General features: G+C 38.5%; 3 protein-coding genes and 2 pseudogenes across 3 annotated transcripts; 3 read left to right on the top strand and 2 right to left on the bottom strand.

Annotated features, from left to right (window-relative positions):
• Positions 1-4,994: 4,994 nt before the first annotated feature.
• Positions 4,995-5,942, top strand: LOC140522053 (olfactory receptor 10Q1-like; annotated as a pseudogene).
• A 14,824-nt stretch (positions 5,943-20,766) lies between these two features.
• On the top strand, positions 20,767-21,733 carry LOC140523325 (olfactory receptor 10Q1-like). Its single transcript, XM_072638250.1, has one exon. It carries the CDS (start codon positions 20,767-20,769, stop codon positions 21,727-21,729), a length of 963 nt encoding a protein of 320 aa, XP_072494351.1. The 3' UTR covers positions 21,730-21,733.
• A 13,845-nt stretch (positions 21,734-35,578) lies between these two features.
• On the top strand, positions 35,579-36,529 carry OR10W1 (olfactory receptor family 10 subfamily W member 1). Its single transcript, XM_072637099.1, has one exon. It carries the CDS (start codon positions 35,579-35,581, stop codon positions 36,527-36,529), a length of 951 nt encoding a protein of 316 aa, XP_072493200.1.
• Positions 36,530-43,811: 7,282 nt separating this feature from the next.
• LOC140522051 (vomeronasal type-2 receptor 26-like) lies at positions 43,812-56,365 on the bottom strand (annotated as a pseudogene).
• Positions 56,366-59,580: 3,215 nt separating this feature from the next.
• On the bottom strand, positions 59,581-60,573 carry LOC140523324 (olfactory receptor 9I1-like). The gene has a single exon (XM_072638249.1). The coding sequence runs from the start codon at positions 60,565-60,567 to the stop codon at positions 59,581-59,583; it is 987 nt and encodes a 328-aa protein (XP_072494350.1). The 5' UTR covers positions 60,568-60,573.
• Positions 60,574-72,089: the final 11,516 nt, after the last annotated feature.

The following is a 72,089-nucleotide window of genomic DNA, read 5'->3' as shown; positions in this document are numbered from 1 at the left end:
GTCATAGATTGGACCCAAGTCTTCTGAATCTCCGTTCAAGGTTCTTCTCAGTACATCCCAACCTTTTTGTGACTATTAAGATGGTATTAACTTAAATCTTTACCATTTTATACTGGAATGATTTACCAAAATATGCTTGTCTTCAATGGGAGAAAGGGCAAGAGAACAAGATTCACACCCATTAGTCCTCAAAGTCCAGATGTGCTCTTCAACTAGAAAACCCAAGAGCATCTAACTGCCCATTAACTTTGTCTTTGTTGTCCTCCTTTCTAAAAAATTTCCCAATCCCCTATGCTTCAGAAACCCATTTTTTGAGGAATACTGTTGAAATGACACTAAATAACAAAACCTGAGTAAATGAGACATAACTAGATTATGAATGGAAACACCAAGGACAACCTTTGCTGAGTTTCTAATCCTAGGGAGATACTTTGAGGCATGGGATATGAAAACTCCCCGGTACATTGGACAGAGTACCAATAAAGCATCTCCTCTCCAAAATCCTTGTAGTGAAGGGTACCAAAGACTCTCCTCACTTTCAACTCTATGAGGTTCAGCCAGAGAGAAGAAGCAGGAAGCCTACTTACAAGCCAATTTTTTTTCTTTTCACTTCTCTTTAGGAGTTCATGTGCCAATTGAAGGTTGTGGCCATTCCATTTGATTCACAGTCAAGAGAAGCGAAGAAAATGTGGGCATCTCTCTAGAAGATCTACCCCAGGAGCATCTCAAGGCAAAGGTAGACAATGGATCAGAGATTTTCCTCAGATGATTAATGGACTTAAAAGGCAATGAAAAGTAGTAAAGGGATAACATACTTCTCCCTTTTGTTCTCACTATTTGGCTTTGGGTCTTGGGATTTGGAGCTGAAATAGGTTTCACCTATTCTAGCCTCCCCCCTTTAAAGAACAAAGAACTAAGACACAGAGAAAGAATTCAACTTGCTTAATCAGAAACAGTACTGGAACACACTTCCCATAACTCAAAATCCAGGGTTCTTTCCAAAAAAACGGAATTATCTGGTGTCACCTTAGAAAGGCCTTTTAATTGGACTGTCCTTTCAGTCATTAGGCAGGATGAAATTTAAATTTGTCTTCAGAAACTTGCCGACTAATATCATTTAATATCATTGTGCCTCAGTTTTCTTATCTATAAAATAAGGATAATAATAGCATTTAGCTACTAGGATTATTGTGAGAAGCAAATGAGATGCTATTTGTAAAGTGCCTTTCAAATCTTAAAGTGTTATATAGATTGATGATGATGATGATGATGATGATGATGATGATGATGATGATGATGACACCAACTACATCATTTTATAGGAGAATTAGAGCCAGAGAAGGAAGGTGATTTGCCTATACTTAAGCAGTTGGTTAATGATTGAACCAGACACTATCCTTTCTGGCCTGTTCTTTTGACCAGTTATGTTGTTATTCAGTTGTTCAGTCACATGACCCCATGGACCATAACACACAAGGCTCTTCTATCCCCCCTTATCTGCCAATCTAATAACCAATGAGATGTCCAATCTGATGTTCATTTCTTCTGCAATACTGTATATCCTTCTCATCTTGTGTCATGTTCTTTTTCTTTCACCTTCAATCTTTCCCAACATCAGTGTCTTTTCCAATGAATCCTATCTTCTCATTATGTGGATATTTATTTAAGTATTTCATTATTTAACCTTCCAGTGAGCAGTCTGAATTAATTTCTTTAAGTGTTGACTGATCTGATCTCCTTGTTGTCCAAGGGACTCTCAAAAGTCTTCCTTCACTTGACAATTTCAAAGAATTCTGTGACATTCGACTTTCCTTATAGTCCAGCTATCATAGTCATTCATTGCTACTAGAAAAATTAAAGCTTTAACTATATGAACCTTTGTCAGCAAGGGTGATGTCTCTGCTTTTGAGTATGCTATCTATCCTTCTTAGGAGCAAGTATCTTTTAATTTAATGGCTGCAGTCACTGTCTGTGGTGATCTGTAAGCTCAAGAATATAAAACTGATCACTGCTTCCATTTCTTTTCCCTCTATTTGCCAGGAAATGATGGAACAAGTTACCAAAATCTTGGCTTTTTTTATGTTAAGTTTCAAATTAGTTTTTTTTTTAATAATCTCTTTTACCCTCGTCAAGAGGCTTCTTAATTCTTCTTCACTTTCTTCCATCAGAGTGATATCATCTTTGTATCTGACATTATTGATGTTTCTCCCAGTAACGTTAATTCCAGACTATAATGTAAATGTTTCATGGATGCTGCTATTATATCACCAAATGCATGGTAACTGATGTAACGCCATGGTGATATATATAGTAAAAAGATTTGAACTGGGAATTCCAACACACTATAATCTTTCTCTCAGTCTTCCTACATTTTGTGGACACTAGTTCATTGTCTAGGCTATTGAGTTACCCATCTCCAAGTTCAAAAGTCTTTTGCCACCACCAGGGAGAGAAAACATCCCAAGACCCTCTTGTATAGAATTTGATACTGTGTTATAATGGGTCATCTTTGAAGTACCTAAGCTTACATTCAGTTCAATTTTAAAAAGGAAAAAGAAAAGCGTTTATCAAGCACCAGTTTTGTATTGGGGAGTGGATTCAAGTAAAACTGCTCATCTATTATCAGGCAGAGGAGGAGAAGTGAAGCTCATTAGTTGCAGAGTTTTGTGTGTTTGTCCTTCGATGCCAAAAAAGACCATGCCATCAGAGAAATGATGACGTGACTTGCACTTGACTTTATTTTGAGGGAGGGAGGGCTGTGCAGGTCAGCAGCCTCACTTCTCTTCCAGAGCCATCTGAATCCAGTGACCAGATATTCATCAGGATGACTGGAGATGACCCAGGATGAGGCAATTGGGTTTAAGTGACTTGCTCAAGGTCACACAGCTAGTGAGTGTCAAGTGTCTGAGATTTGAACTCAGATCCTCCTGTCTCCTGCACTGGTGCTCTATCCACTGCACTACCTAGCTGCCCTTGCAGAGTTTTTAAAGGTACCTTAAAGAATGTCCAATCTATCTCTATTTTACTAATGAAAAGACAGGCCCAGAGAAGGGGAAATGATTTGCCCAAGTTAAACAGCTAGTTAATAGCACAGTAAAGAGAAGAATCTAGGCTTTCTGCTTCCTGGTTGAAAAAGGAGACATTTCTGCGAAGAGCTCTTTTTTTATAAACTAACATTACATCTATCTCTCTGAGTAATAGAGGTAAATGGATACCCTTTACTTTCTTGTGGCACAGTGGAGAGAATCCTGACCCTACAGGCAGAGAATTCAGGTTCAAATCTGCCTTTAATGCTTACTACCTATATGACCTTAGAAAAGTCACTTAATTGGCTCGAGCCTCAATTTCGTCATCTCCAAAATAAGGGGATGGGTCTAGGTAATGTCACAGTCTTCCAGCTGTGATTCTATGTTCCTTATTTTACTGATGAGAAAAATGAATCCCAGGGAGAAAAGTGATACATTCCAACTCCTAATAAATGACAGGCCAAAACTCTAAGATTTCTAATTCCTGTTGAAGTGCTTTTATCATGTTTAAAAGATAAATATTTAAATAAAATCTTTCAAAAACAACTTCAGGAACACATGTTAGCTACCATCAAATATTTTATGGGCTGACATATGAACAAAGAATTACAATTTTTCTATTTCCCTCCAGGGAACAGAACACAGGTGGGGTGGAAGCTATTTCAGCTTCATGTAGGGAAAAAACTTTCTCATAATTAGTACAATCCCACAGTAGAATGGGTTGCTTTGGGAGTTAGTGGAAGCTTATAAATGAAAGTTGAACGGCCACTTGCACACATTGTAAGAGTCATGCTTGTTCAGGACTTAATGGCTTCTGTGGTTCCATCAAACTCTGAAATTATGTGATATTCTCATTTGGACAGAAGCCTACAGGGCCACAACACAAAGAGAATGCATTTCAATCACAGTGCATTATGGTTGAGATTGGATTTATAAGCACTCTTCTTCTACCCTTCTCAACTATTTTCCACTTCTTTTTTATTAATTTTTTTAAACAATGAAAATTCAACTTTTCTTTGTCCCACTTTCTCCCTTCTCCCCTCATAGAGAAAGAAAGAAAAACAAAATCTTTGTTGCAAACATGTATAGTCATGCAAAACAAATTCCTCCTTTGGCCATGTCCAAACATATGTGCCTGTGTGTATGCACATATACACACATATTACCAAGAGAGGGAAGGAAGAAGGCAGGGAGAGAGAGAGGGAGAAGGACAGAGAGAGAGAGAGAGAGAGAGAGAGAGAGAGAGAGAGAGAGAGAGAGAGAGAGAGAGAGAGAGAGAGGGAGAGGGAGAGGGAGAGGGAGATAGAGAGAGAGAGAGAGAGAGAGAGAGAGAGAGAGAGAGATGTCTCAATCTGCATTCTGAGATAGCATGCTTAATCAGGAGTCTTCTGGAATCATAATTTTGAAAAGAATTCTAAAGTCTATCAAAGTCATTTATCTTTATAATAATGTTGTTATGTATAAATTGTTCACATGATTCTGCTGACTTCACTCTTAATTAGTTCATACAGAATTTCCCAGATTTTTCTGAAATTATGCCCTTCATTATTTCTTATAGCACCATAATATTCTATCACAATCATATACCATAATTTGTTCAGTCATTCCACAACTGATGGTCAACCCCTCAGTTTTCAATTCTTTGCCACAACAAAAAGGAGCTACTATAAGTATATTTGTGTATATAGGTCTTTTTCCTCCTCTTTGAAAAACTTCCAACATATAATGTCAAAGCTAAAAGTGACCTCAGAACACTAAACACAAAAGATCAAAACTTCAAGAGGTCTTAGAGGAAATTTAATAAAAGCCTCTTCATGAATCAGGTAAAATATATTGACCCCCAGAAATGTAAACTGATATGCCTAAGGTGATCTTAAAAGTCCTTGAGCTTTCACAATGCTATAAATTCAATTTTTATCATATCTAATTACTGGGCCAAATTTTCTATTTTTCTTTGGCAGGTGAGACATGTCTTCTCCATACACTTTCCAGCTCAACCAGTCTGGACCCACTGAATTTATGTTCCAAGTGTTCACCACTTCCCCCAGGATCTAGGCCCTTCTCTTCTGCTTCTTCCTCCTTCTCTATATGATGATTCTCTGTGGGAACACTGCCATCATCTGCGCTGTCTTCACCCACAGCTCCCTGCACACCCCTATGTATTTCTTCCTGTCCAACCTCTCCTTTCTGGAGATCTGTTACACCACAACTCTGGTACCTTTGATGCTTTCCAACATCTTTGGAGCCCAGAGACCCATCACATTGGCTGGCTGTGGGATCCAGATGTTCTTTTTTGTAACCCTTGGTGGGACTGACTGTTTCCTATTAGCTGTCATGGCATATGACCGCTATGTGGCCATCTGCCATCCCTTACACTATACTCTCATCATGACCCAGAAACTGTGTACCCGGATGGTGGTTGGCTCCCTGATCCTGGCTATTTTTCTTGCCTTGCACCTCACGTCATTGGTCTTTACTCTGCCCTTCTGTGGGCACCACAGGGTGATCAAACACTTCTTCTGTGATGTACCACCTGTCCTACGCCTGGCCTGTGCTGACACTCACATTCCCCAGGCTGTCGTCTACATGGTGAGCATCATTCTCCTGACCATCCCATTTGTGCTCATCTGCATCACCTACGTCTTCATCACTAACACCATCTTGCACATTCGCTCTGCTGAGGGCGGCCAGAGGGCCTTCTCTACCTGCTCCTCCCATCTCACTGTGGTCCTGATACAATATGGCTGCTGCAGTTTGGTCTATTTCCGTCCTCCATCAAGTATGACGGAGGAGGAGGATCGACAGCTTGCCTTGATCTATACCTTTGTCACCCCCCTGCTTAATCCCCTCATTTATAACCTTCGGAACAAGGATATCAAAAATGCTCTGAAAAAAATCATGAGAAATACTAGATAACCAGATCTACTCAGTATCAACCAATTTTTAACCATTTATTATGTGCTTATTATGTGGCAGAAACTATACTAAGCACTGAGGATAAAAAAAAATTAATAGTCCCTATCTTCAAGGAATTTAGATTCCATTGGAATTTTCTAACAGTTCCTGAATGGAAGGGGAAAATTAGGATTACTTACTTATGGTAGCCAAGAGATTTGTGGTTTATTTTTGCTGTTTTGTTTTTTTTAAACAAGTGTCCCAGTCTATGGCAAGCACAACCATTGACTTTAAAAACATAAATCGTAAATGTCACAGAGCTAGTAAATGCCAGAGGCAAAATTAAAACCCAAATTCCTGATGGCAAAATCAACTATCCATTAAGCCAGGTTAGATAAATAAAAAGTTTGGTGGAGTTCCTTTAGTTTTAAGACCTGCCCATAATTAACACATGAAGTACGCTGTTTCTGTCTCTACCTCCTCCTCCACACTCCAGTTCTCACTGCAAGGCAGACTTTTGAATCATCAGACCATATAATGCCCATTCTTGAGTGATGATTTTCAAGGTATTGCTATTGAAATTCCTTTTACAGGTTCACTGCTTTGATTACTTGAAAAAGTATTAACAAGCATAAAGCTCTACTAATTAGAAATTCTAGCAAAGTGCAAATGCAGGCAAAAAGTGAATCCAGAAGACAAAAGTAGAATTATTATTTGTGGTGCTTCTCATGGAGTGAAGGTAGACTTCCTTCACCTTGCCAGAAATCCCTCGCAAAATAAATAGTACCAAGTCTTGTGCAATCTTTATTATCCATCATTTCAGTTTTTATCACAAACTGGAGGAATATTCACATTGTCTGTAGTCAAGTAGCAATGCAAACCACCTTATCACAGTTGGATCTAGTTGGATCCAGTATTGCAGGCACACACACACAAATATATACACTGATATGCATGTACATACAAACTTAATTGAACTATAAATGTGCTTGGAAATAAAGGGAATGTTAAGATAAAAGGAATGTTAAGGTAGGAGTGCAGAATTCAACCCAATGATAAATAGTATCCATTATCAAGGTGGCTTTTCCTTTGATTCTTCTTCTGGCAGACCAAGATCTCCAGTGTTTTTGTTTTTGTTTTTTTTTTGTAAGAAATTTATGTTGTTACTGTAAACATATTTGCTCCAGTCTTATATAAACATATGGATGCTCTCAGGATATGCTGAGATTATCAGAGAAAGCCTTTATTTAATATTATGTCCTTCTCAGAAATAGAGAGATCAGCCTGAGGCCAGCAGGAGGTTGTTAGTTGACCAGTTGGTCTGATTCTCTTAGCAACTTCCTGAATTCTGTAGGATAGAAATTGCAAGACTTCTAAGTCAAAGAATTAATTTACATTACTCAGGCAGATAATCATAACTATTCCACCTTCTTCACATGGGTCTTGTACAGATCACATGAGACAATGGACAAGAAATTGTTTGGTCAATGTAGAAATATAGTATAATTCCAGAGAGCAAACTAATTAATGTCAGATATTATCCATAATAGGCCACTTCAAGGAGAAAGGTTTTTCTACTTATGTTTGAAGGATGTTTTTTGAGAGCTCTTCATTCATTTATTCATTTTCTCACTCATTCAAAGAGTATTGGACATTTACTAATGGCCAAGCCCTGCACTAGACACCTCAAAGTATACAATAAACATATGTTAAGCATTTACTAGGTATAAAGCTTGGTGTTCGGCACCAAATGAGATTTTTAAATATTAGGGAAGACACAGAGCTTATTCTTGTGGTTACAAGATAAAAATACAGAATACACAGATACAAAACTCAGAAAAAATTGATTTACTATCATTCATTCATTTAAAAAAGTATCAAAATTCTACTCTTTGTGAATTATAGTGATGTAATATGAAAATATATATATATAGCTCCAAAAGCATAGAATGACTTCTATGTCAAGTGAAGTGGTTTGGTGATGTTTTTTTTTTATTTATTTGTTATAAGGAATATTTATAAGCTCAGTATCAGTGGTTTTACCTATAGTATAAAAACAATGTTGATATTTTAGTGACAATCCATGCCTTCAGTAAGCTTTGTATATTGTACTAAGATGCTAAAAGCATGACCAGAGACATATATAATGAGAAATGAGTTTTGGTTTGGGCAAAGAAATGATCAAGACAAATTAATCAAGGATAATTTTAGAAAGGAGAAAAAAGAATTTCAAATATTCACTGATGGATTCCTCCATCAATGGAGAGCTTGGTTTTCTCTGTCTGCATTCTCAGTTTTCCTCAAATTATATTTCACTAATAGATACCCAAAGTTGAATAACTTTTTTTCCATCTATTTAAGGATCATTAGAGATATGAACACTAGTTAGAATGAAGCCCTTAATCCACAGAAAATTTAGTGTGGGCTCCAAGAGAGTCAGAAGTAGAAAATGGAGTTTTCCTGATGGATCTAGCACTTTTCTGGGTAACTAGCTTTTAGAAACATAGAGCTAGGGAGTGTTATGCTACAACATGGAGAACATACTCAAACGAAAAGTATTTCATTTTAGGTGAAATTTAATTCAAAAAAGCAACTACATCCTGCTAGAGAATACAACAGGAAAACTGGTCTCTGAAAACCAAGAGATTCCAAAAAGGATTTCCTTAGAATGTGAGATTTGAACTGAGCGCTGATGAAGGCAATGAATTCTAATAGGGGAAGTTTAGTGAAGAGTGAATTTCAGGTATAAGGAACCACCTCAGCAAAGACACAGGGGTGGAATATAGAATACTGAGATCAGGGAATGTTAAGTAGGACAGGTTGGCTTGAATGTAAAGTACATTAAAGGGAATTCTATAAAATAAGTGTGGAATTGGCATGCAGCCAAATTTTGCTAGGTTTTCAATATCAAGCTGAAGAGATTTTTCATTGAGGCAATTGAGAGTCACTGAATATTCTTCTGGAGATAAGGAACAATACCAGATCTATTATTTAGAAAGATTATTTTTAATGTGGGAAGAGATGAGAGATTAAAAAGCAAAGACGTTGATTAGCAGACTACTGCAAAAGTGTAAGTCAAGATTGATGAGGACTTGGTCTAGGCTGGTAACCTTAGTGGAGAAAAGGGAACAGAAGCAATGTGGAGACATAATGAACAAAACCTGACAATTGGACTCATTAATTTTGAGATGCCTCAAGGACATCTAGGTAGCAATATTTATCAAGAGGTGGTGAATTGAAGTTGAAAATCAGGAGAAAGATAACCAAACAATAAGTATTTATTAAGTCCTCACTATGTGCCAGGCACGATGCTAAACATGGAGTTACAAAATGAGGCAAAAGACAGTCCCTGCTCTCACAGAGATTACAGTCTAATGGGGGATATAATGTGAAAACAAATACATACAAAGTAAGCTTTATATAGGATAAGTAGGAGATAATTAATAGAGGAAAGACACTAAAATTAAAGGGAATTGAGAGACACTTCCTGTAGAAGATGGGAATTTAGTTGGGGTTTAAACAAGGCCAGGGAGGTCAATAGTCAGAGCAGAAGAGGGAGGGGATTCAAGATATGGGAGACAGAGAGAACGCCTGGAGCTGGGAGATGGAGGGGTGGATGGAGAGATTTAGGAGTCATTTAGATGTGCTCCATATCATCTATGGGTCAGAGGCTAATTATCACCCAAAGTAGACTTGGAGAATAGTTCATTGCAGAGTTGACTTCTTGGAAAGGAAAGTGAAGGGGCAGGATCTTAAGTTTCACTACCATTTTCTCTGACCTGAGTTCTGAGGCATGATGAATTTCACTTTTGTCATGATATATGCAAGCATACATGCACATATATGTACATTATGGGACTCTTAAGTATTGTTTAGACAATACACCTGTGTATGTGCACATATGTATATTTGTGTGTAGGTTCATACATACATGCATCAATTTTTGGTAAGGTTCTGGAATTACATGTCCTCCTTCCTCCTTGATCTACCCAGTAGAAAAATGCAAGTACTTGTCCTGATTTTTAGTCTGATGATTTTATTCTGAATATGTCTATCTAAATAAAAATTTTAATTCTATAGCGCTTATACACTCCTAAGGCAAAAAAAAAAAGACCTTAAAGTCTGCTTGTTAGAGCTAGAAGAGACCTGTGAGACCTTATATTACAATCTCTGAGTAGAACTTGGAATGGGTGATCTTTCAAGTTTTGTGATTCTGAGAATCTTATTATGATATTAGAGAGTCATACCTTATCCCTGCTTTTAGTGGGAAAGATTTTGATCCCTCTCCATTATATGTCATTTCCTAATTGCAAATGGATGCTTTTCATCCTTAGAATTTTTTCTTTCTGAAAAGAGAAATGAGTATTGTATTTCCTAAGATCGTTCTTGGTTTTATTATTTATATATTCTTTTGATTTTATTTTTTATGCTTTTATTTTATTCTTTTTTATTATTCTTTATGTAAATATCCATAGCTTTGTGGCACAGTGGAAAGAGTTTTAGACCTGGAGTCAGGAAAATCTGAATTTAGATCGAGCCTCAGATACTTCTTGTGTCATGCTGGGCAAATCACTTAATATCAATCTTCTCAGTTTCCTCATCTATAAAATAGAGATAATAATATCTTCTAACTCTTCAGGAAAAAAATGAGACCATATTTGAAAGACATTTTTCAAATCTTATAGTATTATCTAAATGATAACTATTATTAATTATTATATGGTATGTTATTCTAGGTGTTTAACGGTGAATTATATTTGTTTTCATGGTATGATTGCCAACTGATCAAACTGGATAATTTTCAATATACTATACTAAATTTTTCAGAATATTGTTTAATATTTTCTATCAATATTTTTAATGACATTGGTCTCTAGTTTGTCCTTATTGGTTGTCTTTATAAGTAATAGAATTGGAAGGTACCTTAGAAACCACCTAGACCAACATTTATCAAACGTTTTTCCCAATTACAAGTCAAGACAATTTTTAGCATTCATTTTTACAAGATTTTGAATTCCAAATTTTTCTCCTTCCCTCCCCTCCCATCTTCCAAAAATTGTAGGCAATTTAATAAAGCTTATATATGTGCCAACATGTAAAACATATTTCCATGTTAGTCACATGAAAATGTGACTAATGGACATCCCCTCAATTTCAAATAATTTGCCAGAACAAAAAGGGTTACTATAAACATGTAATCCCTCTTAACCTCTTCAAAATTATTGAGGACCATAAAGATTTTTGGCTTATTTGGGGTATAGATGTGAAGAAAGAAGAGAGGGGATGTTGTTATTTTAGCATATTTGACATCAAAACAGCTTAGTATTTTCATGAAAATCATTTTGACGTGATGGACTGCCTAATTGGACCTGGACCACACTTTGAGAAATGCTGATCTTGTCCAACCCCCTTATTTTACAAATAAGGAAATGGGCACAGCAAGGTTAAATGAATTTCCAGTGGTCACACAGGTACTAAGAGCTAGAAGTTGAATCCATATTGTCCAGCTTCAAGCCCATCATTCTTTCCAGGATATTTTCTTGTTCTCTGCCAAACTTGGTGGCCCATGACCATAATTGCACATTGAGACAACTTAATAAGATTTACTATCTGCCTCTAAGAACAGTTTTTATAGTTAAAATATTGTTTGCCCTAGCTAGACTCTTTATAACCACAAAGATGGGGAAAGTTGGTACCCTAATGAATTCATTCTGTCCAGGGAATGAAGGGATGTGCTGGTAGGCCAACATTTCCCTACTTATCTGTGATTTCAGAAGGTCTCCCCTATCATTGGCAGGGTCACCACAGGTCTAAAATCTAGATGTTCTGGGTTCCAGAACCCAATTTTCTCTGTCTACACTGAACGTGTTGAGCCACCTGGTGTGCTAGGGAAGTCACCTTGGTTGTCCAATGAATAGAGTACTGGCCATGGAGTCAGGAAGAGCTGAGTTCAAATCCAGCCTCAGATACTTCCTAGCTGTGTAACTCTTGACAAGTCACCTAATTCTTTCTGCCACAATTTCCTCATTTATAAAACTGAAATAATAATGACAACTACTTCACAGGGTTGTTGATATGTTTAAATGAGGCAACAAATTACAGTGCCTTACAAACGTTAAACTGCTATATAACTATGAACTCCAGTTATTACTAACTCGCATTTTCGAAGGCCCATATCATGTGCTACCTACTCAGTGGAGCCTTTCCTGATCCTTTCAGGTGGAAACAACCTTTCCCTCCTCATATTTTTCTCAAGCATTTTCTCTGGATATTCTTGCTGCAATTATTTCCTCCTGTACCACACTTCTCTTGGTAAATCTCTTACTCTCCCACTCTCCAAAGAGTAGATGCTCCTTGAGGGGAGCCATTGTGTTACATTTTATCCCTGTATCTTCAGTACCTGGTTCAGTTCTTTGTACTTGGGAAACACTTTAAATCATTTTGATTTAATTGGAATTTTTTTACTTATTTTTTTCACTTGAGAAAACTCAAACTTTCCTCCCTTCATAAGCTGGCATAAAATTATAGTTTAAGCATTTCCCCCTGGAGAAATATACTAGAAGACAACTTAAGTTCCTGATGGAGGGAAGAAAAAAAGAGGTGGCAAAGAGAGAGATTCTCTCCTACTGGCCTCCAGGCTCCAGTTGGGATGTCCATTGAACAATCCCATAGAGATCTGAATGTCATTAGCCTTATCTGAGTTACCTTCCATTAGCAAAGTTTTCCCCAACCCCTCTGCTTCAGGGACCCACTCCTCTGAGACAGACCTTAGAGAGGACAGCAAATAACCTGATTAAAGAAGACTATGACTAGGTTGTAAAGCGAGACAACAGAGATTGCCCTTGTTGCAGAAGCATCCTGAACCTCAATCTAGAAAGTATCCATAGTACACATGAGCACTATACCCTAAAGCTGACTCCACTCCAAGACTCTCAGGTAGGCAAGGATACCACAGTCTGTTCCCACTTTCAGCTCTGTGAGATCTAGCCAGAGAGTCAAAAAAGAGGGAGTACCCAGTAGGTAGGTGTCTTTTTTCTAGTAATCACTGTACCCTTTGAGAGTCATGGAACCTAATTCCATTTCAATACATGAGCAGGTAAGAAAGAGAGTAATCAAGCTCTGCCATAGACTGGCACAGGAATATCTCAGGACAAAAGCAGACTGCTGATCAGAGTTTCTCATCAGATGGCTGACGGATTCAGAGACACTGGAAGGGTGTAAAGAGAGGTAATTTCACTGCTTCCTTTTCATTTACTTGCATGACTTGAGATCTCAGGATTTGGAGATGGCAGAGTCGCTTAGAGAAAATTCAGTCCAGACCCACTCATATTACAAAGAAGAAAACTGAGTCCCGGTGAAAGAAAGTGTCTTTCCCAATAAAATACAGCCAACTGATGGGTTTTGGCTTCAAATCCAGTATCCTTTTTCATTAAAATGAGCTTTTCAGGAGTTGTCTTTGAAGGTTGTATAAACTAGCCTATCTTCTTACATCTCATACATGACTATAGCATAGATTATGTAGATTATTAGAGGCATCAGGGATCTTTGACATCAATCATATACAGAGATATGTTTTCCCAAATATGACCAATAAGGTCATTTCTTTTGCTTGACTATCCATATTTGTAGCAAAGGAAGGTTCCTTTTGGGGGAAGGGGAGTCTGCAGTCAGTAGGTTAATAGACAGTGACAGATAATGTGAAGAAAAAAGAGCATTAAGGAAATTAAAATCACAGAAGTGAAAAAAACTGTACAAGAGAACACAGAGAAATTTTTATAAAAGCTTATTAAATTTTGTGTATATTTATGTACATATACGTGCTTCTGAAAAGCTAATTTGTACAGAAATTCACAGTTTCTTACACAATCCTCTTTCTTTTTGTATGTTGCAATATTTGTAAGTTATCAACGGTTATTAGGTTCACAATAATAAAGAAAATGTTTAAAGATGGAAAAACAGATCAATTGAATCTACTTTCATATATTATATTAGAGGATTCATTGTCATGAGATCCAGTTCTCACGACCTCCTTCTTCAATAACACGCTTTAGCAGCTCAGGTGTATCAGTATTATCTCACGATAAAGTACACCATAAACTGATATACAGGAAAGACCCTAGAATGGAGAGATGTGGCATCTAAAAGCAATGCTGCTGCTAACTTACCATGTGATATTGGGCAATAATTCATTCTACTTTAATTATAACTTGAAGTTCCCTTAGAGACCATCTGGCCCAACCCCACCCCATTTTTTTGAAATGAGGAAACTGAGGCTTGGAGAGGTTAGTTAGGTTACCCATAATCACACAACTAATAAAAGTCTGAGACAAGATTTGAACTCAAGTCTTCCTGATTGTTAAGTCCATCCACTGTGCCACATATTCACCTCAGTTTTACCATCTGTGAAATTTAAGGGGTGGTTGACTTAACACTCTTTAAGGCACCTTCTAGCTCTAACATTCAATGACTTTGATTCCTGGAGGGCTGGGCCTACATCTACCATTTCTCTGCATCCCTCAAATCTCCATATATACTATTGGGAACATAATCATGTTCAATGGATGTTTGTTTGTTCAATGATTAAGTAAACCAAACAGACTTCATGCCACAGCACCATAAAAGTCCCCTGGCTCTGGTTTTAAATTACATCAAGGAGAAAGGAGACACAACATCTCCCAATCCTTCCTGCTCACCATTCCTCCTTGGTTAATCCATCCTAAGCTCAGAGTCCAAAGCCAAGGAGAATAACTTTCTAGTTTCTACCCTATAATGATGACGTGGCATCCCTCAAGAACAGGATGCAGGACATTTTCATCTCTGTAATTCATGGAAAAGATATTATCCTTAGAAAGTTAATTAAACCATATTTAACAACTCTTGATCTAAATGGCTAAATGGCTAGATCATATGGACCTATGATCTCACAGCAGCATAGACTTAGAGATGGAAGGGACCTTAGAGCTTACCCAGTCCAATCTCTTGGTATTACATGAGGAAACTAGGGTCAGAGAAATGAACTTCCTCATGGTTACTCAGGTAACCATGTTCTAAACCAGTTCTAAAGCTGTGATTTGAATTCAGGCATTCTGATAGTAGGAGCAGGAGTAGGGTCAGTGGTAAGAGTAGTAGGAAGGGAGGAGGAGTAGCAGAAGCAGCAGCAGCAGCAGCAGCAGCAGCAGCAGCAGCAGCAGCAGTAGTAGTAGTAGTAGTAGTAGTAGTAGTAGTAGTAGTAGTAGTAGTAGTAGTAGTAGTAGAAAGCATTTTAATGTTTGCAAAGCACTTTCTAGCACTTTCTAGTTGTCAATTCACTTGATTCTCATGACAACTCTATAAAGTAGATGTTTTTATTCCCATTTTACCAAAGAGGAAACTGAAATAGAGATTAAATGACTTGCCAAGGATTACCTAGCTCATAAGAATCTGGGGTGGAATTTGAACTCAGGTATTTCTGATTCCAAGTCCTGTATTCTATTCATCTCACTACTAGTTGCCAGGATTCTTTCCTCTTTACCTCACAGATGGATATCCATCTGTACAGGTACAGATCCTCAAGAATCTTATACCCTCCTTGGGAAGGAGAGATAAGATATTAATATGTTATTCTGGTCATTCTTCTCCATGACCTCCCATAAACTCTCCGTAGAGAAGTCATTCAATGTACTGGCTGCCTTCCTCTAGGTCAGGAGTTCCCAACCTGGGGTCCAGAGACCCCAAGATGTCCATAGGGCATCTATGGAGCAATTTCATAGAGCCAATGAACTTTGGTGGGAAAAATAATCTTAATTCAGCAAATGTGGTTTCTTTTGCCATTCTAAGTATTTTATTTTACTCATTTAAAAACATTCTGAAAAGGGGCCCATATACTCCACTGAACTGCCAACATGGTCCACAATTTTAAAAAAGGTGAAAAATTTCTGTCCTAGGTTTTTTTTGCATTTTGTGAGTTCTTTTGCATCACCTGAGATGTTTCATTATCCCTCTATAATCCCTAGAGTGTTTAACCATTTTAAGAGAAGGGAAACATCCCAAATTCTTTGCCTTTGTCTTGAAGTCACAACTAACCTATACACAAGATAGTTTTGTCTCACCAACACTTCCTTGAAGTTCAGTGTGATTCAGCAAACATTTTTCAAACTCTTAGTATCATTGCCTAGTGCCACGATGCATAAACTAGGCAGCATAAATTTGAAGAAAACTGATGTTTGATAATCAGAGAAGGAGCATTGTGGGTCATGAAATCACAAGCTTGTACAAGAATCCTTAAATAGAGTCTGACCCACTCTTATTTGATAGACAAGGAAACTATGGCCCATGATAGGGGGAAATTGTTTGTCTAATCTCAACAGAATAGGTCTTTAAAAGCTAAAAAGAAGAATGTATACTTTATTTCAGAGCCAATAGGAAGCCACTGGAGTTGGTATAGTAGGGGAGTGACACAGTCAGTTCTGTACTTATGAAAAATTACTTTTGCAGTATCATGGATGGTGGACTGAAGTATGGAGAGACTTAAAACAGAGACACCAGCCAAGAGGGTTTTGTACTAATCTGGATTAGTTGTGATGAGAGCCCATACTAAAGCAACTATGGCATCCATGTGAGCATAAAGAAGGGACAAAAGATGTTGGGAAGGTAGAAACAGCAAAATTTGGCAAGTGACTGAATATGTGACATGAGGGAGAGTAAGGAGTAGAGGATGACACCAAAATTATGAATATGGAAAGAGGGAAGAATTTCAACAAATATAAGCAAGTCTGGAAGAGGGGTGAATTATGGGAAAAGATAACGAGTTCTGTTTGAAGCACATTGAGTTTCAGATACCTTCCTGACATCCGATTTAAATGTCCAATAGGCAGTTGGTAATACAAGACTCAAGGTCAGAAGAGAGATTGGAACTACATATCCAGTCTGAGAATCACTGGCATAGAATGAGCATCTAACATATGTGAGTTGATGAGGTCAGCAAGAGAGAGGGCAGAAAAAGAAGAGTAAAGGACCTAGGTTAGAGTTTCGGGTGACACCTCCCAAGTAGGAAGTATGATGAAGATAATGAGTAAGCAAAGAAGATTTGAAAGGAGCAACTAGAGAAGTAGGAAAGAGTAATGTCAAAAAAAAAACCCCAGAGAGTATAAAGTATCTAGGAAAAAAGGGTGTTCAATGGACTTAAACTACTCAGACAGTTTGAGAATGAGAACTGCAAAAAAAAAGACCATCAGATAAATCAATTAAGTGATCTTTGGTAACTTTGTAGAGAGCAGTTTCAGCCGAATAATGAGGTTGGAAGCCAGAGTGCAAAGGATGAGAAGCGACTGAGAAAAGAGGCAGCTGAAACAGTGAGTGCAGACAGTTTATTCTAGGAGTATAGCTGAGGAAAGAAGGTGGTAAATAGGACAATTGCTGGAGGGAAGTGGTTATCTAATGACTTTTTTAATATGATGGGAGATAGAGTGAAAAAGCAGGAGGAAGGAGCAAGTAAATAGAGAAAGACTGAAGATTAGTGGGGAAATGATTGAGACTGTAATCTACTGGAAAAGATAAGAGGAGATAAGATCAAGAGGACATGAAGAAAAACTGGTCTTGTCAAAGAGAATGGCTACCTCTGTCAGAACTGAAAATAGAGAGTAGGGAATATGAAGGGGTATTGAGATGAAAAAGAAGGAGCTCACAGTGAATTATTTCAATTTTTTTTAAAAAGGAATCCACAGGGTCCTCAACTGTGGGCAGAGAGGGTAGGTGAGGGATTTGAGGGGAGAGAATGATGTTTAGGAAGACTTTCCTGGGGAACAAGATAAGGAAACAGAAAACGAAGAATAAAAGACTTGCTTCTGTGAAAATCCCGATGAAGTTAGATAATATGAATTTATAATATACCCAAGAAGCATTCCTGTAGAGAATCTTTTTCAGTTACTAAGAGTATCCCAGTTCCTCTATATGGTTAATGGAAATGAATGTGAATCTTTTCAGTTATTATGTGATGTATATAAGGGAGGTTGATTTTCCCTCCTACATAATGAGACTGTGAGGGCTGTTCTGGAGCAGAAAGTACTATACTGGGTGGCAGAAAAGCTGGGTTTGGATCTTGACTAAGTTATTCAGTAGCTGTGTGACCTCAGACAAGTCATTACAGTTTTCTGGGTCTCATTTTCCTCTATAAGGACTTTTCTAGACCTGTCTATGGTTTTATGAATGTGCTACAATTTATTCAATAGATAAGGATATATTGTTATTTGATAGAATTTCAACATATTCATATTGGAAGAGGCCTTAGAGGTCATCTTGTCCAGCCCATGTTGGAGCAGGAATCTCCTCTACCATGTTTCTAATAAATGATCAGTGATGAAGACCCTCCAGTCTCTGGAAGCAGCCCATTACACTCTGGGACAGTTCCACTTATCAGCAAGATTTTCCTTTTGTTATGTTCAAATCAGTTTTCCTGTAGTTTTCCTTCACTGACTAGTTCTTTACACAAGGGCCATCCTGAATGAACTTAATCTCTCTCCCACATGACAGCAATTCAAGTATTTGAAGACACTTATTGGGGCACTTTCAATCATTTCTTCTGCATCTTCGGGCCTATATATTGAAAAGAAATTTTATGAGTTGTGCCCATATTAACACTGCCTCCATTTCTACAGTGTGTGATTTACAATCCTATTCCAAGATAATTGGGTCAACTTGTTTAGATGTGTTTGGCTTCATTCAAGAGAAATGCCAGGTTCCTAACAGGTTTAGGTTCCTATCCATCATTCTTAGGTTATATATGGAGAGAAATAAATATAGAGTACCCAAGAGTTAATAAACATTTATTGTACGTGCCAGGCACTGTGATAAGCATAGGAGATTGAAAAAAAAAACCTTTCTTAGAATTAGAGCTATCCCAAAAAGGAATGGATTGCTCTGGAGGTAGTGGTTCATTCCTTACTAGATAAGGTTTAAGAACACTTGGTAAGTATGATGTAGAGTGGAAACTTAGTTATATATGAGCAGGATTAAATGATCTCTCAGGTCCCTTCTGACCCTGAAATTATATGACATTTTCAATTTATTTATGGCCTCCACAGCCTTAACAAAGTGTGTGTGACAGGCATGGTGGTGCACAGTCAATTTTAATTGAAATAACTATCTTTCTTCTCTTTTCCTCTCTTTTCTTATCTCCTTTTATTTCTTATTTTTTCTTTTCCTCTCTTCCATTGTCTCCTGCCATTATCCACTTGCCAATTCCTGTCATCATCATCAACTTACTCCTTCTCCTTTTCCTTCTCTTTCTCTTCTTCCTCTTCCTCCTGCTCCCTCCCTCTTGATCTTCTCCTTTTTCTTCTTCTCATCCTGCTCCTCTTGCTCTTTCTTCTCCTCTGCCCCTTTTTCCTCCTCAAACTTTTCTCTTTCTCTTCCTCTCCTTTGTTTTTCTTCAACTTTGGAGTCTACAGAATAGTTATCTACTTAAAACTATATACCTATATGTAGTAGGTACAATAATGCTATTGTGGAAGAGCAAAACCTCTGCCAGAGAAGAGTTACTTAATTTTCATTTCTAGAACATAATATTGTCTTTCCAAGGGAGATAATGTAGACTGTGAGAGCTAGAAAGGACTTTGGAACATAAAATATAGAATGTCAGAGCTAGGATGTACCTCTGAATACAGGATTCAGAACTAAGAACTTTAGAATATAAAGTGGCAGAGTGGGACCATGGTTCATATCCAAGTTGAAATGAACCATAAAACTTTGAACTTGGAATCGCTGAGCTAAAAGGAACCTTAGCAAATATGACAGACAATCGGAACTAGAACAAAACAGGATTATCTAATCCAAGCCCTTCCTCATATAGATAAGGATAACTAAACCCAGAGAGATGAAATGACTGGCCAAGATGATTTTAACTGAATCTTGAAGTCTGAAATGGTGTGATCTCATCCTAATGTAATAGTGACTCAGAAGAATGCTTTAATATGGGTGCTAATTCTCCAATGGCAATGGAAATTCTAGTTTTCCCAGACAGTGAAAGGATGAGACTATTAATGAGCTTGACATTGAAGGGCAGAGTTTTGTTTTGTTTTGTTGAGTTTTTTTTTTTAAATCTCTTTGAGGGAGGCGTAAGGGAGAGGTAGTGAGGAAGGGTGGGACAAAGGGCAATAGCAGTGAGAAGCAAATGGTATCAAAAGATGGAGCACACTTTCATGAGGCTGACTCTAAGCCTTGAATTGGCTCCAACCGTTTCCTTTCCTCGGCTTGCCAAGAATCTTATTAAGATAACTCAGCAGGGAATGAAAGAACCATGCCAACTTAGAGAAGCCTCCAGAATGCTGCTGAATCCTCTCTGTTTCTTCTCTTTTTGTTGCCTTGTCACATGCCACCTTGGATCATTGTTTACCACTGTTTCTTTGCTCTTTTTAATTTTCCAATGTGTTTGTATCCTAATGATAGCTTTTCTAGATAAAGACAATTACACTGTATTCTGAATTAGCATCTTTTCTGTAGAGATCAAGAAGATACATAGTTATTTATACCAAACTTAACTAGCTAGTTAAGCTAGTTAGCTTAACTAACTTTAACTCTGAACAAGGAGCCTTTGGGATTTCTCTACCCTCGTGGAACAAAAGGGATAAGGAGTAGGTATAGAGACCTCAAGTGATGATGTCCTGAGAAGTTTTCAGGAGATAGAGACAGGTGTAGTCAGGGAGAATCAGTTCCAATCACTCCCCTAAAGGGAGGGGGGAAGTACTCCTCAGCCAATTTAGCCTTCACTGTGACATATGCCGAACAATAATAAAAATGAACCATCAGGTTGATGATTTTATTTAAATAAGTCAGTAACTCACTCTGACTTAATTTTTCTTTAGCAGGTAAGATGTTTCTTCCCAACTTTATCCATTTCAACCAGTCTGGCCCCACTGAATTTGTATTCCGGATGTTCACTACTTCCTCTAGGATCCAGGCCTTCCTCTTCCTTCTCTTTCTCCTCCTCTATCTGATGATCCTCTGTGGAAACACTGCCATCATCTGGGTTGTGTGCACCCACACTTTCCTCCGTTCCCCCATGTACTTTTTCCTCTCCAATCTGTCCTTCCTAGAGATCTGTTACACCACTACTGTGGTACCACTGATGCTCTCCAACATCTTTGGAACCCAGAAACCCATCCCATTGGCTGGTTGTGGGGCCCAAATGTTCTTTTTTGTCACCCTTGGCAGTACTGACTGTTTCCTATTGGCTGTCATGGCATATGACCGCTATGTGGCCATTTGTCATGCTTTGCACTACACCCTCATCATGACACAGAAGCTGTGTACCCAGATGGTGGTGGGCTCCCTGGGCCTGGCTCTCTTTCTCTCCCTTCAGCTGACAGCACTGATCTTCACCCTGCCCTTCTGTGGTCACCGCCGAGAGATCAACCACTTCCTTTGTGACGTACCACCTGTCCTACGCCTGGCCTGTGCTGATACTCAGATTCACCAGGCTGTCCTCTATGTGGTAGGAATTCTTGTACTGACCATTCCATTCCTGCTCATTTGCATCTCTTACATCTTCATCACCACCACCATCTTGAGCATCCGCTCAGCTGAGGGCCGCCAGCGGGCCTTCTCCACCTGTTCCTCCCATCTCACTGTGGTCCTGTTACAATATGGATGCTGTAGCCTGGTTTATTTGCGTCCCAGATCCAGCACCTCAGAGGATGAGGATAGACAGATTGCCTTGGTCTATACCTTTGTTACCCCCTTGCTTAATCCTCTCATTTACACACTACGGAACAAGGATGTCAAAGATGCTCTCAAAAAATCCATGAGCAGCAAAGCAGCCTCTGAAACTCCATGAAGGAACAAGGTAGAAACCCTATGGTTGTCAAGACAGTGAAACCTTTAAAAAGCACAATTCTAACATAGTTCCCATACTTCATACATAACCTCTTAAATTTGTTGTCTGCTGCTCTGAAACACTAAGTGTTAACTACAAAACTATCCCAGGAAAGGACAGACATACAAACTGTTCCAAAGAACTTAGCTCCCTCTTTAGAAATACAGGGAATCTACAGATAGGGCAAGTTAACAGGCTTAGAGCTAGAATCCCAAAGGTCATCTAGTCCAACCCACTCATTTTATAGATGGGGTAACTGATACATATAGAGATTAAGTGACTTTCCCAAGGTCACACAGGGAGTAACTGACAAAAGTGAAATTTAAACTCAAGCCCTCTAAATTCAACTCTCATTATCCTGGATAGCTAGATGGCACAGTGGATAAAGCCCTAAGCCTCGGCTCAGAAAGACCCATTTTTCTGCATTCAAATCTGGCTTCAGACATTTACTAGCTGTGTGACCCTGGACAAGTCACTTGACCCTGTTTGCCTCGATTTCCTCACCTATAAAATGAACTGGAGAAGAAAATGGCCAACCACTAGAGTATCATCACCAAAAAAAAAGGAAAAGAAAACAAAAAGCAAATAAGGTCACAAAGAGTCAGACATGACTGAATAACAACAACAACATCTACTACCTTGCCCATGCCACTGAGAGGAATATAGATAGAAAACATTCAAGAGTTTTGTCATCTTCTTATCCAACCATTCTGGAGAGCGGTTTGGAACTATGCCCAAAGGGCTACAAAAATGTCCATTCCCTTTGACCCAGCAATATCGCTACTAGGAATGTATCCCCAAGAGATCATAAAAATGGGAAAGGGTCCCACACATACAAAAATATTTATAGCAGCACTCTTTGTAGTTGCCAAAAACTGGAAATCAAGGGGATGCCCATCAATTGGGGAATGGCTGAATAAATTATGGTATATGAATGTAATGGAGTACTATTGTGCCATAAGAAATGATGAACAAGAAGACTTCAGAGAGGCCTGGAAGGACTTATATGATCTGATGCTGAACGAAAGGAGCAGAACCAAGAGAACTTTGTGCACAGCAACGAACACAGTGTGCGAGAGTTTATTCTGGTAGACTTGGAATTTCGTAATAACGCAAGAACTTAAAAAAAAATCCCAGTGGTTTTCTAAGGCAAAATGCCTTCTACACTCAGAGAAAGAACTATGGGATTCATTTGCAGAATGTAGCAGATCATGTTTGTGTGTGTGTGTGTGTGTGCGCGCGCGCATTATGTTTTGATTTGTTATATGATTTCTTCCATTTATTTTAGTTCGTCTACACTGCTTGACTATAGTGAAAAAGTATTCAGTAGGAAAGTATATGTAGATCCTATATAGAATTGGATACTGTCTTGGGCAGGGAGGAGGATGGTGGGGAGTAGGTGTGGGATAGTTTTGTGGTAGTGATTGTAGAACATTAAAAAAATAAATAAATAAAATAATTAAGAGTTTTGTCATCTTAGGATCTATATCCTGAGGAGGGGGCTTAGAGCCTCTCCATACAAGGACACTGACGGCCAGGAATGTCCATGAGAACCACTGTATTATTCTTGTTGATATTAAAACTTGATTTAAAATTATAGTTACCTTAATTTACCCTCTACTTATATTTTCTTCCTCTGGCCAATTCCTAGGAAACATAAAATAAACAGGTTGGACATGTCACACGTTTAGTTTCCATTTGCTATATGGTGAAGGTCTTCTGATTGGCATAGTAAATAGAGTTGACTTTGCAGCTGGGAATGCCTGCCTCTGACATATACTGACTGTGTAACTCTGGACAAGTCATTTTGCTTCTAAGAGTCCCATACTACTCTCAAAGACCATAAACTACAGAGCAGAGGCTGATCTGCCCTCCTAAAGGAAGCTTCTCACTAGGACTTTCCAATTTTAATGAAATTATAAATCCAGAAAAAAATCTGTAATATCAAGGTCAAGAAAACCCCCAAGTCTTCTTTGATAAGACCTATTAGAAAGACATTATGGTGTGGTTGGGAAAGCACTGGATTTGGAGTCAGGGAGCCGAACTCTGATATTTTCTAACCGTGCAACCTCGCAGAAGGCACTATACTTCTGTGCCTGAGTTCCTTCATCTGTAAAATGAGGGAACTGGACCTCTCTTTGTTGGGGGTCTGACAGTTTGTTGCCTCTGACTGACCCTTTGTTGAGTACATTATAATGGAGATGCCTTCCATGTTTGGGGTAGACTTGACAGCTTCTGAGGCTCCTTATATCTTAATTTCTATATTTCTACCATTCTGCATCTACCCTCTAGGGTCCCTTCCGTTTTCAAGTCTGTGATTCTAAAATCTCATGAGCCTGTCTTTCTCATTTATTCTTTATGTTGGGTGCACTTCCTTTTCTGAGCCCTTATTATGAAATGAGGGGAATCAGGTTTAGTGCTAGAAGAGTTTCTTGACTTCATCTAGTTCAACCTCTGCCTTGGGCAAATGAGGAGACTTGGACCTGAGAAGTGACTTGTCTAAGGTCATACAGCTGATGCTTTGCAAAATAAAGAATTGAATCTAGATTTTCTGACTCTGAATCTTGCACTTCTCTCCCTGCCCCCAGATGACCTCTCAGTTGCCTTCTATCTCTTGACTTAGGGTTGTTTTCTTGATAAGAGTCCTTTTATTTTCATGAGAAGACAAGACAAGGTCATCTGTTCAGCTTGAGAAGCTTGATCTTCCCTGAGAGTTTGCTGAAAATAAAGGAGTTTCTTTTCTTTTTTGGGACTGAGATAAAACAGGTACCACCCAGGGCCAGAAGACTGGACCAGATATTCAAAGTTCACTTTTCTATTGAAATTTCAGCCTTATAAAGAACTTTCCTTACCTAGTAAGTATTGAATAAAGACTTTGAACAACCCTGTCATGTCAAAAATTACATCATTATCCCCACTTTATAGATAAGAAAACTGACTCAGAGACTCAGAGAGGTGGTGTTTGTGGGTACAGAGCTAAAAAGTTGTGTATTCCAGAATCCAAATTCAAAATTCTTTTTTTTGTCTTTAAGTCATGTCTGACATGTGTTGACCCCATTTGGGGTTTTCTTAGCAAAGATATTGGAATGGTTTGCCATTTCCTTATCCAACCCATTTTACAGATCTGGAAACTGAGCCAAACGGTTAAGTGACTTGCCTGGGGTCACATAGCTAGTAAGTGTCTGAGGCCAAACTTGAACTGAAGAAGATGAACCGTCCTGACTCCAGGCCTGAGGCTCTATCCACTGTGCCACCTAGCTACCCTCAAAGCTTTATTCCAAAGTCCTTCCCAAATTTATGACTCTGCTCTGATAACTAGCATTTGAGAGCTAAGAATAATTTAATGAATCAACCGGAGCAGAGATCCTTAACCTGGAGTCTATGAACTTGGTTTTCTTTCAATATTTTGATAACTGAATTTCAATATGATTGGCTTCCCTTTTTAATCTTCTGTAGATCGTTTTATGCATTTAAGAGCCTTGTTCTGAGAAGTGCTGCATGAGCTTACTCAGACTGCCAAAGGGAACCAGGACCTGTATTCTTGACCTTGAACCACTTCATCAGCCAGCAAACATGAAGCCAGGATTCAGAGGGCTGAGCAATCTGCCTGAAGTCACACAACTAGAGACTGAGCCAGGACTAGTATTCAGCTCTCTAGACACCCATCCTATGACCCCTGTGTCCTGTTTGTCTGTCACTCCACCTTATTTGTCTCTACCCTTCTAGTATTTAACCTCAATGTTAAGCAAGATCAGTAATGTTGTGGTCATGCAAAGGTTTAACAGTTTCCCTTCCCACTCAAGAGATGCCCGCATACATTCCAGTGGCAAAGAGATTCCAAGGGGAGAGAAAGATTGCTGCTGTGGGTTAATTGCTTCCCAACAGAGTCTCAAGAGAAACCAGATCTCTTTCCTGTACCATTCACATCTGGGAGGAGGGACTGAAGAGACAAGACCCTAAGTCCCATGGCCTGAGTTCTAAGACATGAAAAACTGGGAAGTTTTTTAAAGAACGTTATATAAATTTCCATCTCTATTAAGTAGGGCCCTTAGACTATGAGTATCTCCTTTTAAATCTACTCCTCGAAAAATGCAAGCTATCCCCACTAGATTTTTGTTCTCACAGTTTGTTTCTGAGTGGGAAGGAAGGAAGGAATGTTTATAAAGTGCTTACTATATGATAAACATTGTGTAAACACTGGGCGATACAAGTACAAAAGCAAAGGCAGTGTGTAATTTCAAGGAGTTTACATTTTAATATGAGATGTAACATACAAAGGTAAATGGTATTTCTTACTGCTGTCACAAACTGCAAACCCACAGAGGGATCATCTAGTATCCACAAAGGAACATTTTGAACTAAAAAGTTCCATGGATGGTGACTAAAGTAAAAAGAGAATCTACTGATGCACTCCCTTCAGAAATAATAGTAGAGTGAATTTGATCATGGTTGCAGAGTTGAAGGGGGTAGAAGACAGAGATGAAAGGGGATATAACTGTGACTAGGCTCATCAGTCACAGGTGTTTGGGGAAATAGCAGTATAATGATTGGAAGAAGGTTTAGGAGCCACTGGTTTGAGCTGACTCAGACTTGGAAAGAGGACTAAAGAAGCCAGGATGATCATAGGCTTTAGAATGACCAAGCATAGCTCTGGTAGCCCAGAGTTCTCATGAGCACAAACTAGAGAGGGGAAATGGAAAAGTGCAGCGTCTTTCCACAATGCTGAAAACTGAATATTCACTCTGGCCCTAATCTGGGCCTCCTGAGTCCTTGCTACAACTGCCAAGAAGAATATCTGTCAGTTCATAAGGGCTTCTTGTGTATCTACCATGATTTCAGTATGTGGCAGGTGACAATTGTCTCTTCACCACGAAGTTTTTGGAAAGCTTAATAGGCACCATGGTCTTCCCATTGGTCACTTCCCTACCTGAAATACTGACTGCAAAAATTCCTCACTATTCCATGGCTTTCAAACTCTCAGGGATATTAGAACTATCTAGTCCAATCCCCTTCTTTTATAGTTAAGGAAACTGAACTAGCCAGATGGGTTAATGATTTGCCCAAGGTCATACAGATAGTAAATGCATGGGATGGAATTTAAAATCAGGTTGTCTAATTACAAAACTTGTGCTCTATCCATTGTATCACACTGCATTATGACTCAGGTGAGAGAGCAACCCTGATAAAACTACCATGGGAGCCTTGGACCAAGGAATCATACAACATTAGGTAGCAATTAGATGGGGCTTTAAAGCTTTCAGAGTGCTTTATGTATGTTCAAGCCACACAACAACCCTGTGAGAAATTCCCATTTGAGGTTTGATGTTGTGTGGCTTGTCCCAAACACGACCTCAGATTTCCCTGTGTCAGAGAAGGTAGGCACATGGAAGTACCTTTGGAGCACTTAGCCCAGCCCGTCCCCATCCTTATTTTACAAAGGACCCTCAGATCCTCAAGAGATGGAAGTGACCTTCAATGTATTCTGGTTCAATCCCCATGTTGAGGAAATTGAGGCTGAGAGAAGCAACTTGTCCAAGATCACACAAGTAAAGGGAGAAAAGCTGGAATTTGAATGCAGGACCTTCAAATCTCATATTCTTTCCATTACACCCTCTAGCTCTCATATTTCATCTTTTCCTCATCTTAGTCCAAGACTAGATGAATGCCACTGCCAATACAGTAGCGTAATCTACGGAATTTGGGTAGTGCAGTGGATAGAGTAGGGGCAGCTAGTGGCATAGTGAATACAAGGCCAGGCCTGGATTAAGGAAGACTCATCTTCCTGAGTTCAAATTTTCTCTTAAACACTTTCTAGATGTGTGATCCTTGGTAAGTCACTTGACTGCATTTGTCTCAGTTTCTTCATCTGTAAAATGACCTGGAGAAGGTAATGGCAAACCACTCCAGTATCTTTGCCAAGACCCCAAAGTGGTCACAACTGAAATGACTGAAAAATAACAACAGAAATCTAATCTATTCACATACTGATTCTTCTCATTCTTTTATCTCTCTCTGCTCATAAGACAGCAATGAATTGTGAGGAAAAAAAACTATTTTCAACAGAGTTTGTCTTGAGAATTTTGATCAATGAAATGACTTACTATTATTCCAATGGTTCCAGAGGACCAATGATAAAGCATGCTTCCCACCTCATTACAGAAAAGTGATAGATTAAATATACAAAATGGCACAAACTTTTGTTCACATGGATGGTGGAGATTTTCACTTCCTCATATTGGAGATATAGTTTTCCACCTGGAGAGGAATGATTCCATTGCCATGGATCATGACCATGATCTGTTGTAGTGTGTGACCTGGGACCAGTCACTGAAGCTCTCTCAGTCTCAGTTTCCTTGTCCATAAAATAAGGATAATATTAACACCTGCCTCCCAGGGTTGCTGTGAGAATGGAATGTTATAATATTTGCAAAGTGCTTTACAAACCTTAAGGTGCTATGTCAATATTAGCTATTATTATTAAATAAGGACAGATCTAGACTAAGGATCATTTTGCATTTTTTATGACTTGCCACAACCAAAGGAATCCTGGTAGGTTTTACCAATGTGGAAAGACATCATGTATTAGCCTAGTGATGGGTGGATATCCATTGTCTGAAGGGAATTCTATCCATACAATGGATCTCAAGGATTTCTGGTACCTAACCCAAGTCCTTAGTAAAAACAAATCAATTGATTGGTCTACTTAAGTTTGGAAAGACTCATCATCTGCGTGGTCTAACAGGGATAATTCTTGAAGACAATATACTAAGTTACGAAGATTTGAAATTTACACTAGTGGAATGAATACTCATAATGATGAAATTGAAGCTTCTTAAGGTGTATTTTTATTAATAAAGATAATAAGATTAAAGTAGTCTAAATGAATATGGCCCTGTGAAATAGAGCATACATGTTATGCACCCAGGTATGCTATAGTCATGCACATTCTACCTCATTTGGCTTCTGGGTCCATTGACTGCTCATTGAGATTTCTCTTCCCTTTGCAGAATATCATAACCTCGGCCCTGTAGTAAGTTAGATAATAGTGCCAGTTTGGAGAACAGCTTCTGCCCCAGGGCTTTCAATTGCTCTATAGGAAAATCTTGCTTACCTCCAGAAATACCTTGATATACATTCACCTCTGTGATCTCTAAGAGTCATCGTCAGTGTCCAACTCTTATGGGTCCCACAGAGCTAGACTTTGCATCAGCTAGTGACTCAGAGGTTCATATCTAAATGCATTCATATATATACTTTATCATTGAACATTTAGGGTACCCAAAGGAAGGAATATTCATTTGCATTTACCCAGTGTGTGACTAGAAATGCATACGAATAATTCTATTAACTGACTTCTCTTACTGACACACTCTCAGACATGTACACTAACTCCCAGATTATACAGGAAAATACACTCCCTTATAGATCTATTATATTTTTGACCCATACAGAGATAATTAGGGTCTCAAGGGAACAGCATTTCAATTAGCCTTGAGTGATATCCTTTAGAGGAGCTGCTCAAGGTGTTACATCTATAGAAGCTACCAGGTAGCTTGTAGCTTTCAGTGCCAGCCTACTTCCAACTGTGTATGGATCAAAAGTGCTAGGTTTCTCAACCTCTGTATACCACTTGGTGCATCTTGGGTTCTGCATTCCTATTAGGTGTATAGATACTCCAATAATTTGGCTCATAGCTCCATCCATTTGAATAACAATTTATATGCTTCTTTAACATATCCCCAAAGAATTCATTGAATTAACATATTAAAAATGCATTCATCAATCAGTGAACATTTATTAACTGCCACTATGTCAGGCACTTTGCTAAGCACTGGGGATACAAAAAAAAGTAAGAGATAGCCCCTCTCTCAAGGACTTTACAATCTAATAAGGGAGACCACATACAAAGATGGATAGATAGATAGATAGATAGATAGATAGATAGATAGATAGATAGATAATGAACTTGGTTTTGGATATATTGAGTCTGAGATGTCTACCACAGTAATCATAAAACTAAAGTGTAGTAGTATAAATATCTGAGCCATGGGAGCAGCCCCAAACATTTCTAATGTAAGAAAAATAGAGTGTGGTTTTACCACTAGCTCTATTAATATAAACATATCTGGTATTGTTTATGTTTGTTCTTCATTTTCAAAGAGGACCAAAGACATCACAGGGTAATCTCTTGATTCATGGGTGAATTGAATTTAAGCCAGGCAGAGCTGCAAAAAGTTGTCATCCTAACTCTCTCTTCTACAGTCGTCTAAGTCCAATTGCAAGGCAAAAGGATGACTGCCAACAGTTTAGGATGCAGGGATGAAGTGGGTGATCTTAGTGTCATTGATGTTTTGCAAAGCTCTAAGTGCACTACAATGCCTACTTATCTGTCTTCATGACCATTGGAATAAATTGTTCTTATCCACCGATTCCACAGGAAGGAGTCTTCACATTCTTGAATCAGATACTCCCTAACTCACCAATGACTTTGTGGTTCATTGGTTGCCCTGAACTTGGTTTAGCCCATCTGCCAAGATGGTTTATCAAGGTGTGTTTTCTGTGTACTCAACAGCTTCTCAGTGCCACAGGTGAGAGTTGCATTAAAAGTGGACACCAAAGGTGAATGACCAGCTCAAAAAAGGGCTCAGCAACCCCTCACACCAGAGGTGGAAGTCGTTCCTGAACACTCATATACCCCACCTGATTTAGATAGTTTGATTCAAATGTGTAAACTAAGTTCTAATCCATCCCCTAATCAATTTAAGAGAAATTAAACACTTTGGATCATTCAATGAGTAGCTGATGATAGAGCATAAGAAACTTCTTGCGATTATTTAAATAGAAATGGTAATGCTTCTTAGGCTACATATAAAACCAGCAAGCAGTTTGGAATCAGTCCAATTCTTGAGTTCAGGATATGATAATTTCAATTTGAACCAAGCTTAAAAGGGAATTACTCTTGAGAAGAGGAAAGTGTAGTTGTAAGAACTTTCTCTGTCTCTCTCCCTCTCTCATTCCCTCCCTCCCTCCCTCCCTTTCTCTTTCTCTCTTTCTGTGTGTGTGGTGGGGTGTGTGTGTGCATGAGCCCGTGCATGAATCTGTCTCTCTCTCCCCCTTCCCTTTTGCCTATTGACTGGACTAATAGGAGACAAGGCATCCAGATGTGAATAATATGAGACATGCCATGGCCAAAAGAAGGTCTCACAAGAAAAATCAATCAAATATCTAGAGAAAGAATTATGGTTCTGACACTGTGAACTTTGATAAGTCAAACCTGGAGATCCCACTGGTATCAGTATCCAAAGACCTAGTAGCAGAATTCCCCAAAGCTGCCATGGCTAATGGCAGCATCTGTCTCAGTACTTTGAGAATAGCAAAAACAAACCATATATATTGACTACCCCTCCAAAAGAAAGATGTCACATGGAATTCCATGAGATTTCAAAAAGAAGGAAAAAAACAACTTCAAGTGACCAGGAGATATGAATTTACCCTTGGTCATATGAGTTTTCTAAGTCTGAGATCATTTCTCCCACGGATGTTCTGTGTGCAAGGTAAGATTATACCCCCAATTAGTGGGACGTTTTTATAACTAATGTCCTTGCTATACCATGTTATAAATATTTTTTTTCTAAAAGCTGTTTTAAATCTAGCTGGCTAACTTATACTCAATGGGAAACATACGGGTCGGGGCTCATGGACAATAGTATCAGAAATCCCCAGCCTTTCAGGATTCTGAGAAACAAATAGAAGCTGAATGACCCAACGATGTGATTTGGGTTTAATGGAGTAGACCCAGGAGGTAGCAGTTAAGAGGAGAGATGCACTTGTACAGTTAAGGTTTTCATTTTTCCCTTTTCTCTCATGGAGTCTGCAGTCTAGATGGGGAACAAAATTTAAACCTGGGTAACTATAATATAAAGCATTTCATAAAAAGTGCACAAGAGGAGTTCAAATTGTGTGCTATGAAACATCTGAGCTTGGGTTATTTAAATTTTTGACTTCTTCTGTTAATCTGAGAATTTCATATTCAGATTAATTTTATTGGCATATAATTGTGAAGTGGAGAACTAAGGAAGGGGATGGTTAAGCTGCCTCCATTGGAGACCTTTCTAATATTTCCCCTCAATGTATTTGAACCTCAGCCTTTGGCACAATCCATGATGACATGGCCATGAAAGTGTTTAACAGCTTCTTTTGCTTCTCCAGAGTTGTCCCCTCCATCTTCCAGAGACACAGAGATCCCAAGTGGAGAGAACAATCTACTGTGGGCTAATTACCTCCCAACAGCATCTCAAGGGGAGACTAAATTTTGCTGCACTGCTCACCTCTGGGAGATGGGATTGAGGAGTCGAGACCCTAAAACCCATTTCCATTTATTTCTGCCTGGGTACTAATGCATGAAGAATTGAGGTTTTATTTAAGAAGACTACATAAATGTCCATCCCTGTTGAACAGACTTTCCAGGTTATATATGCCTCATTGATCTGTCCCCTGGAAAGTTATGAGCACTCCCCATCAGATATTGGGTCTGAAGGCTTGGTTCTGAGGAGGCAGATGTAACTAAAGAGCCCAGAGCTACAGCACTCACACACTTCTGAGGTAAGGAAATGCTATAGGGTCTTAGAATGGGAAAGCTGGAAGAAACATTTCAAATCATCAAATCTAGCCTGATTCATTTATTTCGATTGCCTAAGGTCACATAACTTATCAGTAGTGAAACTAAAAATAAAGCCCTCATCATTTAACTGTTCTGCTCATCTAGGATTTTTTCTTCATTAACATCTCCCTAACCTCTATTTTTTTTCAACTACCAAGAGTGTTTCATAATTTCCTAGGCTTGGTGGAAGGAGTGAGTCAGGAGCTAATTGTTAGGATTTCTGGCTTCTTCCATGTCTTAGACAATCATTCTAAACCAGACAGAGTTCCATTCCAACTTACACTTCAGTTTCTCCATATTTAAAATGGTATCCTCCCTGACCAACCTCAGTCCCAGGATCACTGGGGTAATAATATCTCCCATTTTTATGGCACAGAGGCTGTCTAATTTAACTCTTTACTGTTCAAGAATTACCTTTAGAACATATGAAACAACTAATTATCTGGCCTCTGTCTGCAAGTCTACAATAAGAAGAAATTCATTGCCTTTGAATGCATCTCATTCTTTTTTGGGATTGCTTTCCTTAGTGAATCTAATCCTTCTGTCTAATGACTGTCCTTAATGTATTTGCAAATGGATAGCACTGGGGTGGGGAACGTATAGCTTCAAAGCCACATGTGTCCCTCTATGTCCTGAAGTGCTGCCCTTTGATTGAATCCAAAACAAGATTTGTTGTGTGAAGTTTGTATTCAAAGGACCAAACTTGAGATCCTAGAGGGTAAGAATTTGTTCTGTGAAGTTTGGATTTAGTCAAACGTCAAGAATTTGTTTTGTGAAGTTTGGATTTGGTCAAAGGGCCACACTTGAAGACCTATATGGTTGCATGTGGCCTCAAGGCTATAGGTTTCCCACCCCTGGGCTAATATGACTTCTGTTCTGCAAACTAAACAGTCTTGATTTCCACAAGGAGTCATCTTATGATATTATCTTGGGTCTTCTTATCCTAGTTAACCTTCTCTAGGCATCCCCTCTTATCGGTAGCCTCTCTAAAAGGTGATGCCCATGAGTACGTACAAAATTCCAGATGGAGTTTTATTATACCAAAGATATCACTAAGACAATGAACCTTGAATTTTATGTCAAAGGACCTTGGTCTAAATCCCAGCTCTGCCACTCAGAGTCTGAGAAATGGTGAATAACTCCCTTCCCTTCCCTGGTCCAAAACTGCATCACCAAAACAATGTATTTGGCCAAATGACCTCCAAGGACTCCTTTCAGTTTCTACACTTTGAACCTATGAATCCTAGTGTGGGAATGTTCTGTTATAATTAAGGAATGCCCCCTTGTATGCTTGAAGTAGTAGCACTTCATTGTCATGCTGAAATTAAGATTATTCCTGATTATTAGTGAAATTCTAGGACCATAGATCTGAGAAAGAAGGGACCTCAGAGACAAGCCAGTCCAACTTCCTGCTCTGCATATTGAGACCCAGATAGTTTAAGTGATGGACCCTCAACTACACAAGTAGTAAGTGTCAGGAAGAATGTGCATCCCAGTTCTCTGACACCAGAGTCATTCCTTTTTTTTTTTACTATACAAAGCTGCTTCCAACCATGTAATACTGCCTTTAAATGTCAAATAGGTTATTCTGATCTCAGATGTACTCATTTTTCAGATGATATACTGAGACTCAGAGAAGAAAACCCTATCTAATAGATAAAAGAGTAAGGACTCAAACCCTGCTTCTTTGTTTCTTGTCCAGTGCTCTTTCTAGAGGGAGGAATCCCATGAGAAATCATGCTCTGCTTCTTACAGTTCCCACAAGTTTTCTAAATTGAGGCTGTTGGGGAGACTGAGTGAGGATAAGGCCCCAGGTAAGGCAACAAAGACCTTCCTTTTCTTCTTGGGTCCTGCATCTTTATTACTAGAGCATTCCCTTATATTTGTTAACACTTCATAGCATGCCTATGCCCTCTTGGCTCTCTTGTAACTTCCTCCTAGTCTCCCAACCTCTTGGATAATTATATATCCAGGACATGATGTATTCTGGAGGAAAATGACCAGGTCGAGGACAAGGTAAGAATAGGGACCATGCCGATGAGCAGAAAGGAGACCTAGCTGTGTGAAGAGTCATTGGAGAAAAATGGAGGTGTGCAGCCTAGAAAATAGAAAAATCATGGAAATGTGAGAGGGATTCAGCTCAGATAAGGGTTATAATATATATCCTCTCAGGTATCCTCCAATTCAGAAATACTGTGACTGCATCACATCCTGACCTCTCTAGCAGTGTTTCTTTCCTTCTGCATCACCTGAGAAGGTGAAAACTATCGAAGGCCTCCTTCCATAATCACTCCCACTTTTCCTGTCCTCTTTTCCTCATCTTTCATTCTCCTTCAAGACTTCATCCATCATTTTTCAGGGTGTCATTAACAAGTGGGCAGATGGTCAGTATTAATGGCTGGGACCAGGTGAAACAGAACCAGAAAATCATAAGAATTAAAGACAAGAGACCTTAGATTTATGCAGAGGTTCTTCTTTGGGTAATGCATTCCATTAACAGTCTGGGAAAGCTTGCAGATGCATCCTCAAAATATGTTTAAATGCACCAGAATTGGGGGGAAATTCCAGTATATTTAAATACCATTATCAAATATTTCAAAAAAAAAAAAAAAAGGTTCACAGACACCAGGTTAAGGACTCTTAACTCAGAGAGCACCGAAATGGACACAGGAAAAGAAAATGACTCACCCAACATAACACAAATAATTAGTAGCAGAACTACCAGTCATCTAACACCAAATTCAGTGGATTTTTCCCCTTGAACCAAGTTGCCTCATTCTTCTTCTATTTCCTATCACTATCACCCATAATCATATATCATGCTTTAAAGTTTGAAAAGAACTTTAATGATCTTTACCACAGTCCTATGATGTAGGTAGTTAATGTATTATTAACCTACTTTTACAGATTAAGAAACAGGCTCAAGGATGCTCAGTGATTGACCTAGGATCACAAAACTAGTAGAGGCAGAATTTGCGCCCTCAGTCCTGTATCCAAATCTGACACTCTTTCCACATTCTCTCTCCCAATCTCAAGCTCTGATTAGAACGGACCTAAAGCAGTGATGGCTAATATACCTCTGTATATTCATAAATTAATTCTTCATTCTATCCTTTTCTCTCTTGCCATACAGGGGACCTCAGTACCTCAATGACTTGGGTGAATCAATCATTATCAACAGAGTTTGTATTCTTAGCTTATCCTACATACTCAGAGCTGCAGGTCTTGGTTTTCTTGGGGATCAGTCTGGTCTACTTCATGATCCTCACAGGAAACGTCCTTATTGTGGCTACCATTTATATGGAAGCCTGCCTCCACACACCTATGTACTACCTACTAGGTAGCCTCTCTATTGTGGAGATCTGGTACACTGCAACAGTGGTCCCCCACATTCTGGTGAACACCATGAAGAGGCATAAGGCCAACACATTGCTGGGTTGTGCCACCCAGATGCTATTCTTCATTGGGCTTGGTAGTACTGACTGCTTCCTATTGGCTGTTATGGCCTATGACCGCTACGTTGCAATCTGCTGTCCCCTACAGTATCCTTTGATCATGACTCAGAAGTTCTGTATCAACCTGGTGGTGACCTCCATGGCCATAGGCTTCATCTTATCCCTGCAGCTGGTAGCCTTCATCTTCCACTTGCCTTTTTGTCATTCCAGAGACATCGAGCACTTCTTCTGTGATGTGCCCCCTGTGATGCGCCTGACTTGTACCCACAGCCGCTTCCATGAGCTCTCAGTGCTGGTGGCAGGCACACTGGCCATTGCCCTCCCCTTCCTCTTTATTTCTATATCCTATGCCCTCATTACTTTTGCCATATTGGGCATCCACTCAACATCAGGCCGCCGGCAGGCCTTCTCTACCTGCTCCTCCCACCTCATGGTGGTTCTATTACAGTATGGTTGTTGCATGTTCATGTACCTTCGGCCAAATTCCAGCTACTCACCCAAGAAGGACCAGTTGCTTTCACTGGTATACGCACTAGGTACTCCTCTTCTCAACCCCCTGATCTACACCTTAAGAAACAGAGAGGTAAAGGGAGCACTGAGAAGAGTACTCACAAGAAATGTCTTCTCCAAGAAGAGTTGTCCCTAAGGTACTGTGGCAAACCAAGATAACTGAGTATCTAATTATGAGAGCCTATATATCTGGCATTGGGTAGAAATTGAGGGCAGTGATGTGTGTGGTTAGTCAATAAGAGGAGAGGAGTCTTCCCAGTATGATGCTAAAGAAAGTCAAGATTCAAACATACATAGCCACCCATAAATCCCTATACCATCAAAAGGCAAGGAGTTGGACTTAGATCTGGAGACTCGATGGGAGTCCTGACTGCTTGATCTTAGGAAAGTCATCTCATCTCTTTGATCCTGTTCTTTTATTTGAAATGGTGGGAAATGAATACTTTCCTTGTCTGCCTCATAGATTTGTGGAGAAATTAATGAACTATGCATATAAACGCACTTCATAAACACTAACACAATGTGCTATCCACACAAAAGTATGTCCTACTATTATAGAAATTCATTCATTACTTCCGTCATTCAACAAGCTTATTAAGCACTTACTATGTCTCGGGCACTAGGGATACAGAGATAAAAAATAAAATTCCTTTCCCTAAAGGAACTTATATTCTACTAATAAAAAAGAATATACACAGAGATATATGTATAGAGATGAAAAATGAATACAATGGGGGGCAGAAACAACTGAGGAGATCACAAAAAGCATCTGATAAGAGGTGACAATTGAGCTGAGACTAGGAGGAAACTAACCCTTCAAAGAAACAAGGGCAAAAGGGCAGTACATTCCATGACGAGAGGACAAGCTATGCAAAGTCATGGAGGCAAGAGATGAAATAGCATGACTAGGAGCCAGCAAGGCTGGTCAAGGTAGAATATAAAGGGCTTGAATGTGAGTTCAGTTTGGTGAGGTTCTATCCCTCTTTCACTTGGATGGAAATGTTAATCAGGGATGAAGCAGTTTGAGGGAGGAGGTACATTCAGTACAATTTACCTGAATGCTATCCCAAACTATCAGCCCTGTGGCTTGCCCCTGTATCCAAGCTCATTTTTGAGGAGTGAATGACTTGTTACTCAAAACACTAGGTTAGGTCAAGGCAGGATAATCATCATTTATTATTTATAACAAGTTGTATGTTTAGTCTTTCTTAAGGTCATGGAGCTAAGTTCCTTGGTGACTCAAGATTTGGCATCATCCTGTAAGGAGCTGATGTGCCTGCATCCATATGTAACTAACTCTCAATTATCCACTCTGTGGCTTATCTTGTAAATCATATCCTCAGGTTTTTTATGACACATCTTACTCTACAGAACTGTGTGTGCTGTTGATAACTTAGATCATAGACCACTATAGCTGGAATCAGAACAGTTTTATTGTTACCAATTTTTATCCTTTGAGTTCACACTGATTTGGCTTTCCTTCTCTACCTCTTATAGGGAAAAGGGTTGCAAAATAATGTAGATGAAGAGCATCTCATGTAACTCAGCTTGATCACAGGAGTAGAGGACTCCTGATACATTCAGAATCCTATTCAACCACTCAGATGTCACATAGGACTTTTCATAGCTTCTTTTCCTCTTATATATGCAGGTACAATCTCAACTAGCCCTTCTCTTGTCACACTCCCAAAAGCTCCCTGAAACAATTCAAGGACAGCTCTCCTTTCTCATACATGGGCAGTAAGCCTTGAGTTTATCATATATTTTATGATCAGTCCTCCTTCTTCTGGATTCTGCTGTTTCTTTACCTCTTAAGAGTTGCTATTAATATCCATTCATTATACTTCCTCTTTATTTTCCATTCCATCTGAGTTCACAGATCATCATCAGTCCTTAATCATAGTCATCAATCCTTTAAATGTTTACAAGCCCTACCAAGTAAGAGTTGGGGAGAGAATGGGAAAAATAAGCTCTGCAATTTTCCTTGAGCTACTAAGTGCTTTATCATACTTCTTGCCCTTGGATTTCAGCCAGGTTTTGCCAAGTTGTCTCTTGAGTTCTACTTCTCCACTGATATTTTTCTTATATCTCTAAGCATCGTACTGACAACCTTCTTAACGGATATGTTAACAAAAGACCAGTTCTGTCAAAATGCACCAAGATGGAAAGGGGATCCAAGTATGGGCCAACAATTGACGCTATCCATCATTCTAGGACCATTCTTATTAAGGATACAGAACTTCATTACCAAGTAGATCACAGGGTGATGAGATGTCAGAGGAATTTTTGGAGACCATCTTTTGTAGGCAAGACATCTCTCCACCTGCCCTATGACAACCATTCTCTAGCTTAATTATTTTGACTCTCTTTAGCACCTACATGATGAAATTGAGCGAAATGCATAATGAGATTTTTAATAACCTAACAACAAGAGATTACTCCCCTAAGCTACCTATAGTCATATGAGAAAATTCTCTAACTCACTATTGATTGGAAAAATGCAAATGAAAACAATTCTGAGGTACTACCTCACACTTATTAGATTGGCTAATAGGACAGAAAAGGAAAATGACAAATGATGGAGTGGATATGGGGAAATGAGACATTAATGCACAGTTGGTGGAGTTGTGAACTTATTCAACCATTCTGCAGAGTAATTTGGAACTATGACAAGAGGTCTATAAAACTATGCATACTCTTTGACCTGGCAATATCACTATTAGGTCTGTATCCCAAAAGAGATTTAAAAAAAGAAAGGGACATACATGTACAAAATGTTTATAGTAGCTCTTTTCTGGAGGCAAAGAATTGGAAACTGGGGGAATATCCATCAATTGGAGAATGACTGAACAAATTGTGATACGTGATTATGATGGAATATTATTGTACTACAAAACAAATAATGAGCAAGATGCTCTCCGAAAAACTTGGAAAGACTTACATGAGCTGATGCAAAGTGAAACGTGCTGTGTACAAAATAACAGTGATATTGTAAGAAGATCAGTTGTAAATGACAGCTATTCTCAGCAATACAATGATCCAAGACAACTCTGAAGGACCAAGGATGAAAAACTCTATCCATCTCCAGAGAAATAACTTGATTGCTGGGGATAGAAGCTCAATTCCATGTGGACAGTCTCGGGCGGGTAAAGGTGGGAACTTCTAAATCTTAGAGTTCATGAGGCCCCCCATAAAACACCAGGGAATCGAGGAGTGAGACCGAGCAATCTCGTGTATTTCCGCCTCTTCCCGTGAGAAACGTGATGGGAGGAGCATCCCCCTCAAGACTGTCCAGGATCTGGGCACACCTATTGTTATCTAACAGGCACGGTATTCAGGTGCAAACTATGTGGCTGGAGAGCTTAATTAGGATCAGGAAAGCCTGAAGGCTCTCTTAGCTCGGGAGGGGTCGTTACAGGACAGAAGGCTCCGTTTTGCCTCTCTTCGCTCTCCCCTCCCCCTCTCTCCCCACTTACACTTCTGCTTCCAATCTCTTATTATAAGATCTTTGCCTCCTTGGGAGATTCCTCGCTCCCTCCTAAGGAAGAATTCCCCCTGCACTTGTAACCAGGACCCTGAATAAAAGCTTAACCCTTGTTCGACTCCGGAAAGTCTCTTCTCTCATATGTTTATCCGGTTTGGCCAACTGAAGACCTGCGATAGAGGTAAGGTAAGACTTGGGTAGCCCTCAGGCCTCTAGGCCTGGCACTTGATGTTGTCTGAGTAAAGACTGAAGCATACTTTCTAACATTATTTTTCTTGGGGCTTTTAGGGAGGGTCTATGCTTTCTTTCACAACATGACTATTATGGAAATGTTTTGCATGACTACACATGTATAACCTATATTGAATTGCTAGACTTCTCAAAGAGGTGTGGTAGGGGGGGAGAAAAAGAAAGAATTTTGAACTCGAAATGTTGAAAACAAAAGCTAAAAATTGTTTTTACATGTAACTGGGGGAAAATAAAATACTAAAAAATGGTAGAGAAATTACTCCCTAGCTCTCCCCAAAGCATCCTTCAAGGTATGAGAAGGGAACCTAAACATCACTATGCACAAGACAATTTTGCCTCTAGTCAATGACTAATACCTTATTCAATAGTTCCAAGAAATGCACCTTGGGGCTCAACTAAATGAGGGACCACCATCAGTGATCCAGCAGTAAACTATCACTAAGAAGTACCTTTGGATAAAGGACAAACACTCAGTGTCATCTTTGAATCACTAGTCTTTCTTTCTTTGGGCCCCTAGGGTCTTGCCAAAAACATTCCTGAGGATGAAGAGACAGGGCCACATGAGGAGAACTGGCTGTGATCTCTGATCACACACACACACACACACACACACACACACACACACACACTTTTCCACCCTACAAAGTCTTAATTTCTGTACAATGAACTGGAATGAAAGTATATTCCCAAGTCAGTAGTCATAGTAATAACTTAATTAGGCCAGATAATGGAAAAAGTTTGAATGATAGTCCCAAATAGCAAGCTCATAAAATTGAAGAGTGGGAACATTCAGAGACATGTAGCCCCACGTCATGTACATCCAATTTTGACTACTGATCTCCTGAAGCCCGTGTAATGCCATGAAGTAGTTTAGAGGATAAAAGCAAGCACAAGGAGGAATTGGTTATTCTTCTGATCTAGGGATACCCTCACTAATCATACAGTTTGTTACTATAAGTAAGTACCTAGGATGAGTCTTTGTGAGGGACCAAGAAAGACAATGGCCAACTGAAGCTTCTATGGGTCTGATTTTTCATCATATTGATTATCAATGTTCCAATCTGATTCTATCAATCAATCCCTTGATGATCTTGGTAAAGCTGGTTAGTCATTTAAGCCAAAACCTGAACCTTTAACCCTTTGGGAGTAGTAGCTTGCCATAATGAATAGAATGTTGAAATTAGAGTCAGGAAGACATCTTTTCAAATCTTGCGTCTGGCAGTTATTAGTGACCTGACCCTTAACTTCTATTCTATTCTATTGACATCTATTCATCTCAGCTTTCATACATATAAAATAGGCTGGGATGAGGCAGCTAGATATCCTTTAAAATCCTATCCTACAGTCCTACGAATTCAGATTTATTAGATGAACTCACTCCTTCCTCATCTCTGAGGGGCAGCCTTCCTTCCACTTAGAGTCTTTCAAATCTTAAGGAACCCTATTGTGTGGCAGCAGAGACAGAGCTAGAACCAATGAAGTTGAAGATCTAGTGAATATTTATCTAGCACTTAAAGCTTTACAAAATGTTACACATAATTACATCATGTAAATATCACATATAATCATTCCAGGAGGTAGAAAACAGAATTATGATTTGTGTCATTTCACAAACAGAGACAAGTTCAAAGAAGCAGTGATCTGCTGAAAATCACTAAGTAACTAAGTGGTGGCACAAAACATCTAACCGACGCGTTTGGCCTGCAAAACCATGTATTTCCCACAAAACATATTTTCAAAAGAAATTCACAGGAAAAGGAAGGAAGGAGAGAGGGAAGGGAAAAGAAGGAGGAAAAGGGGGAAGAAGAAAGGAGGGAAAGGGAGAGAGAGAGAGAAAAGAAAGATCATTTGATTTAGAGTCAATAGAAATGACTTTGAATCTCAAATGTACCTGTTTTCTCACCTAAGAAGTGAGTAAACTTAAGAAAGCAAACTTAAATTGCTACATAAATGGATTTTTTTTTCTAAACAAATAAACCAAGAGAACCTAGTGCAAGGAGGTTTAAAGGTTGGGAGATTTATTTCTGGACACACATATATGAAAGGCAGAAAATTGTAAAAACGACTTGCAGTGGAGTGTGAAACTTTGAGGTTTTTGTCTTCCCCTATCCATAGATTTGCTTGGCACACTCAAAGGGTTTGGGGACAGCCCAAGAAAGCCACAGTACTTCAGATCCTCATGGTGATTTGGGGTTTATTAGAAGATGGAACTGGAAATGGTACCATTAAAACGGATGCATATTGGCAACTAGGAGCCCATGGGAGTTTCAAGAACTTTCCAATGCTAAGTTACAAAAGGTCTTGTGATGGAAAGAATGATTGTACAAGTAGGAAGAAGTGAGTAAAAGAATATATTAATCATATCCAGAGAAAAATGTACCTGCTTCTTGGTCCCCTGGGTGGGATATTGTGGTTCCTAGCCTTAGCTATGACTAAAGAACTGACAGCTTTATAAAGAGAGGCTTCTTAGTTGCTACAGTAAATAGGAGACACAGTATCCAAGAGATGCTATAAAGATGTGAAGCCCAGATGCCAGAGTTAAGAGACTCTCAGAAATCACAATGTGATTGGAGATGTGATTCCTATAAAGGAGGAGGCCCTGTATAAACAGGACAAACATATCACTAAGAGCTATTGAGATCCCCACAGCCATTGTGGTCATGGGTAGCCCCTTCACGTGTGTTTTGACAACACATGGTCTCCACGTGCATGTCCACAAAAGGATGGTACATATATTTAGGGATGAATGTGCCATAAGTTTAGGAAACAGCATTCAATTTGTTTTCCTTGTATAATACTGTTTCATTAAATAAATGCCTTTGTGTTGAACTAGTTGAATCCTCTGGATGACTAGTAGAAGTACAGGAATCCCAGGAAGTTCATTATCTTTGGTTCTGAGTACATGAAAACACAGAAGGTATCTGAAACCAGAAATAATTTTTCTGGGGTTCACATGTATGATAAGAGTTTGTCCCAGGTGAAAAATACTCAGTCAATCAACAAAAATAGTTTTATTGTGCATCTGTTCCATACCCACCTCTGGAACAAATACTGTAATAGAAATAAGATTTGGTGCCTACTTTTATAAAGTTGACATGCTAGTCCAACAGATAATTCTAGAATATATACACATATATGTACATATATGTATGTACGTAATGATTTGAGATTCAGGAACTATAGTTGATCCTAATAAAAGGTATGGAAATGATCACTGTAAATTTAAGTGACCAGGGAAGATAGCAGGTGGTGCAGTGGTTAGAGCACAGGGCCTAGAGTTGGGAAGATTTAAGTTCAAATGTGGCCTCAGACATTTACTGAATGGCACTAAGAAATTCTTTAACCCCTATTTGCCTCAGTTCTTCACCTGAAAAATGAGAATACACTAGAGAACGAAATAGCAAACCACTACAGTACCTTTGCAAGAAAACCCAATCAACAAAAGACCAGGGACCACATAGAGACAGACATGATGAAACGACTGAACCACAGTAATCAAAAGCTTCATAACTGGAGGGAACATTTAAGTTGGCCCTGAAGGACTGATAGAGTTTGGATTAGCTTAAAAGCAAAAGGGAAATGTTCCAGGCTGGGAGACAAAACCCATGGCTTATATGAATGACAGGTATCAAGAGTTTAAATGAGATACTTGCCCTTTCATGGCATGAAGATAGTTTGGAGAGAGCTAGGAAGTGCTGAGAATCCCTGTTCCCCTATAATGAGGAAAATAGAAGAACTGGGATTGGTTGCATTCCTTGAAATGATGCTTGCCCATAATCTGATCCCTTGTGTTCTTGTCAGGCTGTAGCAGGATGATGTAGCACTTAGGGAAAAATAAACAGCCCATGAGGCCTGCCCCAGATGCTAAAATGGTAAAGCTCTCCACAGCTAGAGTGTCCTTGCCCTGAGCACTCAGAAGGGCTGGGATAAAGGAAATCCAAACACAGGAGAACACCAACATGCTCAGAGTGATGTGCTTGGCTTCATTGAAGGTTTCAGGCAGTTGATGGGCTAGGAAGGCCACCACCAGACTGACCAGAGCTACCACACCCAAGAAATTCAGCATCACCTAGAAGAGCTCTGAGGAACTTGTACTACACAGCATGGTGATTTTGGAACCAGCTTCTGTGGACTTCATGGGCACCAGAAGATACACAAAGCAACCTGGACCAATGAACAACCAATGAGGATAGCATTGGGGAGACCTGGTCCTGCCTACTTCCTCAGTCTGTCATCTGGCCTGGTGGCCCTGAAGGCAGACACAACAGTGATCTTCTTACCCAGAGTGGTAGACACACAGACTGTGAAGATAATCCCAAAGGCTGCCTGGCATAGGGCACAGGTCTCAGGTACTGGGTGACTGATGAACATGAATGAACAGAGGAAGCATAATGCCAAGGAGCAGAGGAGGATGAAACTCAGCTTTTGGTTGTTGGCTCTGACTATGGGATGGTGATGCCATGTGAAGATGCCAAGGATGGTCAGGGAAAGAAGAAAGAGAAAGGTTGTAGAGGTTGCTAATGTTATGGCCAAGGTTTCCTTGTAGGAGAGGAAGTCAAGAATCTTGGGGTTGCACTGATCCTTTTCTTTGTTTGGTCATTGGTCCTCTTGGCACTTCAGGCAACTGGTACTGTCTGAAAGAGATTTAGGGTGATGAGTCAGATAAAGGAAGTGAGAGACTTCTCACATTGGGAGAACTTTTCCTTGGTCAAGTAGATTTTCCTCCTCTTGAAACTATGCAATATGCAGTCTCTTCATATGTTGTTGGCTGCCATATGACACTTCAGGCTTTTATCATACCTGTAGTCTCCAACAAATTTTAAGTATTTTTAGGAAATTTAAACTTTTTAATGTCCAGATTGAAAGTGCAAAAGCTGGGTGGAGCTAAGACGGCAGAGTAGAAACACGCACATACTCTAGCTCTTCCCACACAGTCCATAAAATACCTGCAAAAAATAACTCTAAATAAATTCTAGAGCAGCAGAAGTCACAAAACAACAGAGTGAAAGAGATTTCCAGCCTAAGATAGCCTGGAAGGGTGACAGGAAAGGTCTATCACATGGGGCTCGGAGTGGAGCACAACCCATGGAACACACTTCAGCCTTGGCCATGTATGGCACCAGCAGAACAGGACTGGAATAGGCCTTGGGGACAGAATTCCCATCAGCAGCAGTGGTTCTCAGATACTTCAACCCACAAATGCTAAAGACAACTTCAAAGGTCAGTGAGAAAGCTTTTTCACCTCAGTGAGAAGGGAACAGGGTTTTCCCCTAGCCCCAGCCCCAGGCGGAAGCAGTAGCAGTGTTCATTTTTGGAGCCCTCGACCTAACACCCCCAGGGGAACTGAGCTACTGATCTGGGTCTAAGCCCTAAGTGGTGGTCTGGGAGTGAGGAAGAGTGCTGGCTGACGTGGTGGAGCTGAGAGAGCCTCTGGAAAGGGAATTCTACTTGCAGATTGCCAGGCCTAGAGGCCTAAGGGCTACCCGAGTCTTACCTTACCTATCGCAGGTCTTCGGCTGGCCAAACCGGATGAACGTATGAGAGAAGAGACTTTCCAGAGTCGAACAAGGGTTAGGCTTTATTCAGGGTCTTGGTTACATGTGCAGGGGGAGCTCTTCCTGAGGAGAGAGAAATCTCCCAAGGAGGCAAAGATCTTACAGTAAGAGAATGGAAGCGGAAGTGGAAGTGGGAGAGAGGGGAGAGGGAAGAAAGAAGAGAGGAGAGAAGGAAGAGGGGCCTTCTGTCCTCTAAGGGCCCCTCAGCGCTAAGAGCGCCTTCAGGCTTTCCTGACCCTACTTCAGCTCTCCTGCCACATAGTTTGCACCTGAATACTGTACCTGTTAGACAACAATAGGTGTGCTCAGACCCCGGGCCAATCTCGAGGGCAGGGATGCTCTCTCCCAGCACGTTTCCCACGGGAAGAGGCGGAAATGCACGAGATAGCCCGGTCTCACACCTCAATTCCCTGCTGTTCCCTGGGGGGGCCTCATGAGAACTCTAAGGTTTAGAAGTCCTCACCTTTACCCGCCCGAGACTGTCCACATGGAACTGAGCTTACACCCCCAACAGCAGATCCTGGGCAGTAAAGCTTTAGTAGCTCCTAGACCAGAGCACAGGCCAGGAGAGGAGTAAACTCCTCTCCCTTGATTGTGCCACATTGGAGGAACTGAGAACTTACAGGTCCCCAGAATATACCCGTCTCTTGACAAAGGACTCAAAAATCAAATAATTGACTGAGAAAATGCCCAAAAAAGGGAAAAAGAATAAGACTATAGAAGGTTACTTTCTTGGTGAACAGGTATTTTCTTCCATCCTTTCAGATGAAGAAAAACAATGCTTACCATCAGAAGCCTACAAAATAAATATGAAATGGTCTCAGATCATAGAAGAGCTCAAAAAGGATTTTGAAAATCAAGTAAGAGAGGTGGAGAAAAAATTGGGAAGAGAAATGAGAGAGATGCAAGAAAATTATAAAAAGCGAGTCAACAGCTTGCTAAAGGAGACCCAAAAAAATGCTGAAGAAAATAACACCTTTAAAAATAGGCCAACTCGGGGGAGGAGCCAAGATGGTGGAGTAGAAAGACACACATATGCTAGCTCCTAACCCACAGCCCATAAAATACCTGTAAAGAAGAACTCCCAACAAATTCTGGAGCAGCAGAAGCCACACAACAATGGAGTGGAGGAGATTTCTGTTCCAGAGAGACCTGAAAAACCAACACCAAAGGTCTGTCATGCACTGGACACGGGGTGGAGTCCAGCCCTGTCTTGGCCGCACTCCCCTTGGTGCCCTCCCTGGCACCTAGGGGAGCAGATCCAAGCAGGCTTCAGGGACAGAATCTCCAGCAGCAGCACAGGTCCCTCCACCCACAGGCGCCAAAGGTCAGTGAGAGGGTCTTTTTGGCCAGCCGAGAGGGGAGTGGGGTGTCCCCATGACTCAGGCTCCTTTGGGAGACAGCAGCAGAAGCAGTAGCAGACAGGGGCTCCCAAAGCAGGCAGGAGCTCAGATCCATTGTTGAAGGTCTCTGCATAAACCCCCTGAGGGAACTGAGCCTCGTGTGGTGGCCCTGCCCCCACCTGAGCACCTGAACTTAATCCCACTCTGAATAGAAGCCCTGCCCCTGCCGAAAGCCCTGAGGCTGGGAAGCAGTATTTGAATCTTAGCCCCTAAGCGCTAGCTGGGCGGATCTGGAGGCAAGGTGGGTGTGGAGAGGAAACTCAGAAGTCAAGTAACTGGTTGGGAAAATGCCCAGAAAAGGGGGGGAAAAATAAGACCATAGAAGGTTACTTTCTTGGGGAACAGGTGTCTCCCCCCATCCCTTTGGATGAGGAAGAACAAGGCATACTGTCAGAGGAAGTCAAAGGCCCTCCCTCCAAAGGGGACTTAAACTTGGCTCAGGCAATAGAAGACCTTAAAAATCAAGTTAGTAGCTTACTGAAGGAGAACTGGAAAAAAAAGCTGAGGAAAAGAGTAGCTTTAAAAAGAGGCTAACTCAATTGGAAAAAGAGGTCCAAAAAGGCAGCGAGGAGAAGGAGGTTTTAAAAAGCAGAATTAGCCAAATGGAGGAGAAGGTTCAAAAGCTTACTGAACAAAATAATTCATTGAAAGAGAGAATTGAGTCCAGGGAAAAGAATGACTATGAGTTAAACCAAGAAGTTAGTAAACAAAACCAAAAATTAAAAAAAATAAAAGATGATGTGAAAGAACTCATTGGAAAAGCAGCTGACCTGGAAAATAGATCCAGGAGAAATAATTTAAAAATTATTGGGCTACCTGAAAGCCATGATCAAAAAAAGAGCCTAGACACTATCTTCCATGAAATTATCAAGGAAAACTGCCCTGATGTTATAGAATCAAAGGGCAAAATGGATATTGAAAAAATTCATCAGTCACCCCCTGAAAGAAACCCGAACGGAGAAACTCCTAGAAATATTATGGCCAAATTTCAGAGCTCCCAGATCAAGGAGAAAATACTGCAAGCAGCTAGAAAGAAACAATTTGAGCACTGTGGAAATACAATCAGGATAACACCGGATCTGGCAGCTTCAACATTAAGCGATCAAAGGGCTTGTAGTAGGATATTTCAGAAGTCAAAGGAACTGGGATTGAAGCCAAGAATCACCTACCCAGCATATCTGAATATAATACTTCAAAGGAAAAAATGGACATTCAGTGATAGAGACAAATTTGAAGATTTCATGTTGAGGAAAAGACCAGATCTGTATTTAAAAATTTGACTCCCCAAGACTAGAATCAAGAGAAGCATGAAAAGGTAAACGGGGGGGGGGGAAAAAAGAAAAATCATAAAAGACCTTTTAAAGCTGAACTTTTTACATTACTACATGGAAAGAAAATATTTCTAACTCGAGTTTTTTCTCAGTATTTGGGTAGTTGGAGAGATTGTACACACACACTCACACACATACACATAGATAGATAGAGAGTACAGGGTGTGTTATATCAGAAGAGATGATATCCCCATACACACAAAAAAATAAAATAAAATAAAATAAAAATTAAGGGGTGAAGGAGGATAATTCCGGAAAGAGAAAGGGAGTAATGAAATGGGGCAGGCTATAACTCACAAAAGAGATAAGAAAAATCTTATTCAATAGAGGAGATAAGGGAGAAGGGGAGGGGGAATAAAGCTACTCTCCCCACATGTGGCTGAAGGAAGGAATAGCATGCTCCCTAAATATGATATGAAAATTTATATCACACCACAGGAAAGTTGGAGAGGAGGCAACAAGTGGAGAGAAGGGAATGTTAGAAGGGAGGGCAAATGGGAGAAGGGAGTCACTAGAAATAAACACTTTCGAGAAGGAACAAGGTCAGTTGTAGGGGGGGAAATAAGGGAGATAGGGTAGGTCAGAGGGTAACATAATTAGTATTACACAACATGATTACTATGGAAGTCTGCAAAACAAGACATGTTTAGTCTGTATTGAATTGCTTCCCTTCTTAGTGGGGCTGGGGGGGGGGGAGGGAGAGAAGTTAGAATTCAAAGTAGTAGAAACGAATGTTGAGAATTTTTACTGCATATAATCTGGAAATAAGAATTACAGGGATAGGGGTATGGAAATTTATCTTGCCCTGCAAGAAAAGAGAGAAGATGGGGATAGGACAGGGGTGGGATGTGATCGAGGGGAGGGTACATTGAGGGAAGGAGCAACCAGAATGCGAGGTATTAGGAAGTGAGGGGAGGGGGGTGATGGGGAGAAAAATTGGTCATGTTGCAAAGTGAGGCAAAAGCAATTACTATTAAAACAATAGACTGAATTAATTACTGAAAATAAATCAATGACATCTTTAGTTTGGAGAAAAGAATTTCAGTCTAATTTTCCAAGAGGAAGGTAACCTCTGATAAAATTTGGCATTGATGAAAAAGTCAAGGTTTTAATGGTAAATTAGATTTTATGATTGCCATTTAATCAGGAACTAGAACATGTATAGAAAGACATGTAAGCCACTTAAGACTTGCCTAAAAGATGTTCCTTAGTCAAAGTGAAACTATAATCATATTTAAACCTGGTTATAGGAACTTGCCATTTTTAGGTGCTATGGGACTACTAAGTGACTGTTCTTCTGACTCCAGGTATGGGAAGCAAGAAAGGCTATCCGAGCCTCCATTACATGATGCCAGTATGCTCATGAGATGCTGGTATGAACTGCATAGGTGATCTCAAGGGAAGAGTGGGAGAGCAGCTGTTCAGCATGGGCTGAGGTGGGATTCTCCGGACTCAATTTCCCCACTGGCACTTGGCAGACTTTAAACCTGACTGAATACAAGTGGACAATCTACTCCTGCCTGGAACAGATATGAAGTTGGGGAGATATTGCTTCCCTGCCATGTCCCTACTCATAGTGGAAATTTTCTATAGTCAAAAGGTTTGTAAGCTTAATACTAGATCTATTCAATTATAGATTATGGGTAGAGGAACATCCGAGGCTGTCTAAAATTAAGCTATTAAGCATAGAACTTTAGACCAATAACATTAAGTTAGGGTCCGTTTATTCTTAGTAATACTGTGGAGACAATTAGATCAAGAGATTGTAAAGTTAGCAACATAAATATTATCTGTGTCTCAGCTGGCTTATGTTTAAAAAAAAAAATTCTTTTGTGGTCCATATTGTAAATGCTTTACAAAGATGTATCACCTGACAAAAAGTTTGAATTGCTTTATCTGTTATAAACTGTGTTAAATATAAATTTAAAAAAAGAAAAGAAAAAACATTGTTGAACCGGAAAAAAAAAAATAGGCTAACTCAATTGGCAAAGGAGGTCCAAAAAGCCAATGAGGAGAAGAAGGGTTTAAAAAGAAGAATTAGCTAAATGGAAAAGGAGGTTCAAAAGCTCCCTGAAGAAAATAGTTCTTTAAAAATTAGAATGGAACATATGGAAGCTAATGACTTTATGAGAAACGAAGAAATTGCAAAACAAAACCAAAAGAGTGAAAAATAGAAGATAACGTGAAATATCTCATTGGAGAAATAACTGACCTGAAAAATAGACCCAGGAGAGACAATTTAAAAATTATGGAACTGCCTGAAAGCTATGATCAAAAAAAAGACCTAGACATCATCTTTCATGAAATTATCAAGGAAAACTGCCCTGATATTCTAGAACCAGAGGGCAAAATAAATATTGAAAGAATCCACTGATCACCTCCTGAAAGAGACTCAAAAAGAGAAACTCTTAGGAATATTGTAGCCAAATTCCAGAGTTCCCAGGTCAAGGAGAAAATATTGCAAGCACCAAAGAAACAATTCGAGTATTGTGGGAGTACAATCAGGATAACACAAGATCAGCAACTTCTACATTAAGGGATCAAAGGGTTTGGAATATGATAATCCAGAAGTCAAAGAAACTAGGATTAAAACCAAGAATCACCTACCCAACAAAACTGAGTATAATACTTCAGGGCAAAAAATGGTCACTCAGTGAAAGAGAGGACTTTCAAGCATTCTTGATGAAAAGGCCAGAGATAAATAGAAAATTTGGCTTTCAAACACAAGAATCAAGAGAAGCATGAAGCAGAAAAGAGAAATCATAAGGGACTTACTAAAGTTCAGCTGTTTACATTCCTACATGGAAAGATAATATTTGTAACTCTTGAAACTTATCTCAGTATTTGGGTAGTTGGAGAGGTTACACACGCACATACACACACACACACAAACACAAACACACACATATATATACATACATACATATTTATATTTATATATATATATATATACAGAGAGAGAGAGAGAGAGAGAGAGAGAGAGAGAGAGAGAGAGAGAGAGAACAGAGAGACAGAGAGAAAGAGAGAGACAGAGACAGTGACAGTGACAGCGAGCACAGGGTGAGTTGAATAGGAAGGGGTGAGAGAGTAATATATTGGGAGGAGAAAGTGAGAAATAGAATGGGGCAAATTATCTCTCATAAAAGAGGCAAGAAAAATCTTTTTCAATGGAGGGGAAAAACGGAGAGGTGAGAGAGAAAAAGTGAAGTTTACTCTCATCACATTTGGCTTATGGAAGGAATAACATGTACGCTTAATTTGGTGTGAAAATAAATCTTGCACTACAGGAATGTAGGGGAGAAGGGATTAAGCAGGTTGGGGAGGATGATGGAAAGGAGGACAAATGAGAGGAGGAGGGTAACTAGAAGTAAACACTTTTGGGGAGGGACAAGGTCAAAAGAGAGAATAGAATAAATGAGGGAGGCAGATTAGTATGGAGGAAAATATAGTTGATCTTACACAATATCACTATTATGGAAGTCCTTTGCAAAACTACTTATATATATAGCCTATACTGAATTGTTTGCCTTCTCAGTGAGGATGAGTGGGGAGGGAGGAAGGAAGAGAAGTAGGAACTTAAAGCTTTAGGAACAAATGTGGACAATTGTTTTTGCATACAACTGAGAAATAAGAAATACAGGTAATGGGGTACAGAAATTAATCTTGCCCTACAAGACAACAGAGAAGATGAGAATAAGGAAAGGAAGGGATGTTAGAAGGGAGGGCAGATTGATGGAAGTGTTCATCAGAATGCACAGTGTTTTGGGTGGGGGAGGGGAGGGATGGGGAGAAAATTTGGAACTCAAAATTTTGTGGAAATGAATGCTGAAAACTAGAAATAAATAAATAAACATTAAAAAAATAAAGGCAATGCTATCAAAAGTTCATGTTACACACAAAGTAGATAAATGTTAAAAGGGTCATGAAAATGAGAGTGATGACTATTATACTCCTCTATTGTAACAAAGTAAATATATGCAGTATCTTTGGGATGGGAGAGAAATGACCACTGAGTAATAGAAGTTTGAGATACATAAATGATCATTTATCTCAGCTTACATGTTCTCTCACTACACTCATTCATATATTTGAATGTTTGTACTTATCTTTTGAATTCATAATAAAATGTATTGAAATTTTGAAAAACAAAGTGCAAAAGCTATTTCTTGGCCTAATCCCAATACTAATCAGCATGAAAGCTTTAATTTGCTCCATTCTAATTTGGGCTGGTTTTTCTCTCTCTACGTAACCTGAAGGTCTTCAATTTCTTGTGGTTTGCCATACTGGTGCTGACCTTGGTCCTACTTCAGCTCTGATCACCTGAACTCAAGTAATCCCCTAGCTTTGACCTCCCAAGCAGCGGGGATTGCAGGGATTCACAAATACCCCCAGCTTCACTTGTTATGAAAACTTATTTCTGTTAAAGTAACTTTAATTCCTGTTTGCTTTTTAGTTACCACGTGATGCTGTGCTCATGCTCACATGGCTTGACACATACAAAGCACTTAATAATGGTCCAGTAACAATTCTAGGGCTTTTTCATATGAACTGTCTTCTTACATTATCTTTCCTATACTACACTTGTTCAGTTGGTCTTTTGGACCCACATTTTCCACTTAAGATGGCTAGGTGGCACAGTGGATAGAGAGCTGGGCCTGAAGTCATGAAGGCCTAAGTTCAAATCTGATCTCAGATCCTTTCCAGCTATATGATTGTGGACAAGCCACAAAAATATGTTTGTCTCAGTTTCCTCATCTGTAAAACGAGGATGATAATAACACCCATTTAGTCCAGTTCCTAAATTAAATTGTGTGTGTATGTATACATATACACATAAACACACATAAATACACATATATGTATATATATGTATGTATATACATAGTAAGTACTATATAAATATTATTGTCTATTGTTATTTTAAAGTACTTCCCCTTATTAACTTTGCACAGGGCCTGGCACATAGTAAGTACTTTAAATAAGCTTTTTTGACTTGACAATTACAAACCACCTTTCCAATCTATTAAGATCTTTTTGGATGCTGATCACACCATGCCATATTTTAGCTCTGTTTCCCAACTTTCCATTATACTAGTTCAAATTGAAACCTGGATTTGAATTCAAGTCTTCCAATTGTTCTTTGGCTCATTTTGAATTAAATTTTGTACTCTTGTTGGAAGAAAATCTTCAATACACAGCTGAATAATCACTTTTCAGCTACATTGTAAAAGAAATTTAAGTATGGACCAAACTAGAAGTCCTCCAAGACCCTTCCAACTTTGAAATTCTGAGAATTAATATCTTCATGTCCTCCATATTTTTCCCATCAGAAGTTACTAGCATTGTTCTTTTCCATATCCCCTGTCTGACTCTTCTCACTTCCAATCCACTTACTTTACAACTAGTTGCTCTTACCACAAACCTAACTCCACAAGTTCCCAAAGGATATGTTTTCCTGCAGACTGAAAGAGGGGGCTACTTATAGAAAAAAGGAAAGAAAGAAAGAAAGAAAGAAAGAAAGAAAGAAAGAAAGAAAGAAAGAAAGAAAGAAAGAAAGAAAGAAAGAAAGAAAGGAAGGAAGGAAGGAAGGAAGGAAGGAAGGAAGGAAGGAAGGAAGGAAGGAAGAAAGGAAGGAAGGAAGGAAGGAAGGAAGGAAGGAAGGAAGAAAGAGGAAGAAAAGAAAAAGAGTGCTGAGGGAAGGTTAGAGGAGAGATAACAGCATCTGTAAAATCACTCGTTAACAGGAGCTTTTTGCGCTTAAAAGTTAGCTTTTAAATCTGTACTTTTCAGAGTTCCCACTAATGAAGGAAATTTCAATTGGACATGGTAGGAATTGGGCTGTGATGCCTGGGTCCATAGTTATTTCTTTCCTCTGATTAGATGGCACTGTTATTGAAGGGGAATAGGAGGAGAGGAATGGTTTCCAGTTCTCACCTTCCCAGGATACTCAGCCCAAATGATGGTGCTGCTGTTTATCACCAACTCTTTCCCTGGAGGCTCCCTGAAATCCAAGTGTCCAACCTTGGTACTCTTCAAAGTGTTGTCAGGAGCAAGATGTATGCTTGGGACATCAAAAATTGCTGGGATCTCCCCATCCTGGGTAAAGAACATCTCTTCCTGAGATCGAGTACTGAAGTGGACAGTCCTTAGATACTGTTAAAGTTGAGGCAAAAACATAAGTATGAAGATGAGGAGGAGGAGTCAAAGAGAGGGCCCAAGGACACCTACATTGCCTTCTTGTTAAATATTCTCACATGTTTTTGCTGCGCTCAATGGGTTTCTCCGAGGCTGTGTTCATTCTATCTTGTATACTCAGATGCCCAGAGTGCAATATCAGAGACTCATAGATTGAGAGCCAAGAAAGGAATTTAAAAACTTCTTTTCTGAGCCCTTGTTTATACAGATAGGGAAACTGAGGCTTAAAGAAATTAAGTTACTAGCCTAAGATCATCCAGACAGTAAGTAGCTGGGTTGGGACTCAAAGAATCATGAAAATTCAGAATTGGAAGGGCCTCCCACAAAAGTCATCAAATCCATCCCATAGCCAAACAAGAATCATCTCTAAAGCATATCTAATAAATGGTTTCCTCATCTTAAAGAATTCCACTAAGGAGAAACCTAGTAACTCTGGAGACAGTCCAGTAACTCACCTCAGAGAAGTTTAAAATTATATCCTTAGAGATGGTGAGAGCTTAAAGAGACCTTAGAAGTATTCTAGTCCTAGAGAAAGTTACACAATTGTCTTGACCAGGTCAACAAACTTGTTATCTAATCTTAAAGGAACCCTCACTATTACATGACAAACTTCTAATTAGTATTGTCCAAGTGACTTCCTATCACACACACACACACACACACACACACACACACACACAGACCCCTCAAGAATTATTCTAAACCTTCTCTTCTCTCCTTAATGCACCTACACCATTTCCAGCCCTTAACTCACAACAATGGACTTCATATCCTACTTCTGGTTGGTTGGTTGGTTATGATTTATTCTCAAACTTTGCTAAAGTCAAGTTACACTGTGTCTGACTGGTTGATCAGATGAATATGAGCTCAGAAGGCTCTACCACAGATAGAGCACAAATAGTCCATGTGAACATTTGGGGAAGATTCTCTAAACTTGCACACACACTCTACACCCTAAGAAAGTAGAGGTCATCTCCTTACTCAACACCTCCAATCCTCTCCATGTGGCCTTGCAATCTCTTCTCCTTTGTACCAGTCTCTGAATAAGAGATTGCCTACTCTTTATCAAGGTCAGCTTTTTTATCATTCCCTCCCACTTCCTCCTACAATTTGCCCTCTCCATCATTCCTTCTCATATACTTATCTTTAATCTATTAAGATACAAGATAAAAATAAAGGCTCTATATGTGTGTATACATGCAAATTTAGACACACACATATATATGGCCTTACTTTTTGTTATGTACATAGATTCATGTGTGTATCTGTACTTGTATGTATATTAAACATTCATATTTTATATATATATAAAACCTCCAAAATCTATACATGTAACCCTAATCTGTTCTATATTTAGCTATTCATTACCAACTGACAAAACTGCACAGCTTTTGTGACGCTCCCCCACATCTAAGTCCATCTAAATGTGCTATCATCGTCCCTATCCATATATCCTGAAATGCAGAGTCAAAACACCTTACGTCTGTGTCTTCATCCTTCTTCTTCTCTGGCAACCTCATAGCCCTGTTGATAAAAGAAATGAGATTAGTTCAATATTAACTACTTGTGAGTTTTAGGGATCACTCCTTCCCTTTCTGAACTGTCCCAAACAATCCCATTAATAGAAACGCATAGAATTTTGTCAGAAAATAAAATCAAGACCATTGTCTTGTTGGATTCAGATTCTTCCATGGTCTTTTTTTTAAATTGGCAGCATTTGCCTTCCTTCCATGTCTATGGCATTTACCTCCACATTTCGCAATATTTCAGAAATCATTGGTAGTTTCAAAAATCATTTCTCCCAGGTCTCTAAGCACCTTTGGATGTAGTTTATCCAGGCCTAATGACTTAAACCCATTGAGTGAAGCTATGGGCTTTCTAAACATCTCAATTATCTTGGGATTCCACTGCCTGGATCTTTTATTTTTCTGAGTCTAAAGACCACTCCCCTTATACAAGGAAACATAAGAAAAGTAAGAATCTTTTCTAACAGAAGTCCTGTGAGAATGTACCGAAAGGTGGATCTGTTTGTGCTAAATGATCTCAAAGACACATTCTAGTTTAGTACTATAATGTTCACTAAATGGGCAAGTTGGCTTTATTATATTCAAATGCTTACACATTCCTAAAAGCACTTACCATCACCCACCTGCAACAGTACATGAAATTCCAATATTCAAGATGCTGGAGGCTTCTTAGATATCTCTAGAAGAAATAGACTAAGGTATCATTTATCCTAGAAGCTTTTTTAGAAATTCTGATGCCTTTAAAATCTTGAGGTAATTAAAGTTAGCCATTAATACTTCAAGCTCAGTTTCCTTATCTGTAAAATGGGGGTGATGATAACACCTCCCTCATAGTGTCATGGTGAGGATCAAATGAAATAACTTAAGTGAAGTTATTTCCAAAGCTGAAGTTTCATATAAATGTTAGCTATTACTATTTACATGTGTGACTATGGACAAGTCATTTAACTACTCTGAGCCTCAGTTTCCTCTTCTTGAAAATGGAGGGAAGTGATGCCTAAATCTTAGGACAGTTTATGAGTCTAAAATCAAATAAAAGACATTAAATGTTTGTACATATAAAATAATTATACAAGTAACAGCTATTATCAAAAGTCACCTCTTCTATGACTGGAACCACTGATCCTGGAGTCAGGATTAATCTTTGTATCATGACTAAGTCACTTAGCGTAGAATTCTGTCTTGGTCTGGAGCTGTTTTCCCTCCTAGGGCATAATAAGCTCCTTGAGGGAAAGGAGCATGCTTCATGCATCTTTAAGCAGGCAGAGGTCTTTATGCAATGCAGACACTTATCTCTTTAGATCTCCATTTCCTCTCTAAGTTCGCTTCTAGCTGGAATGTTTCAGGGTTCTATTAACATGCAGGTTGACTCTATATGTAAAAGCTGCCTCAAACTCCTAAAAATATCTTCTTATCACCCACATACTAAGGACATTGTAGGTATTGTTATCTCCATTTCAAAGATGAAGAAACAGTTTTACCTAATCAATCAGTCAATCAACTAATATTTTGGGATGCCTTCTATGTGCCAGTTACTGTGCTGGGCACAAGTACAAAAATAATATGGTTGGTTGTAGCCTTTTATTCTCGAAGAGGACCAAAATGGCATCACTATGTTGGTGTCAAGGTACAGTGTGTCTGCCTGTGGCTGAGCAGACTAGTACAATCTTGGGAGCCTCTATTTCAGGTCACAAAAATGAGATGCTACCTGCCTCAAAGAGTTTACATAATACTTTGGGCAATGACATACAATAAGTCTAAAAAAATGGGCTGGGGCCAGGTTATGAAGGGTTTTCAAGGTCAAACAGGGCAACTTATAGATTATCCATCTAGATAAATGGACATAGAGAGCCACTTAAGATTCATGGTGGCAGAGGAGAACAGTGCAATGTGATCAGGCAACAAATATCTCTTAAGTAACTAGCCAAGATCACAATATTATTAGTCCCACATTCAAGGCTAATAGTCAGATTTCCTGAAATAAACCCTCAATCACTTGGGGACTCAAATCAGAGAGACACTACCTGATCATCTGATAGCACCATAATAGTATGCCTAAGTTTAGTTCTCTTTCAAACCCTTGACTGAGCTACTGCTAGGAGTGCTATAGACTTTTGGTTTCTCTCTCCCTCTCAATTTACATACACCTACAGAGAAACCAGTCTCCAGAGTGAACCACCTGTCCCTAAGGCAGGCAGCAGAAACTTCAAGGATTGAATGAGTAGAGGTCTTGTTAGACAAAGTGTAAATAAAAGAAAACATCAGAGTGTAAACAGTACAGAAGAGGGTGTTGTGTCTTCAGAGGGATCATAGCATTTAAATATAGAGACTAGCTGCTCCAAGGATCTCATTCTACAATGAGTCCCAGAGAATAAAGACTGGCCCATTTCCACAGAGGTAACAAGGTTAAAAAGTGGTAAAGGCAGGATTTGAAGTCAAGTCCTCTAACTCTAAATTCAATGCACTTTCTTAGAGTGATAACCAGGTTAGTGTGATTGGGGCTCTGTCCAACATGCTGAACTTGTAGGATGCTAACAGTATGCTAATCTTTAGCACATGATAACAATAATTAGGAATACCTAATAAGTTGGCCACTGGATGATGGACTAAGGACTACTACTCCCCCAATTGCTCCCCACATAAGGGTGCACCTTCTTTGTGGCATGTGTTGTGTTCCCCAGGTGCAAAAATATCTAATACTAGTACACTCTTTTCATTATACTGCAGTACCTTTCAAAATGGAATCACATAAGCACCAACTTGAAGTAAGATATGAAGATAATCATAACGAAATTTGTCGCTTTTCAATTATAATATTGATAGAATTTAATTTTTATAAACCACAATAATTCAGTGAATTTGGCTATTCACATAGTATCCCCAGTGAGAATTAGTGATCTTTTGGCCCTAGGCCACCAATATGCTGCCTGATGCTGGCTGTTCTGATTAATTGTACCTTTCACATGCCTCTCATTCACTTACCACTCCTCATCATCTAGTATAGTTTTTTGGATAGTTAAAGTCATTAACAATAGAGCTGTAAGGAATTGCTGAATCCTGATGCTCAACTCTCAGTTTTGTAGAGGTGGGAACTAAGGCCAAGCGAATACAAGTGACATTTCCCAAGTCATACAGCAAGTTAGTGGCACAGCTGAGGTCTTCAGCTTCCTAGATGATTGGTTATACAGATTGCTAAATCATGTTTACTTGTCTTAATATCTTTCACACTAAACTATAATTTCTTTGAGGTTAGGAAATTTGTCTTACATTTGCAAAAGGGGCTAGACTAGTTGACCAATGAGGTTCCTTCTACTTCTACAACATATGATGTCTCCCAAATTCTAATAAAGCATCAGTCAAAAGAGAATTTCATAGATATCAGCTATTATTATCCCCATTATTTGGAGGAGAATGCGGTCAAGAGGAATAATGAGTCACCCAGATCTATATCTCTGGGGAGATCGGTAGTCTATTGATGACTTTTCTGAAGGCGGCTTTCACTTCCTTGTTCCTCAGACTGTAGATGAAAGGATTCAGCATGGGAATGATTATTGTATAGAAGACAGACACCACCTTGTCTTCTTCAAGTGATTTATTTGAGTTGCTGCGTATATACATGAATGTGAGGGTCCCAAAGAAGAGTATCACAGATATGAGATGAGAGGCACATGTGGAAAAGGTCTTGGCTCTGCCTCCAACTGATTTGACATGTAAGATGGCCCTGATGATGAACAAATATGATACCAAGATCACAAGAGCATTGGCAAAAATCACAAAGTTGCCATAAAGGATGATTATAATTTGGCTGGTGGTGGTATCACTGCATGAAAGTTCCAGCAACGGTGGCAGATCACAGAAGAAAAAGTTGATCTGATTGGGTCCACAGAAGGAAAGCATGAATGTGCAGACTGTGCGGAGAATGGCTCCTGCTAAACCACCACTATAGGCCCCTGCCACTAAGCCCCAACGAGTGCCTGGTGTCATGGCTGAGGAGTACAGGAGAGGACTGCTAATGGCAACATAACGATCATAGGCCATCACTGCTAGCAGGAAACACTCAGTGGAAGCACAGATTGTGAAAAAGAAGAACTGAGTAGCACAAGACTCGTAGGAGACATTTGTCCTGCCAATGACCAGGGTGACCAAGATCTGAGGAATAATGACTGAGGAGTAGCAGGCATCCAAGAGGGAGAGGTGGCCCAGAAAGAAGTACATGGAGGTGTGAAGATGAATATCCAAACGAATCAGGAGGACCATGCCCATGTTGCCCAGCAGGGTGATGAGATAGAAACTGAGAAATACCAGGAAAAGAATAACTCCCAACTTGGGATGGTCAGTGAAGCCAATGAGAATGAACTCTGTCACACTGGTAAGATTCTGCTCAGCCACTGACTCCTCTATTGCCTGATTGGGTGAAGGAGAGAATGGCATTAAAGATCCTAGACATGGCACTCGATGACAATCAATCACACTATAAAGGAAACTCAATGAGGAATTAAGGGACACTTTAAGGAAAGGATAATTATCTCATCTCACCCTAGGAAGGATCAATGAGTACCTATGATTATCCAAAACCTTGGCTCAGGGTGTAGGAAGGCAAGAGTGATTGCTAGTAAGGGTAAAGAGAGAATGGTTCTTAATCAGGAGATGAGCAAGCCAAACCCAGATAATGAGAATGTAACAACTAACAATTACAACATACTATGTGCCAGATACTGTGCTAAGTACTTTACAATTATTTCATTTGATCTTGACAATAGCCATAAGAGATAGATGCTGTTACTGTCCTCATTTTACAGATGAGCATTCTGAAGCAAATAAGTTCAATGACTTCCTCAGAATCAAACATCTAGCATCTGAAGTTCTATTTGAACTCAGGTCTTCCTGACTGCAGACCTAGTACTCTAGCCTCCTGCCCCCAAATGATATTTAGTGTTCAAAAGTCTAAAGGGCTAAGATAGGAAAACTGGGTCCAGTAGTAGGATATTTAGGCTGAAAAGTCAGAAAGGAATCAAGAGGCCAAAAACGTTAAAGAAGTTGATCATTTGTTTGATAGTGTGGTATAAAGGGACATGAACTTGGAGAGAGGAGGGATCTATCTTCTTCTAGATGACAATAAATAAGAAGCAAAGAATAGAAATTAGAATAAGATTTCAATTCTTTCTTATTAAAAAAAAAAGTTTCCAAGAAGTATGATCCTCCTGAAATGCCTTGAGAAATAGAGAAAGCCCAATCACTAGTGGTCTCTTATTCAAATGATGGAAGATAAGCTAAGAGGAGATTCCAGTTCAAATAAGAAATGCATCAGATGATTTTTGAAATCCGCTCCAACTCTGAGATTCTACATTATTCTGATAGGATGCAGACACTGAGGACTTCATTACTGGACAGACATACAACTAAGACCAGTTGGCTTCATTGTTCTGCCTGCTTATTTATTTGAGACACTTGAGAGTAATGACTTTATCTTGCCTTTCTTTGTTTCCCAGCACTTAGCACAGACTGGCATATAGTAGGTGCTCAATAAGTATGTATTACTTATGTATTTATATAAGTATTTATTATAAGTATTGTAAGTATTTATTATTTATTACGACTGGCCATTGAATTTAATACTTTATTCTACCTTCAAATTCTCCCCATCCCTTCTGTCTTTACACTTCCTGCCTGAAGGTTAATATTACCTCTATGACAAAAATTAGAGCATTTTCCCCAGCTGTGAAGCAAAAGTGAGGAGTAACTAATCTGTGTTACATCCTTGTTCAAACACACATTCAAACACATGTACACACATATCTATACACACACATTAACTGAAGTATCCCCTCAGGTTTTTAGGAGAAGCTCAAGCACCTTGTGGGACAGTGCTAAACTCCTTATCTCTTCTAACCCCAATTCCACTGACTTTTTACTCCAGCCCTGATCTCTGTGTATGAAGCACCCTATGATGTTACATTAACAGTCCAAGGTAACAAGTTGTACTCCTCCTTTCTCTACTGGTTTGATGTGAACTTAGTCAAAGCACACAGTTTGGGTTTCAGTTTAATCTTCAACAAATTAGGACCAATGATAGGATTGGCCCTCTCTATCTCACTTCTAATTTAGGTTTGACTGATTTAAATCAAGGTCAAAAATTTGGAAAATAATTTTGTTATTCTAGTAATACAAGAGTCAGTTAACTGTGGGAAATAATTCATTTTTTAAATACTCTAATTTTTCACCTTGGAATGACAAGAAAGGCTCTGGTGGATTCTACCAAGTTGTGAGAGGTGTGCATTACAGCTTTGCAATAGACTGTTTTTCAAGGACCAATCTAGACAAAGAGGTTCCTCACCAGAAGGTGCGGAGTTCTTTCAGGCATAATAATGTACAAAAATTAATTGCTATGGTGGGGAGCAGGTGTGACTTAGATCCACAGGGGATAACCCAGATCAGTGAAATTATAAATCTGTACTAGAATATTTAAAATAATTTTCTTCAGAAATATGTTTCTACTTTCTATTACAGAAACTCTAGCTACTATATTATCAATCAACCAACTAGTATTTATTTAGTGACTACTAGACGCCAAGTACTATGCTAGGTCCTGGGGAAATAGGGCTCTACTCACAATGAACTTTCATTCTTCTCTTGAGACACGTATATCCAAATGTGTCTTCATGTACACATCTATAATGTCTACAAATATACAAAATCACCTCAGTTATTGACTCTCCCCAAGATTTTCCGATCCCTCTGGCATTAATGCAGGATTTACAGTACCTGTGTTGGGAAACAGCGCCTTCTCAAGATTCTGCCAGGTGAAATAGTCCCTTTGTAAGATACCTCATATATTTTCCTAGATCTTCTCAATAACACAATGGTGCGAGGAGGTAAGTCACATAGAGAATTAGAAGTTGAGGGTAGAAGTCACAAGAACTGTAATTATTCATTCCCCCTTTTCCATTTAATTACTGAAATCCAGATTCTGAAGAGGTTTCCCACAAATTTACAGACTGAGATGGACAGAGCTGGCTGTTCAGATGGATATTATTTCAGATGATACCTCAGTGGGGTGACTCATGAACAACTTTGGCTGAATGATTTAGTAAAATACCTAATTGGAATGATTTTTCCTCTCTGAATTAAAGAAGTGTGTGTCTACAAGAAACCCACCAAAGTCCAAGTGAAAGTCAGAATGATAGTAACAACTTGTCTTACTGCATAAACCAAAGGGGTATTGAAATTACCTCTCATGATGGCTGTTGAGAAGTGCCTTGAGGCCCATAATTTTGTTACTAAATCTCAGAGAAATATGACAGACTCCCAGTCTTAAGAAGAAATGTAGCAGAACCTCACATTCAAGGCACAACTCATCAAGGATTTCATTATCTCCTTCTCTCCACAAGAGAGGAAAGAATGTATATCTTGGGAAATCATGAGGTTCACGGGAGCTGGTGGCAGCATGTTCCTGCTGTTATTCCTGTGAGGTGCTCTGTGGCCCCTGGGAAAAGGAGAACTGTCAACACCTTAATAGACAGGAGGCTGCACCACTGAATCCACTGACACAATCAGGACAGCATGTCCTGGATGAATAATACCTGGGCAGGGAGGCTAAGGCACATCTTCCCTGCAAAAAACGTATTACCTCCATTTCACAGATAAGGAAACATGCTCAGAATAACTTGCCTACAATCATTCGATGTTCTTTCATTAAAACACACCGCCTCAGAAAGTGGTCACTAAAGCCATGAAGAGCACAGGAGGCAGTCCTCCAACCATATTTCTCTAGCACTGTATTTAAAAACCCATGTTGGTAAGGTACCATTCTCCACACCCAGCGAACTCTCTCAAGCTTTAGTTTAGTTCATTTCCTCTTGCTCCAAACTTACCTAATCTACCCAGGCTCTCTAAATGTAACAGCTTCAAGTACCGAGCCCAGAATTTGATTTGTTTCTCTAGTAACAGTCTGAGAAGTGCTCAATGGAAGAATCATACATTTAAAACTGGAAGAAGCCCTAGAGGTTAAGGGATCTAAGCCTCCCATCTGATCTGAAGTTCAGAGATGTAAAGTTACATGTCTATGTTCACACAAATATTAAGGGACAGACCTGATATTCAAAACTATGTCACCCAACTCAAAGTCCACCATTCTTTCTAATGTACCATGATCCCTCTCAATCTGATAAGAAGAGCTAACAGAATAAATCATCAGGGGTCATCTAGTTCACTTTCCTTTATTTTACAGATGAAGAAATTGAAAAAGAGTTTAAATGATATATCCAAGGTTGACCAAGCAGTATTTAGCAAAATGCAGATTAGAACTAAAATCCATTGACACTGCATTTTCAGTTCAAGACCTTCATTTTATAGATGAGGAAAACTGAGAGTCAGAGAAGCTTAGTAATTTCCCCAATCCTGCAGTTAATAAGTGTCACAGGCAGGATTCAAACAGAGGTTCACCTGACTAAGTCTAACACTCAATCCAAGACCTGAGCTAAAATTATTTAGTTACCATTTATTACACATGGGACCTTGCAGAGCTCACTTAAGTCCATGGATCACAGTTTCCTCATCTGTCAAAATGGTATAGTAACCACTGCACTACCTGCCTCACAGGGTCACCTTAAGGAAAATATTTTTTAAACTTTAAATAACCATATAAATGTTAGTTCTTATTATCTAACTAGATCCCCTTGAGCTAATTTTCTAATAAGGAATTTTATATTAATGAGGCATCTATGGTGGAGTAATGGAGAAAGTAGACAGCTTTCAGACCATCTCCCCTGAAGGCAATGTTTTTAAAGGCTTGATTAATTTCTGTTATTTTTATACACTAGATACTATCTTATGTGACCCCTTAACACCTTATTTAGAATCCAGTTGGGGTCATTGCAAGAATCAAATGAGATAATATCTGTAAATTGCTTTTCCCAGTAGCTGGCATATAGTAGGTGCTTAATAAATAGTTGTTCTATGAAAAACCTACTTGAAATTATTAACAACTTTTGCAAGGTGGAAAGATACAAAATAAAGCCACATAAATCATCAGGATTTCTATATATTCCCAAGGAAGTCCAGCAATAAGTGATAGAAAGAGAAATTCCCTTTAAAATAACTGTAGACAATATAAAATACTTGAAAGTGTACCTGACAATACAAGCCCAGGAACTCTATCAACACAACTGTAAAACACTTTCACACAAATAAAGCCAGATCTAAACAATTGGGAAAATATTAATTACTCTTAAAGAGGCCGAGCCAATATAACAAAAAATGACAATTTTACCCAAATTAATCTGTTTATTCAGTGCTATACCAAACTATCAAAAATATTTTATACAGCTAAAAATTTACAAAATCAATCTGAAAGAACAAAAGCTCAAATATATCAACAGAATCGGTGAAAAAATGTGAAAAAAAATGACCTATCACTACCAGATGTCAAACTATATTATAAGGTAGTAATCATCAAAAACAATCTGATACTGACTATGAAATAGAGGTATGAATCAGTGCAATAGATTCAGCATAAATTATATTAAATGACCATGGTAATCTAGTATTTGATAAACCCAAAAGATCCAAGCTTCTGAGACATTATCTGACAAAAACTGCTGGGAAAACTAAAAACAGTATGACAAAAACTAGGTATAGTGTAACATCTTACATAATATACCAGGATAAGGTCAATATGGGTGCACAATTTACACATAAAGACATAAAGGGTGATACCATTAATTAAGTAAAATTAAGAGAGCATGGAATAATTTATCTATTACATGTATGGATAGTGGAAGAATTTAGAATCAAAGAAAATACAGAGAGCATTATAAATTGTAAAAGATATAATTTAGATTACATAAAATTTAAAAAGTTTTGCACACACAAAACAGACGTAACCCAAATTTATAAGGAAAATTGAAAACTGGGGGGAAAATGCAGCAAGTATCTCTGATAAAGGCTTCAGTTCTCAAATACATAAGAACTGAATCAAATTTCTAAAAATACAAGTCATTCATCAATTAATAAATGGTCAAAGAATGTGAAGAGGTATTTTTCAGATGAAAAAATCAAAGCTATCTATAGTCATATAAAATGCTGCTGATCTTTATTGATTTTATAAATGCAAATTAAAATAACTCTGAGGTACCACCACACACCTATCAGATTAGTTACTATGACAAAAAGGGAATATGATAAATGTTGGAGAAGATGTGGGGAAACTGGAACACTAATGCCCTGTTGGTAGTGTTGTGAACTGATCCAACAATTCTGGAGAACAATTTGGAACTATGCCCAAATCGCTATAAAATTGTGAATACCCTTTGATCAAGCAATACCACCACTAGGTCTATATCAAAAAGATATCTAAAAAAGGGGGAAAGATCTATTTGTGCACAAATTGGAGAATAGCTAAACCAGCTGTGATATATGACTGTAACAGAAAACTATTGTGCTATAAGAAATGACAAGCAGGATGATTTCAGAAAAACCTGAAAAGACTTACACAAACTGATGCATAATGAGCAGAATCAGGAGAACACTGTACATAGTAACAGCAATATTGTTTGATGAAGAACTGTGAATGACTTAACTATTCTCAGAATACAATGGTCCAAGACAATCCCAAAAGACTAATGATGAAGCATACTATCCACTTACAGAGAAAAAGTTGATATTTTTTAATACAGACTGAAACATGCTATTTTTCATTTTATTTTTTTGTTCATCTTCTTGTTCAAAATGGCTTATTTGGAAATGTTTTACATAACTGCACATGTACAATCTATATCTGTTTGCTGACCATCTCAGGAAGGGAGGATGGCAGAGATGGAGGGAGAGGTAGAATTTGGAACTTAAAACTTTAAATAAAAAATGCTTAAAAAATCAAAATATAAAAAAGTGCTTAAATTTGAACAATTTTTGCATGGAAGTGCCATCATATTGATATAATTTATTTCTCAGCATATTACAGACTTCAAGTTGGGAGAGACATTGGATCCAATTAATTCCAACTCCTTCATTTTACATGTAAGGAAACTAAGGCATAAAAAGGTTAAGTGTCTTGACTGGGGTCATTATCCAGTGGATATCTGAAGCAAGATTGAAGTTCAGGCCTACCTGATTCCCAGTTTAGCACTCCATGCCTGTATGATGCAGATCCTCAGAAGAATTAATCTTGCTAAGTACAATAAAATCATCTGCTTTCCATTAAAAACTGCAACTCTTTTTTAAAAAAATGAAATAACTAGAGAACAGTCAACAGAAATTTATTTGATATCTTCAGTGACTGAATTTGAAACAAACTGCTTCCAATTTTTATTAAATAATTTTAATAAAATTTTATTACTCTCTGATGAAGAAAAGCAAAATTACTCTAAAGAAGAAATCTACTAAATCTACTGAAACTAGTATAAGTAAAAGTAATGGAAACTCTCTATATACAGGAAATACAGAAAAACCAAGTAAAATGCCCAGATCCTGAAACTGACTCGCTGGGGTTCACAAATTCTATTATTAACAGAGAACAAAAAGCAATGTGTTTGGTATTATGGATATGTTAGCCATAGAAAACTTAAAATCTAAAAAAATGAGATGAAATATATAAAGTATATATGCAAAACTGTGTTGGAAAAATAAGTATGGTTTATAGAAAGACATAGATGAAAATATCACAGGATGACATCATAGGAAGAGACTGCAATCTGTCTCAGGGCTTCCAAAGGGCACTGTGAATTCACTGAAGGATCACAGAGACCAGGGTCTCCACCTAGACTTTGAAGTTGTATCCATTCCCACCACAGCTCAACCTGGTTTGGATAGAGCCCACACTTTTCTATGTATCTGTTAGATGAATAAGGGGTTCACAATGTGAGGTTGGAGTGGAAGTGGAAAAGAGGCACATTTGGCTCCAGAGAAGGAAAGATTACCTAACAACTGGGGCATTTCTGAAGTGGAATCCACTGTTTCAGGTGATAGTCCACCCCTCATTACTGTAGGTCTTCCAGCAGAGGATGAATGAACATTTCAAAGAAAGACTGTAGGTGGGATTATTCACCAAGTCCAGCCTCCAAAGCTTCTTCCATATCTGAGATTGGTTTTGCTTTGGGGGAAGGCATAACATCTCTGGGCTTCTCCAGTTTTCTCATCTATAAAATGTGGGAATTGAATTGGATAAGAAATTAGAATTGCTTTTGACCCAAAGGACACAACAGGGAGCAAAAGGTACTTATTTCAAAGATGCAGACTTAGATGTGATTTAAGCACAAACCTGGTAATGAATAAAACAGATAGGATTACAAAAGAAACCAAATGCTAGTGAAATTAAAGATGGATTTTTTTCCTATACCAATTCGTAGACAACATAGCAGCCCCATCCTCAGGTTAAAAAATATCTGAACTAATTGGTTTCTGTTTTCTTTAATACTTTTGCATACTGGATAGAATGTAAGACTTGGGACCGGGAAGCTTTTGGTTCAGATCCCACTTCACACTCTTATGATGCAAGAAATATCAGCTCATCTCTCTGAACCTCAGATTTTTCATTGTAGAAAAGGAAATGAGGTATATAAAATGCATTCGCAACTGAAATGTGAGATACTATTATTGTTGTGGTGGTGCATCTTTAGATAGATGACTTGGATGGAGATAGTGGCTGACAGAAAAGTTAAAATGTGACTTGACAAAGACTCAGAATTATTAACCAGACATAACATAAGAATGGGGTAAGTCCTACAAAACATCAGGTAACTGGCATAGAGGTAAGGTTTTTGTACTTGTTTAAAAAAGATGTTTCATGAGAGTATGATCATGGATACAATTAGAAAGTGGTTCAAGTAAAAATGACTTTGAAATGTGAGTTGATGCCAGGAACAATGTAAGTAGACTATATGATACAGTGTCAACTTCTAAAGATCCCAGGAAGAAAACTTACAGGAATATCATACCTAAGTTTCAAAATTCTGAGGTTGAGTAGAAAAAATTGCAAAGAATAAAAAAATTAAATGCTATGGGGAAATAGTCAGGATTTCACAAGACCTATCAACTTCTATACCAAAGGACCATAGGTCTTGGAATATTATGTTTTGATAAGCAAAGGATAACTTACCCAGAAAAGTTGAGTATAAACCTAAGTGGAAAAAAAGGAATGAACATTTGTCAAACTGAAAGACTTCAAGGTAATTGTAAAAAAGAAATAATAAAGATTTTAATGCACAATTCAACATAAAAGGTCCAGGAGAAATAGAAGGAAAACATTAAGGATAAATTATATGGCACTTATTAAGATCAAACTGTTTACTTAAGATACATAAAAACGTTAGCGATATCTTTAGAACAGTCATTATTACTAAGGCAGTTTGAAAGAACAAGAAACATATTTAAGAACAAGAGACACAGAGAGTTAAACTGGAGGGTTGGAGTAAAATATATTATGATTCAGATGATAAAAAAGGAGTAGCAATTATGATCTCAAAGTTGTAGCTACAATAGATCTAATTGAAAGAGATAAACAGAACAATCACGTTTTGATTAAAGGTACCATAGACAATGAAACAATATGAATATTGAACCTATATGCACCAAATGATATGGCATCTAAATTTATTTTCAAAGTTAAATGAATTACAGGTGGAGATAGATAGTATTATTATAATACTAAAAGACTTTAATCTTCTCTTCTCAGAACTAGATAGCCAAAATAAATAAGAAAGAAGTGAAGAAGTGAATTGAATTTTAGAAAAGCTAAATGTGATAGATATTTGGAGAGATGTGAATGGAAATAGAAAGGAATACATTTTTTTAGCAGTTCATGCTTATTTACAAAGATTGTCCATATAGTAGTACACAAAAATTTTGTAGTTAGGAGTCAAAATATTATTAAAAGTATCATATTCAGATCGTAATGTAATGAAAATTACATATAACAAGGGACCAAGAAAATATAGATTAAAAACTAACTGGAGATTAAACAATATAGTTTTAAGGAATGAGTAGGTTAAAGATCAAATAATAGAAACAATCACTTTAATTAAAGAGAATGACAATAATGAGAGATCATATTGAAACCTATGTGATGCAGGAAAAATAGTGATTAGAGAAAAGTTCATATCTCTAAATGCTTACATCAAGAAAATAGAGGAAGAGCAGACTAATGAATTGGGTATTTAATTTAATTTTTAAAACTAGAAAAAGAATAAATTAAAAATCCCCAATTAAGTACAAAATTGAAATTCCTAAAACTTAAAGATGAGATGAATAAAATTTAGAGTAAAGACACCATTGAAGTAATAACTAAAACTCGGAGTTGGTTTTATGAAAAAATACATAAGCAATTAGATAATTTAATTTTTAAAAAAGAGAAAACCAAATCGCCAGTATCAAAAATGAAAAGGGTAAATATACCAATAACAAAGATGAAATAAAAGTTTTTATGAGATTATTTGCAGAATCACGTGCCAATAAATTTAACCAATAAATAGCCAATAAATTTAAGTGAAATGGAAAAGTGTTTACAAAAATATAAATTGCCTAGGTTACCAGAAGAGGAAATAGAATATCTAATTAAACATATTTTAGAAAAAGAAATTGAGCAGGTCATGAACAGGTCATAAATTAGCTCCCTAAGAAAAAAGCACCACAACTGAATGAATTTCAAGTGAATTCTATCAAACACTTAAAGATCAATTAATTCCACTATTAAATGAATTATTTACAATAACAGGGAAAGAACGGATAATACCAAACTCCATTTATGAAACAAATATTATAGTGATACTTAAACTAAGAAAATTAAAAACAAAATAAAAATTATAGATTAATTTCATTTCGTTAATGAATATGGATGCAAAAACTCTCAGTAAAATACTAGCTAAAAGATTACAACACTAGGTCATAAAGATTATATATTATGATCAAGTGGAATTCATACTAGGAATGCAGAGATGGTTAAACATAGGGAAAACTATTAACATGATTGACTAGATCAATAATAAAAGCTTTTCTAACTCAAATCAATGGACATAGGAAAAGCTTTTGAAAAAGTTCAACATTAAAAACACTTGGAAATATTGGCATAAGAGGATTTTCCTTAAATTCATAAAAAAATTTTATCTATAACCATCATCAGGCATTACTGTAATGCCGATTAACTAGAAGACTCCCCAGTAAGAACAAGCATGAAACACTGTCACCAATATTGTTCAGTATTTTATTGGAAATCCTATTAATTGCAATAAGAAAAGAAAAAGAAATAGAAGGAATCAGAATAGGGAATGAGGCAATAAAATTATCACTTTTGCAGATGACATGATGATATACTCAGAAAAATCCTAAAAACTCAATTTAAAAATTAGTTGAATCAATTAAGAATTTGGGAAAAGGAGAAGGACATAAAGTAAATCCACATGAATCATCAGGATCCCCATATATTACAAACAAAACTATGTAAAAAGATATAGCAAGAGATACCTCATTTTAAAAAATATTCTAGACGGTGTAAAATACCAGGAAGTATACCTGCTAAAACTAATCCAAGAACTATACAAACAAAATTACTTTTAAAAACTCTTCATACCACTAAGGTCAGATTTAAATAATTGGAGGAACATTAATTGTTCCTAGGTTGGCAGGACCAATATAAGAAAAATGACAATTTTACTTCAACTAATTTACATATTCCATGCCATAGCAATTAAGTTGCCAAAAAAGTTTTACCGAATGAAAAAAAATAACGAGATTCATTTGAAAGAACAAAAAGTCAAAACCATCAAAGGAAATAATGAAAAAAATGTAAAGGAAGAAGGTTTAGCAGTACCAGATGTTAAACTATTTTATACTGAAGTAATTCTCAAAATTATCTGGCACTGGTTAATTTCTAATGGGGTATCTTTTAACAATGAGGCATGTATGGTGGAGAAACGGAGAAAATAGATAGTTTTCAGTGAGTCTGCCCTGAAGACAATGTTTTAAAA

This window comes from Notamacropus eugenii, chromosome 2 (genome assembly GCF_028372415.1).
Source record: "Notamacropus eugenii isolate mMacEug1 chromosome 2, mMacEug1.pri_v2, whole genome shotgun sequence".
Taxonomy (NCBI): Eukaryota; Metazoa; Chordata; class Mammalia; order Diprotodontia; family Macropodidae; genus Notamacropus; species Notamacropus eugenii.
The sequence above is the reverse complement of the archived record's forward strand: the minus strand, read 5'-3'. Positions and strand labels throughout refer to the sequence as shown.

What these genes read in the sequence shown, in the direction of transcription:
- LOC140523324 (XM_072638249.1), bottom strand. Translation starts at nt 60,567, where the DNA reads ATGCCATTCTCTCCTTCACCCAATCAGGCAATAGAGGAGTCAGTGGCT.
- OR10W1 (XM_072637099.1), top strand. Translation starts at nt 35,579, where the DNA reads ATGACTTGGGTGAATCAATCATTATCAACAGAGTTTGTATTCTTAGCT.
- LOC140523325 (XM_072638250.1), top strand. Translation starts at nt 20,767, where the DNA reads ATGTTTCTTCCCAACTTTATCCATTTCAACCAGTCTGGCCCCACTGAA.